The sequence below is a fragment of the Symphalangus syndactylus genome, chromosome 9, assembly GCF_028878055.3.
Source record: "Symphalangus syndactylus isolate Jambi chromosome 9, NHGRI_mSymSyn1-v2.1_pri, whole genome shotgun sequence".
Lineage (NCBI taxonomy): Eukaryota > Metazoa > Chordata > Mammalia > Primates > Hylobatidae > Symphalangus > Symphalangus syndactylus.
In genome coordinates, this window is record NC_072431.2 from 141,322,589 (window position 1) to 141,394,677 (window position 72,089).

Genomic DNA, 72,089 nt, shown 5'->3' on the forward strand with positions numbered 1-72,089 from the left:
AAGAGGCCTACATTGGGAAAAAGAATATCTTCAAATAAAAACTACACAGATGCATTCTGTGAAACTTATTTCTGATCTGTAAATTCAGTTAACAGACATAAAACATATTTTTGATTGAGCAGTTATGAAACACTCTTTTTGTAGAAAATGCAAGTGGAGATTCGGAGCGCTAAGTGGGTAATACTGGAAAAAGGAATGTCTTCAAATATAAACTACACAGAATCATTCGGTGAAACTTCTTTCTGATCTGTGCATTCAGCTAACAAAGTTAAACCATACTTTTGATTGAGCAGATCTGAACACTCTTTCTGTAGAAAATGCAACTGGACATTTGGAGCGCTAAGAGCGTAGTAGTGGAAAAAGGAATATATTCAAATATAAACTACACAGAAGCATTCTGTGAAACTTCTTTCTGATCTGAGCATTCAGCTAACAGAGTTAAACCATACTTTTGGTTGAGCAGTTTTGAAAAACTCTGTCTGTAGAAAATGCAACTGGACATTCGTAGCGCTAAGTGGGTAATAGTGGAAAAAAGAATATGTTCAAATATGAACTACACAGAAGCATTTTATGAAACTTCTTTCTGTTCTGTGCATTCAACTAACAGAGTTGAACCTTACTTTTGATTGAGCCGTTCTGAAACACTCTTTCTGTAGAAACTGCAATTGGACATTCTGAGCGCTAAGAGGCCTATATTGGTAAAAAGAATGTCTACAAATAAAAACTACACAGAAGAATTGTGTGAAACTTCTTTCTGTTCTGTTTGTTCAACTAAAAGAGTTGAACCTTAGTTTTGATTGAGCCGTTCTGAAACACTCTTTCTGTAGAAAATACAAGTGGAGATTCGGAGCGCTAAGAGGGTATTAGTGGAAAAAGGAATGTCTCCAAATATAAACTACACAGAATCATTCTGTGAAACTTCTTTCTGATCTGTGCATTCAGCTAACAGAGTTAAACCATACTTTTGATTGAGCAGATCTGAACACTCTTTCTGTAGAAAATGCAACTGGACATTTGGAGCGCTAAGAGAGTAGTAGTGGAAAAAGGAATATATTCAAATATAAACTACACAGAAGCATTCTGTGAAACTTCTTTCTGATCTGAGCATTCAGCTAACAGAGTTAAACCATACTTTTGATTGAGCAGTTTTGAAACACTCTGTCTGTAGAAAATGCAACTGGACATTCGTAGCGCTAAGTGGGTAATAGTGGAAAAAAGAATATGTTCAAATATAAGCTACACAGAAGCATTGTATGAAACTTCTTTCTGTTCTGTACATTCAACTAACAGAGTTGAACCTTACTTTTAATTGAGCCTTTCTGAAACACTCTTTCTGTAGAAACTGCAATTGGACATTCTGAGCGCTAAGAGCCCTTTATTGGGAAAAATAATATCTTCAAATAAAAACTACACAGAAGCATTGTGTGAAACTTATTTCTGATATGTTCATTAAGCTAACAGAGTTAAACCATACTTTTGATTGCGCAGTTCTGAACACTCTTTCTGTAGAAAATGCAAGTGGACATTCGGAGCGCTAAGAGGGTAATAGTGGAAAAAGGAATATATTCAAATATAAACTACACAGTAGCATTCTGTGAAAATTCTTTCTGTTCTGTGCATTCAACTAACAGAGTTGAACCCTACTTTTGATTCAGCCGTTCTGAAACACTCTTTCTGTAGAAACTGCAATTGGACATGCTAAGCGCTAAGAGGCCTACATTGGGAAAAAGAATATCTTCAAATAAAAACTACACAGATGCATTCTGTGAAACTTATTTCTGATCTGTAAATTCAGTTAACAGAGATAAAACATATTTTTGATTGAGCAGTTATGAAACACTCTTTTTGTAGAAAATGCAAGTGGAGATTCGGAGCGCTAAGAGGGTAATAGTGGAAAAAGGAATGTCTTCAAATATAAACTACACAGAATCATTCGGTGAAACTTCTTTCTGATCTGTGCATTCAGCTAACATAGTTAAACCATAGTTTTGATTGAGCAGATCTGAACACTCTTTCTGTTGAAAATGCAACTGGACATTTGGAGCGCTAAGAGCGTAGTAGTGGAAAAAGGAATATATTCAAATATAAACTACACAGAAGCATTCTGTGAAACTTCTTTCTGATCTGAGCATTCAGCTAACAGAATTAAACCATACTTTTGATTGAGCAGTTTTGAAACACTCTGTCTGTAGAAAATGCAACTGGACATTCGTAGCGCTAAGTGGGTAATAGTGGAAAAAAGAATATGTTCAAATATAAACTACACAGAAGCATTGTATGAAACTTCTTTCTGTTCTGTGCATTCAACTAACAGAGTTGAACCTTACTTTTGATTGAGCCGTTCTGAAACACTCTTTCTGTAGAAACTGCAATTGGACATTCTGAGCGCTAAGAGGCCTATATTGGGAAAAAGAATGTCTACAAATAAAAACTACACAGAAGAATTGTGTGAAACATCTTTCTGTTCTGTTTGTTCAACTAAAAGAGTTGAACCTTAGTTTTGATTGAGCCGTTCTGAAACACTCTTTCTGTAGAAAATGCAAGTGGAGATTCGGAGCGCTAAGAGGGTAATAGTGGAAAAAGGAATGTCTCCAAATATAAACTACACAGAATCATTCTGTGAAACTTCTTTCTGATCTGTGCATTCAGCTAACAGAGTTAAACCATACTTTTGATTCAGCAGATCTGAACTCTCTTTCTGTAGAAAATGCAACTGGACATTTGGAGCGCTAAGAGAGTAATAGTGGAAAAAGGAATATATTCAAATATAAACTACACAGAAGCATTCTGTGAAACTTCTTTCTGATCTGAGCATTCAGCTAACAGAGTTAAACCATACTTTTGATTGAGCAGTTTTGAAACACTCTGTCTGTAGAAAATGCAACTGGACATTCGTAGCGCTAAGTGGGTAATAGTGGAAAAAAGAATATGTTCAAATATAAACTACACAAAAGCATTGTATGAAACTTCTTTCTGTTCTGTACATTCAACTAACAGAGTTGAACCTTACTTTTGATTGAGCCTTTCTGAAACACTCTTTCTGTAGAAACTGCAATTGGACATTCTGAGCGCTAAGAGGCCTATATTGGGAAAAATAATATCTTCAAATAAAAACTACACAGAATCATTGTGTGAAACTTATTTCTGATATGTTCATTAAGCTAACAGAGTTAAACCATACTTTTGATTGCGCAGTTCTGAACACTCTTTCTGTAGAAAATGCAAGTGGACATTCGGAGCGCTAAGAGGGTAATAGTGGAAAAAGGAATATATTCAAATATAAACTACACAGTAGCATTCTGTGAAAATTCTTTCTGTCCTGTGCATTCAACTAACAGAGTTGAACCTTACTTTTGATTGAGCCGTTCTGAAACACTCTTTCTGTAGAAACTGCAATTGGACATGCTAAGCGCTAAGAGGCCTACATTGGGAAAAAGAATATCTTCAAATAAAAACTACACAGATGCATTCTGTGAAACTTATTTCTGATCTGTAAATTCAGTTAACAGAGATAAAACATATTTTTGGTTGAGCAGTTATGAAACACTCTTTTTGTAGAAAATGCAAGTGGAGATTCGGAGCGCTAAGAGGATAATAGTGGAAAAAGGAATGTCTTCAAATATAAACTACACAGAATCATTCGGTGAAACTTCTTTCTGATCTGTGCATTCAGCTAACAGAGTTAAACCATACTTTTGATTGAGCAGATCTGAACACTCTTTCTGTAGAAAATGCAACTGGACATTTGGAGCGCTAAGAGCGTAGTCGTGGAAAAAGGAATATATTCAAATATAAACTACACAGAAGCATTCTGTGAAACTTCTTTCTGATCTGAGCATTCAGCTAACAGAGTTAAACCATACTTTTGATTGAGCAGTTTTGAAACACTCTGTCTGTAGAAAATGCAACTGGACATTCGTAGCACTAAGTGGGTAATAGTGTAAAAAAGAATATGTTCAAATATGAACTACACAGAAGCATTGTATGAAACTTCTTTCTGTTCTGTGCATTCAACTAACAGAGTTGAACCTTACTTTTGATTGAGCCGTTCTGAAACACTCTTTCTGTAGAAACTGCAATTGGACATTCTGAGCGCTAAGAGGCCTATATTGGGAAAAAGAATGTCTACAAATAAAAACTACACAGAAGAATTGTGTGAAACTTCTTTCTGTTCTGTTTGTTCAACTAAAAGAGTTGAACCTTAGTTTTGATTGAGCCGTTCTGAAACACTCTTTCTGTAGAAAATGCAAGTGGAGATTCGGAGCGCTAAGAGGGTAATAGTGGAAAAAGGAATGTCTCCAAATATAAACTACACAGAATCATTCTGTGAAACTTCTTTCTGATCTGTGCATTCAGCTAACAGAGTTAAACCATACTTTTGATTGAGCAGATCTGAACACTCTTTCTGTAGAAAATGCAACTGGACATTTGGAGCGCTAAGAGAGTAGTAGTGGAAAAAGGAATATATTCAAATATAAACTACACAGAAGCATTCTGTGAAACTTCTTTCTGATCTGAGCATTCAGCTAACAGAGTTAAACCATACTTTTGATTGAGCAGTTTTGAAACACTCTGTCTGTAGAAAATGCAACTGGACATTCGTAGCGCTAAGTGGGTAATAGTGGAAAAAAGAATATGTTCAAATATAAGCTACACAGAAGCATTGTATGAAACTTCTTTCTGTTCTGTACATTCAACTAACAGAGTTGAACCTTACTTTTAATTGAGCCTTTCTGAAACACTCTTTCTGTAGAAACTGCAATTGGACATTCTGAGCGCTAAGAGGCCTCTATTGGGAAAAATAATATCTTCAAATAAAAACTACACAGAAGCATTGTGTGAAACTTATTTCTGATATGTTCATTAAGCTAACAGAGTTATACCATACTTTTGATTGCGCAGTTCTGAACACTCTTTCTGTAGAAAAAGCAAGTGGACATTCGGAGCGCTAAGAGGGTAATAGTGGAAAAAGGAATATATTCAAATATAAACTACACAGTAGCATTCTGTGAAAATTCTTTCTGTTCTGTGCATTCAACTAACAGAGTTGAACCCTACTTTTGATTCAGCCGTTCTGAAACACTCTTTCTGTAGAAACTGCAATTGGACATGCTAAGCGCTAAGAGGCCTACATTGGGAAAAAGAATATCTTCAAATAAAAACTACACAGATGCATTCTGTGAAACTTATTTCTGATCTGTAAATTCAGTTAACAGAGATAAAACATATTTTTGATTGAGCAGTTATGAAACACTCTTTTTGTAGAAAATGCAAGTGGAGATTCGGAGCGCTAAGAGGGTAATAGTGGAAAAAGGAATGTCTTCAAATATAAACTACACAGAATCATTCGGTGAAACTCCTTTCTGATCTGTGCATTCAGCTAACATAGTTAAACCATAGTTTTGATTGAGCAGATCTGAACACTCTTTCTGTTGAAAATGCAACTGGACATTTGGAGCGCTAAGAGCGTAGTAGTTGAAAAAGGAATATATTCAAATATAAACTACACAGAAGCATTCTGTGAAACTTCTTTCTGATCTGAGCATTCAGCTAACAGAATTAAACCATACTTTTGATTGAGTAGTTTTGAAACACTCTGTCTGTAGAAAATGCAACTGGACATTCGTAGCGCTAAGTGGGTAATAGTGGAAAAAAGAATATGTTCAAATATAAACTACACAGAAGCATTGTATGAAACTTCTTTCTGTTCTGTGCATTCAAATAACAGAGTTGAACCTTACTTTTGATTGAGCCGTTCTGAAACACTCTTTCTGTAGAAACTGCAATTGGACATTCTGAGCGCTAAGAGGCCTATATTGGGAAAAAGAATGTCTACAAATAAAAACTACACAGAAGAATTTTGTGAAAATTCTTTCTGTTCTGTTTGTTCAATTAAAAGAGTTGAACCTTAATTTTGATTGAGCCGTTCTGAAACACTCTTTCTGTAGAAAATGCAAGTGGAGATTCGGAGCGCTAAGAGGGTAATAGTGGAAAAAGGAATGTCTCCAAATATAAACTACACAGAATCATTCTGTGAAACTTCTTTCTGATCTGTGCATTCAGCTAACAGAGTTAAACCATACTTTTGATTGAGCAGATCTGAACACTCTTTCTGTAGAAAATGCAACTGGACATTTGGAGCGCTAAGAGAGTAGTAGTGGAAAAAGGAATATATTCAAATATAAACTACACAGAAGCATTCTGTGAAACTTCTTTCTGATCTGAGCATTCAGCTAACAGAGTTAAACCATACTTTTGATTGAGCAGTTTTGAAACACTCTGTCTGTAGAAAATGCAACTGGACATTCGTAGCGCTAAGTGGGTAATAGTGTAAAAAAGAATATGTTCAAATATGAACTACACAGAAGCATTGTATGAAACTTCTTTCTGTTCTGTGCATTCAACTAACAGAGTTGAACCTTACTTTTGATTGAGCCGTTCTGAAACACTCTTTCTGTAGAAACTGCAATTGGACATTCTGAGCGCTAAGAGGCCTATATTGGGAAAAAGAATGTCTACAAATAAAAACTACACAGAAGAATTGTGTGAAACTTCTTTCTGTTCTGTTTGTTCAACTAAAAGAGTTGAACCTTAGTTTTGATTGAGCCGTTCTGAAACACTCTTTCTGTAGAAAATGCAAGTGGAGATTCGGAGCGCTAAGAGGGTAATAGTGGAAAAAGGAATGTCTCCAAATATAAACTACACAGAATCATTCTGTGAAACTTCTTTCTGATCTGTGCATTCAGCTAACAGAGTTAAACCATACTTTTGATTGAGCAGATCTGAACACTCTTTCTGTAGAAAATGCAACTGGACATTTGGAGCGCTAAGAGAGTAGTAGTGGAAAAAGGAATATATTCAAATATAAACTACACAGAAGCATTCTGTGAAACTTCTTTCTGATCTGAGCATTCAGCTAACAGAGTTAAACCATACTTTTGATTGAGCAGTTTTGAAACACTCTGTCTGTAGAAAATGCAACTGGACATTCGTAGCGCTAAGTGGGTAATAGTGGAAAAAAGAATATGTTCAAATATAAGCTACACAGAAGCATTGTATGAAACTTCTTTCTGTTCTGTACATTCAACTAACAGAGTTGAACCTTACTTTTAATTGAGCCTTTCTGAAACACTCTTTCTGTAGAAACTGCAATTGGACATTCTGAGCGCTAAGAGGCCTCTATTGGGAAAAATAATATCTTCAAATAAAAACTACACAGAAGCATTGTGTGAAACTTATTTCTGATATGTTCATTAAGCTAACAGAGTTATACCATACTTTTGATTGCGCAGTTCTGAACACTCTTTCTGTAGAAAAAGCAAGTGGACATTCGGAGCGCTAAGAGGGTAATAGTGGAAAAAGGAATATATTCAAATATAAACTACACAGTAGCATTCTGTGAAAATTCTTTCTGTTCTGTGCATTCAACTAACAGAGTTGAACCCTACTTTTGATTCAGCCGTTCTGAAACACTCTTTCTGTAGAAACTGCAATTGGACATGCTAAGCGCTAAGAGGCCTACATTGGGAAAAAGAATATCTTCAAATAAAAACTACACAGATGCATTCTGTGAAACTTATTTCTGATCTGTAAATTCAGTTAACAGAGATAAAACATATTTTTGATTGAGCAGTTATGAAACACTCTTTTTGTAGAAAATGCAAGTGGAGATTCGGAGCGCTAAGAGGGTAATAGTGGAAAAAGGAATGTCTTCAAATATAAACTACACAGAATCATTCGGTGAAACTCCTTTCTGATCTGTGCATTCAGCTAACATAGTTAAACCATAGTTTTGATTGAGCAGATCTGAACACTCTTTCTGTTGAAAATGCAACTGGACATTTGGAGCGCTAAGAGCGTAGTAGTTGAAAAAGGAATATATTCAAATATAAACTACACAGAAGCATTCTGTGAAACTTCTTTCTGATCTGAGCATTCAGCTAACAGAATTAAACCATACTTTTGATTGAGCAGTTTTGAAACACTCTGTCTGTAGAAAATGCAACTGGACATTCGTAGCGCTAAGTGGGTAATAGTGGAAAAAAGAATATGTTCAAATATAAACTACACAGAAGCATTGTATGAAACTTCTTTCTGTTCTGAGCATTCAAATAACAGAGTTGAACCTTACTTTTGATTGAGCCGTTCTGAAACACTCTTTCTGTAGAAACTGCAATTGGACATTCTGAGCGCTAAGAGGCCTATATTGGGAAAAAGAATGTCTACAAATAAAAACTACACAGAAGAATTTTGTGAAAATTCTTTCTGTTCTGTTTGTTCAATTAAAAGAGTTGAACCTTAATTTTGATTGAGCCGTTCTGAAACACTCTTTCTGTAGAAAATGCAAGTGGAGATTCGGAGCGCTAAGAGGGTAATAGTGGAAAAAGGAATGTCTCCAAATATAAACTACACAGAATCATTCTGTGAAACTTCTTTCTGATCTGTGCATTCAGCTAACAGAGTTAAACCATACTTTTGATTGAGCAGATCTGAACACTCTTTCTGTAGAAAATGCAACTGGACATTTGGAGCGCTAAGAGAGTAGTAGTGGAAAAAGGAATATATTCAAATATAAACTACACAGAAGCATTCTGTGAAACTTCTTTCTGATCTGAGCATTCAGCTAACAGAGTTAAACCATAATTTTGATTGAGCAGTTTTGAAACACTCTGTCTGTAGAAAATGCAACTGGACATTCGTAGCGCTAAGTGGGTAATAGTGGAAAAAAGAATATGTTCAAATATAAACTACACAGAAGCATTGTATGAAACTTCTTTCTGTTCTGTGCATTCAACTAACAGAGTTGAACCTTACTTTTGATTGAGCCTTTCTGAAACACTCTTTCTGTAGAATCTGCAATTGGACATTCTGAGCGTTAAGAGGCCTATATTGGGAAAAATAATATCTTCAAATAAAAACTACACAGAAGCATTGTGTGAAACTTATTTCTGATATGTTCATTAAGCTAACAGAGTTAAACCATACTTTTGATTGCGCAGTTCTGAACACTCTTTCTGTAGAAAATGCAAGTGGACATTCGGAGCGCTAAGAGGGTAATAGTGGAAAAAGGAATATATTCAAATATAAACTACACAGTAGCATTCTGTGAAAATTCTTTCTGTTCTGTGCATTCAACTAACACAGTTGAACCTTACTTTTGATTGAGCCGTTCTGAAACACTATTTCTGTAGAAACTGCAATTGGACATGCTAAGCGCTAAGAGGCCTACATTGGGAAAAAGAATATCTTCAAATAAAAACTACACAGATGCATTCTGTGAAACTTATTTCTGATCTGTAAATTCAGTTAACAGAGATAAAACATATTTTTGATTCAGCAGTTATGAAACACTCTTTTTGTAGAAAATGCAAGTGGAGATTCGGAGCGCTAAGAGGATAATAGTGGAAAAAGGAATGTCTTCAAATATAAACTACACAGAATCATTCGGTGAAACTTGTTTCTGATCTGTGCATTCAGCTAACAGAGTTAAACCGTACTTTTGATTGAGCAGATCTGAACACTCTTTCTGTTGAAAATGCAACTGGACATTTGGAGCGCTAAGAGCGTATTAGTTGAAAAAGGAATATATTCAAATATAAACTACACAGAAGCATTCTGTGAAACTTCTTTCTGATCTGAGCATTCAGCTAACAGAGTTAAACCATACTTTTGATTGAGCAGTTTTGAAACACTCTGTCTGTAGAAAATGCAAATGGACATTCGTAGCGCTAAGTGGGTAAGAGTGGAAAAAAGAATATGTTCAAATATAAACTACACAGAAGCATTGTATGAAACTTCTTTCTGTTCTGTGCATTCAACTAACAGAGTTGAACCTTACTTTTGATTGAGCCGTTCTGAAACACTCTTTCTGTAGAAACTGCAATTGGACATTCTGAGCGCTAAGAGGCCTATATTGGGAAAAAGAATGTCTACAAATAAAAACTACACAGAAGAATTGTGTGAAACTTCTTTCTGTTCTGTTTGTTCAACTAAAAGAGTTGAACCTTAGTTTTGATTGAGCCGTTCTGAAACACTCTTTCTGTAGAAAATGCAAGTGGAGATTCGGAGCGCTAAGAGGGTAATAGTGGAAAAAGGAATGTCTCCAAATATAAACTACACAGAATCATTCTGTGAAACTTCTTTCTGATCTGTGCATTCAGCTAACAGAGTTAATCCATACTTTTGATTGAGCAGATCTGAACATTCTTTCTGTAGAAAATGCAACTGGACATTTAGAGCGCTAAGAGAGTAGTAGTGGAAAAAGGAATATATTCAAATATAAACTACACAGAAGCATTCTGTGAAACTTCTTTCTGAACTGAGCATTCAGCTAACAGAGTTAAACCATACTTTTGATTGAGCAGTTTTGAAACACTCTGTCTGTAGAAAATGCAACTGGACATTCGTAGCGCTAAGTGGGTAATAGTGGAAAAAAGAATATGTTCTAATATAAACTACACAGAAGCATTGTATGAAACTTCTTTCTGTTCTGTGCATTCAACTAACAGAGTTGAACCTTACTTTTGATTGAGCCTTTCTGAAACACTCTTTCTGTAGAAACTGCAATTGGACATTCTGAGCGCTAAGAGGCCTCTATTGGGAAAAATAATATCTTCAAATAAAAACTACACAGAAACATTGTGTGAAACTTATTTCTGATATGTTCATTAAGCTAACAGAGTTAAACCATACTTTTGATTGCGCAGTTCTGAACACTCTTTCTGTAGAAAATGCAAGTGGACATTCGGAGCGCTAAGAGGGTAATAGTGGAAAAAGGAATATATTCAAATATAAACTACACAGTAGCATTCTGTGAAAATTCTTTCTGTTCTGTGCATTCAACTAACAGAGTTGAACCTTACTTTTGATTGAGCCGTTCTGAAACACTATTTCTGTAGAAACTGCAATTGGACATGCTAAGCGCTAAGAGGCCTACATTGGGAAAAAGAATATCTTCAAATAAAAACTACACAGATGCATTCTGTGAAACTTATTTCTGATCTGTAAATTCAGTTAACAGGGATAAAACATATTTTTGTTTGAGCAGTTATGAAACACTCTTTTTGTAGAAAATGCAAGTGGAGATTCGGAGCGCTAAGAGGATAATAGTGGAAAAAGGAATGTCTTCAAATATAAACTACACAGAATCATTCGGTGAAACTTGTTTCTGATCTGTGCATTCAGCTAACAGAGTTAAACCGTACTTTTGATTGAGCAGATCTGAACACTCTTTCTGTTGAAAATGCAACTGGACATTTGGAGCGCTAAGAGCGTATTAGTTGAAAAAGGAATATATTCAAATATAAACTACACAGAAGCATTCTGTGAAACTTCTTTCTGATCTGAGCATTCAGCTAACAGAGTTAAACCATACTTTTGATTGAGCAGTTTTGAAACACTCTGTCTGTAGAAAATGCAACTGGACATTCGTAGCGCTAAGTGGGTAAGAGTGGAAAAAAGAATATGTTCAAATATAAACTACACAGAAGCATTGTATGAAACTTCTTTCTGTTCTGTGCATTCAACTAACAGAGTTGAACCTTACTTTTGATTGAGCCGTTCTGAAACACTCTTTCTGTAGAAACTGCAATTGGACATTCTGAGCGCTAAGAGGCCTATATTGGGAAAAAGAATGTCTACAAATAAAAACTACACAGAAGAATTGTGTGAAACTTCTTTCTGTTCTGTTTGTTCAACTAAAAGAGTTGAACCTTAGTTTTGATTGAGCCGTTCTGAAACACTCTTTCTGTAGAAAATGCAAGTGGAGATTCGGAGCGCTAAGAGGGTAATAGTGGAAAAAGGAATGTCTCCAAATATAAACTACACAGAATCATTCTGTGAAACTTCTTTCTGATCTGTGCATTCAGCTAACAGAGTTAATCCATACTTTTGATTGAGCAGATCTGAACATTCTTTCTGTAGAAAATGCAACTGGACATTTAGAGCGCTAAGAGAGTAGTAGTGGAAAAAGGAATATATTCAAATATAAACTACACAGAAGCATTCTGTGAAACTTCTTTCTGAACTGAGCATTCAGCTAACAGAGTTAAACCATACTTTTGATTGAGCAGTTTTGAAACACTCTGTCTGTAGAAAATGCAACTGGACATTCGTAGCGCTAAGTGGGTAATAGTGGAAAAAAGAATATGTTCTAATATAAACTACACAGAAGCATTGTATGAAACTACTTTCTGTTCTGTGCATTCAACTAACAGAGTTGAACCTTACTTTTGATTGAGCCTTTCTGAAACACTCTTTCTGTAGAAACTGCAATTGGACATTCTGAGCGCTAAGAGGCCTCTATTGGGAAAAATAATATCTTCAAATAAAAACTACACAGAAACATTGTGTGAAACTTATTTCTGATATGTTCATTAAGCTAACAGAGTTAAACCATACTTTTGATTGCGCAGTTCTGAACACTCTTTCTGTAGAAAATGCAAGTGGACATTCGGAGCGCTAAGAGGGTAATAGTGGAAAAAGGAATATATTCAAATATAAACTACACAGTAGCATTCTGTGAAAATTTTTTCTGTTCTGTGCATTCAACTAACAGAGTTGAACCTTACTTTTGATTGAGCCGTTCTGAAACACTGTTTCTGTAGAAAATGCAATTGGACATGCTAAGCGCTAAGAGGCCTACATTGGGAAAAAGAATATCTTCAAAGAAAAACTACACAGATGCATTCTGTGAAACTTATTTCTGATCTGTAAATTCAGTTAACAGAGATAAAACATATTTTTGATTGAGCAGTTATGAAACACTCTTTTTGTAGAAAATGCAAGTGGAGATTCGGAGCGCTAAGAGGGTAATAGTGGAAAAAGTAATGTCTCCAAATATAAACTACACAGAATCATTCTGTAAAACTTCTTTCTGATCTGTGCATTCAGCTAACAGAGTTAAACCGTACTTTTGATTGAGCAGATCTGAACACTCTTTCTGTAGAAAATGCAACTGGACATTTGGAGCGCTAAGAGAGTAGTAGTGGAAAAAGGAATATATTCAAATATAAACTACACAGAAGCATTCTGTGAAACTTCTTTCGGATCTGAGCATTCAGCTAACAGAGTTAAACCATAATTTTGATTGAGCAGTTTTGAAACACTCTGTCTGTAGAAAATGCAACTGGACATTCGTAGCGCTAAGTGGGTAATAGTGGAGAAAAGAATATGTTCAAATATAAACTACACAGAAGCATTGTATGAAACTTCTTTCTGTTCTGTGCATTCAACTAACAGAGTTGAACCTTACTTTTGATTGAGCTATTCTGAAACACTCTTTCTGTAGAAACTGCAATTGGACATTCTGAGCGCTAAGAGGCCTATATTGGGAAAAAGAATGTCTACAAATAAAAACTACACAGAAGAATTGTGTGAAACTTCTTTCTGTTCTGTTTGTTCAACTAAAAGAGTTGAACCTTAGTTTTGATTGAGCCGTTCTGAAACACTCTTTCTGTAGAAAATGCAAGTGGAGATTCGGAGCGCTAAGAGGGTAATAGTGGAAAAAGGAATGTCTCCCAATATAAACTACACAGAGTCATTCTGTGAAACTTCTTTCTGATCTGTGCATTCAGCTAACAGAGTTAAACCATACTTTTGATTGAGCAGATCTGAACACTCTTTCTGTAGAAAATGCAACTGGACATTTCGAACGCTAAGAGAGTAGTAGTGGAAAAAGGAATATATTCAAATATAAACTACACAGAAGCATTCTGTGAAACATCTTTCTGATCTGAGCATTCAGCTAACAGAGTTAAACCATACATTTGATTGAGCAGTTTTGAAACACTCTGTCTGTAGTAAATGCAACTGGACATTCATAGCGCTAAGTGGGTAATAGTGGAAAAAAGAATATGTTCAAATATAAACTACACAGAAGCATTGTATGAAACTTCTTTCTGTTCTGTGCATTCAACTAACAGAGTTGAACCTTACTTTTGATTGAGCCTTTCTGAAACACTCTTTCTGTAGAATCTGCAATTGGACATTCTGAGCGCTAAGAGGCCTATATTGGGAAAAATAATATCTTCAAATAAAAACTACACAGAAGCATTGTGTGAAACTTATTTCTGATATGTTCATTAAGCTAACAGAGTTAAACCATACTTTTGATTGCGCAGTTCTGAACACTCTTTCTGTAGAAAATGCAAGTGGACATTCGGAGCGCTAAGAGGGTAATAGTGGAAAAAGGAATATATTCAAATATAAACTACACAGTAGCATTCTGTGGAAACTCTTTCTGTTCTGTGCATTCAACTAACAGAGTTGAACCTTACTTTTGATTGAGCCGTTCTGAAACACTCTTTCTGTAGAAACTGCAATTGGACATTCTGAGCGCTAAGAGGCCTCTATTGGGAAAAATAATATCTTCAAATAAAAACTACACAGAAGCATTGTGTGAAACTTATTTCTGATATGTTCATTAAGCTAACAGAGTTAAACCATACTTTTGATTGCGCAGTTCTGAACACTCTTTCTGTAGAAAATGCAAGTGGACATTCGGAGCGCTAAGAGGGTAATAGTGGAAAAAGGAATATATTCAAATATAAACTACACAGTAGCATTCTGTGAAAACTCTTTCTGTTCTGTGCATTCAGCTAACAGAGTTGAACCTTACTTTGATTGAGCCGTTCTGAAACACTCTTTCTGTAGAAACTGCAATTGGACATGCTAAGCGCTAAGAGGCCTACATTGGGAAAAAGAATATCTTCAAATAAAAACTACACAGATGCATTCTGTGATACTTATTTCTGATCTGTAAATTCAGTTAACAGAGATAAAACATATTTTTGATTGAGCAGTTATGAAACACTCTTTTTGTAGAAAATGCAAGTGGAGATTCGGAGCGCTAAGAGGGTAATAGTGGAAAAAGGAATGTCTTCAAATATAAACTACACAGAATCATTCGGTGAAACTTCTTTCTGATCTGTGCATTCAGCTAACATAGTTAAACCATAGTTTTGATTGAGCAGATCTGAACACTCTTTCTGTTGAAAATGCAACTGGACATTTGGAGCGCTAAGAGCGTAGTAGTGGAAAAAGGAATATATTCAAATATAAACTACACAGAAGCATTCTGTGAAACTTCTTTCTGATCTGAGCATTCAGCTAACAGAATTAAACCATACTTTTGATTGAGCAGTTTTGAAACACTCTGTCTGTAGAAAATGCAACAGGACATTCGTAGCGCTAAGTGGGTAATAGTGGAAAAAAGAATATGTTCAAATATAAACTACACAGAAGCATTGTATGAAACTTCTTTCTGTTCTGTGCATTCAACTAACAGAGTTGAACCTTACTTTTGATTGAGCCGTTCTGAAACACTCTTTCTGTAGAAACTGCAATTGGACATTCTGAGCGCTAAGAGGCCTATATTGGGAAAAAGAATGTCTAAAAATAAAAACTACACAGAAGAATTGTGTGAAACATCTTTCTGTTCTGTTTGTTCAACTAAAAGAGTTGAACCTTAGTTTTGATTGAGCCGTTCTGAAACACTCTTTCTGTAGAAAATGCAAGTGGAGATTCGGAGCGCTAAGAGGGTAATAGTGGAAAAAGGAATGTCTCCAAATATAAACTACACAGAATCATTCTGTGAAACTTCTTTCTGATCTGTGCATTCAGCAAACAGAGTTAAACCATACTTTTGATTCAGCAGATCTGAACACTCTTTCTGTAGAAAATGCAACTGGACATTTGGAGCGCTAAGAGAGTAATAGTGGAAAAAGGAATATATTCAAATATAAACTACACAGAAGCATTCTGTGAAACTTCTTTCTGATCTGAGCATTCAGCTAACAGAGTTAAACCATACTTTTGATTGCGCAGTTCTGAACACTCTTTCTGTAGAAAATGCAAGTGGACATTCGGAGCGCTAAGAGGGTAATAGTGGAAAAAGGAATATATTCAAATATAAACTACACAGTAGCATTCTGTGAAAATTCGTTCTGTTCTGTGCATTCAACTAACAGAGTTGAACCTTACTTTTGATTGAGCCGTTCTGAAACACACTTTCTGTAGAAACTGCAATTGGACATGCTAAGCGCTAGGAGGCCTACATTGGGAAAAAGAATATCTTCAAATAAAAACTACACAGATGCATTCTGTGAAACTTATTTCTGATCTGTAAATTCAGTTAACAGAGATAAAACATATTTTTGATTGAGCAGTTATGAAACACTCTTTTTGTAGAAAATGCAAGTGGAGATTCGGAGCGCTAAGAGGATAATAGTGGAAAAAGGAATGTCTTCAAATATAAACTACACAGAATCATTCGGTGAAACTTCTTTCTGATCTGTGCATTCAGCTAACAGATTTAAACCATACTTTTGATTGAGCAGATCTGAACACTCTTTATGTAGAAAATGCAACTGGACATTTGGAGCGCTAAGAGCGTATTAGTGGAAAAAGGAATATATTCAAATATAAACTACACAGAAGCATTCTGTGAAACTTCTTTCTGATCTGAGCATTCAGCTAACAGAGTTAAACCATACTTTTGATTGAGCAGTTTTGAAACACTCTGTCTGTAGAAAATGCAACTGGACATTCGTAGCGCTAAGTGGGTAATAGTGGAAAAAAGAATATGTTCAAATATAAACTACACAGAAGCATTGTATGAAACTTCTTTCTGTTCTGTGCATTCAACTAACAGAGTTGAACCTTACTTTTGATTGAGCCGTTCTGAAACACTCTTTCTGTAGAAACTGCAATTGGACATTCTGAGCGCTAAGAGGCCTATATTGGGAAAAAGAATGTCTACAAATAAAAACTACACAGAAGAATTGTGTGAAACTTCTTTCTGTTCTGTTTGTTCAACTAAAAGAGTTGAACCTTAGTTTTGATTGAGCCGTTCTGAAACACTCTTTCTGTAGAAAATGCAAGTGGAGATTCGGAGCGCTAAGAGGGTAATAGTGGAAAAAGGAATGTCTCCAAATATAAACTACACAGAATCATTCTGTGAAACTTCTTTCTGATCTGTGCATTCAGCTAACAGAGTTAATCCATACTTTTGATTGAGCAGATCTGAACACTCTTTCTGTAGAAAATGCAACTGGACATTTAGAGCACTAAGAGAGTAGTAGTGGAAAAAGGAATATATTCAAATATAAACTACACAGAAGCATTCTGTGAAACTTCTTTCTGAACTGAGCATTCAGCTAACAGAGTTAAACCATACTTTTGATTGAGCAGTTTTGAAACACTCTGTCTGTAGAAAATGCAACTGGACATTCGTAGCGCTAAGTGGGTAATAGTGGAAAAAAGAATATGTTCAAATATAAACTATACAGAAGCATTGTATGAAACTTCTTTCTGTTCTGTGCATTCAACTAACAGAGTTGAACCTTACTTTTGATTGAGCCTTTCTGAAACACTCTTTCTGTAGAAACTGCAATTGGACATTCTGAGCGCTAAGAGGCCACTATTGGGAAAAATAATATCTTCAAATAAAAACTACACAGAAACATTCTGTGAAACTTATTTCTGATATGTTCATTAAGCTAACAGAGTTAAACCATACTTTTGATTGCGCAGTTCTGAACACTCTTTCTGTAGAAAATGCAAGTGGACATTCGGAGCGCTAAGAGGGTAATAGTGGAAAAAGGAATATATTCAAATATAAACTACACAGTAGCATTCTGTGAAAATTTTTTCTGTTCTGTGCATTCAACTAACAGAGTTGAACCTTACTTTTGATTGAGCCGTGCTGAAACACTGTTTCTGTAGGAAATGCAATTGGACATGCTAAGCGCTAAGAGGCCTACATTGGGAAAAAGAATATCTTCAAATAAAAACTACACAGATGCATTCTGTGAAACTTATTTCTGATCTGTAAATTCAGTTAACAGAGATAAAACATATTTTTGATTGAGCAGTTATGAAACACTCTTTTTGTAGAAAATGCAAGTGGAGATTCGGAGCGCTAAGAGGGTAATAGTGGAAAAAGGAATGTCTCCAAATATAAACTACACAGAATCATTCTGTTAAACTTCTTTCTGATCTGTGCATTCAGCTAACAGAGTTAAATCGTACTTTTGATTGAGCAGATCTGAACACTCTTTCTGTAGAAAATGCAACTGGACATTTGGAGCGCTAAGAGAGTAGTAGTGGAAAAAGGAATATATTCAAATATAAACTACACAGAAGCATTCTGTGAAACTTCTTTCTGATCTGAGCATACAGCTAACAGAGTTAAACCATAGTTTGATTGAGCAGTTTTGAAACACTCTGTCTGTAGAAAATGCAACTGGACATTCGTAGCGCTAAGTGGGTAATAGTGGAAAAGAGAATATGTTCAAATATAAACTACACAGAAGCATTGTATGAAACTTCTTTCTGTTCTGTGCATTCAACTAACAGAGTTGAACCTTACTTTTGATTGAGCTGTTCTGAAACACTCTTTCTGTAGAAACTGCAATTGGACATTCTGAGCGCTAAGAGGCCTATATTGGGAAAAAGAATGTCTACAAATAAAAACTACACAGAAGAATTGTGTGAAACTTCTTTCTGTTCTGTTTGTTCAACTAAAAGAGTTGAACCTTAGTTTTGATTGAGCCGTTCTGAAACACTCTTTATGTAGAAAATGCAAGTGGAGATTCGGAGCGCTAAGAGGGTAATAGTGGAAAAAGGAATGTCTCCCAATATAAACTACACAGAATCATTCTGTGAAACTTCTTTCTGATCTGTGCATTCAGCTAACAGAGTTAAACCATACTTTTGTTGAGCAGATCTGAACACTCTTTCTGTAGAAAATGCAACTGGACATTTCGAACGCTAAGAGAGTAGTAGTGTAAAAAGGAATATATTCAAATATAAACTACACAGAAGCATTCTGTGAAACTTCTTTCTGATCTGAGCATTCAGCTAACAGAGTTAAACCATACTTTTGATTGAGCAGTTTTGAAACACTCTGTCTGTAGAAAATGCAACTGGACATTCATAGCGCTAAGTGGGTAATAGTGGAAAAAAGAATATGTTCAAATATAAACTACACAGAAGCATTGTATGAAACTTCTTTCTGTTCTGTGCATTCAACTAACAGAGTTGAACCTTACTTTTGATTGAGCCTTTCTGAAACACTCTTTCTGTAGAATCTGCAATTGGACATTCTGAGCGCTAAGAGGCCTATATTGGGAAAAATAATATCTTCAAATAAAAACTACACAGAAGCATTGTGTGAAACTTATTTCTGATATATTCATTAAGCTAACAGAGTTAAACCATACTTTTGATTGCGCAGTTCTGAACACTCTTTCTGTAGAAAATGCAAGTGGACATTCGGAGCGCTAAGAGGGTAATAGTGGAAAAAGGAATATATTCAAATATAAACTACACAGTAGCATTCTGTGAAAATTCTTTCTGTTCTGTGCATTCAACTAACAGAGTTGAACCTTACTTTTGATTGAGCCGTTCTGAAACACTCTTTCTGTAGAAACTGCAATTGGACATGCTAAGCGCTAAGAGGCCTACATTGGGAAAAAGAATATCTTCAAATAAAAACTACACAGATGCATTCTGTGAAACTTATTTCTGATCTGTAAATTCAGTTAACAGAGATAAAACATATTTTTGATTGAGCAGTTATGAAACACTCTTTTTGTAGAAAATGCAATTGGAGATTCGGAGCGCTAAGAGGATAATAGTGGAAAAAGGAATGTCTTCAAATATAAACTACACAGAATCATTCGGTGAAACTTCTTTCTGATCTGTGCATTCAGCTAACAGAGTTAAACCATACTTTTGATTGAGCAGATCTGAACACTCTTTCTGTTGAAAATGCAACTGGACATTTGGAGCGCTAAGAGCGTAGTAGTGGAAAAAGGAATATATTCAAATATAAACTACACAGAAGCATTCTGTGAAACTTCTTTCTGATCTGAGCATACAGCTAACAGAGTTAAACCATACTTTTGATTGAGCAGTTTTGAAACACTCTGTCTGTAGAAAATGCAACTGGACATTCGTAGCGCTAAGTGGGTAATAGTGGAAAAAAGAATATGTTCAAATATAAACTACACAGAAGCATTGTATGAAACTTCTTTCTGTTCTGTGCATTCAACTAACAGAGTTGAACCTTACTTTTGATTGAGCCGTTCTGAAACACTCTTTCTGTAGAAACTGCAATTGGACATTCTGAGCGCTAAGAGGCCTATATTGGGAAAAAGAATGTCTACAAATAAAAACTACACAGAAGAATTGTGTGAAACATCTTTCTGTTCTGTTTGTTCAACTAAAAGAGTTGAACCTTAGTTTTGATTGAGCCGTTCTGAAACACTCTTTCTGTAGAAAATGCAAGTGGAGATTCGGAGCGCTAAGAGGGTAATAGTGGAAAAAGGAATGTCTCCAAATATAAACTACACAGAATCATTCTGTGAAACTTCTTTCTGATCTGGGCATTCAGCAAACAGAGTTAAACCATACTTTTGATTCAGCAGATCTGAACACTCTTTCTTTAGAAAATGCAACTGGACATTTGGAGCGCTAAGAGAGTAATAGTGGAAAAAGGAATATATTCAAATATAAACTACACAGAAGCATTCTGTGAAACTTCTTTCTGATCTGAGCATTCAGCTAACAGAGTTAAACCATACTTTTGATTGAGCAGTTTTGAAACACTCTGTCTGTAGAAAATGCAACTGGACATTCGTAGCGCTAAGTGGGTAATAGTGGAAAAAAGAATATGTTCAAATATAAACTACACAAAAGCATTGTATGAAACTTCTTTCTGTTCTGTGCATTCAACTAACAGAGTTGAACCTTACTTTTGATTGAGCCTTTCTGAAACACTCTTTCTGTAGAAACTGCAATTGGACATTCTGAGCGCTAAGAGGCCTATATTGGGAAAAATAATATCTTCAAATAAAAACTACACAGAAGCATTGTGTGAAACTTATTTCTGATATGTTCATTAAGCTAACAGAGTTAAACCATACTTTTGATTGCGCAGTTCTGAACACTCTTTCTGTAGAAAATGCAAGTGGACATTCGGAGCGCTAAGAGGGTAATAGTGGAAAAAGGAATATATTCAAATATAAACTACACAGTAGTTTTCTGTGAAAATTCTTTCTGTTCTGTGCATTCAACTAACAGAGTTGAACCTTACTTTTGATTGAGCTGTTCTGAAACACTCTTTCTGTAGAAACTGCAATTGGACATGCTAAGCGCTAAGAGGCCTACATTGGGAAAAAGAATATCTTCAAATAAAAACTACACAGATGCATTCTGTGAAACTTATTTCTGATCTGTAAATTCAGTTAACAGAGATAAAACATATTTTTGATTGAGCAGTTATGAAACACTCTTTTTGTAGAAAATGCAAGTGGAGTTTCGGAGCGCTAAGAGGATAATAGTGGAAAAAGGAATGTCTTCAAATATAAACTACACAGAATCATTCGGTGAAACTTCTTTCTGATCTGTGCATTCAGCTAACAGAGTTAAACCATACTTTTGATTGAGCAGATCTGAACACTCTTTCTGTAGAAAATGCAACTGGACATTTGGAGCGCTAAGAGCGTATTAGTGGAAAAAGGAATATATTCAAATATAAACTACAGAGAAGCATTCTGTGAAACTTCTTTCTGATCTGAGCATTCAGCTAACAGAGTTAAACCATACTTTTGATTGAGCAGTTTTGAAACACTCTGTCTGTAGAAAATGCAACTGGACATTCGTAGCGCTAAGTGGGTAATAGTGGAAAAAAGAATATGTTCAAATATAAACTACACAGAAGCATTGTATGAAACTTCTTTCTGTTCTGTGCATTCAACTAACAGAGTTGAACCTTACTTTTGATTGAGCCGTTCTTAAACACTCTTTCTGTAGAAACTGCAATTGGACATTCTGAGCGCTAAGAGGCCTATATTGGGAAAAAGAATGTCTATAAATAAAAACTACACAGAAGAATTTTGTGAAACTTCTTTCTGTTCTGTTTGTTCAATTAAAAGAGTTGAACCTTAGTTTTGATTGAGCCGTTCTGAAACACTCTTTCTGTAGAAAATGCAAGTGGAGATTCGGAGCGCTAAGAGGGTAATAGTGGAAAAAGGAATGTCTCCAAATATAAACTACACAGAATCATTCTGTGAAACTTCTTTCTGATCTGTGCATTCAGCTAACAGAGTTAAACCATACTTTTGATTGAGCAGATCTGAACACTCTTTCTGTAGAAAATGCAACTGGACCTTTGGAGCGCAAAGAGAGTAGTAGTGGAAAAAGTAATATATTCAAATATAAACTACACAGAAGCATTCTGTGAAACTTCTTTCTGATCTGAGCATTCAGCTAACAGAGTTAAACCATACTTTTGATTGAGCAGTTTTGAAACACTCTGTCTGTAGAAAATGCAACTGGACATTCGTAGCGCTAAGTGGGTAATAGTGGAAAAAAGAATATGTTCAAATATAAACTACACAGAAGCATTGTATGAAACTTCTTTCTGTTCTGTGCATTCAACTAACAGAGTTGAAACTTACTTTTGATTGAGCCTTTCTGAAACACTCTATCTGTAGAATCTGCAATTGGACATTCTGTGCGTTAAGAGGCCTATATTGGGAAAAATAATATCTTCAAATAAAAACTACACAGAAGCATTGTGTGAAACTTATTTCTGATATGTTCATTAAGCTAACAGAGTTAAACCATACTTTTGATTGCGCAGTTCTGAACACTCTTTCTGTAGAAAATGCAAGTGGACATTCGGAGCGCTAAGAGGGTAATAGTGGAAAAAGTAATATATTCAAATATAAACTACACAGTAGCATTCTGTGAAAATTCTTTCTGTTCTGTGCATTCAACTAACAGAGTTGAACCTTACTTTTGATTGAGCCGTTCTGAAACACTCTTTCTGTAGAAACGGCAATTGGACATGCTAAGCGCTAAGAGGCCTACATTTTGAGAAAGAATATCTTCAAATAAAAACTACACAGATGCACTCTGTGAAACTTATTTCTGATCTGTAAATTCAGTTAACAGAGATAAAACGCATTTTTGATTGAGCAGTTATGAAACACTCTTTTTGTAGAAAATGCAAGTGGAGATTCGGAGCGCTAAGAGGATAATAGTGGAAAAAGGAATGTCTTCAAATATAAACTACACAGAATCATTCGGTGAAACTTCTTTTTGATCTGTGCATTCAGCTAACAGAGTTAAACCATACTTTTGATTGAGCAGATCTGAACACTCTTTCTGTTGAAAATGCAACTGGACATTTGGAGCGCTAAGAGCGTAGTAGTGGAAAAAGGAATATATTCAAATATAAACTACACAGAAGCATTCTGTGAAACTTCTTTCTGATCTGAGCATACAGCTAACAGAGTTAAACCATACTTTTGATTGAGCAGTTTTGAAACACTCTGTCTGTAGAAAATGCAACTGGACATTCGTAGCGCTAAGTGCGTAATAGGGGAAAAGAGAATATGTTCAAATATAAACTACACAGAAGCATTGTATGAAACTTCTTTCTGTTCTGTGCATTCAACTAACAGAGTTGAACCTTACTTTTGATTGAGCCGTTCTGAAACACTCTTTCTGTAGAAACTGCAATTGGACATTCTGAGCGCTAAGAGGCCTATATTGGGAAAAAGAATGTCTACAAATAAAAACTACACAGAAGAATTGTGTGAAACTTCTTTCTGTTCTGTTTGTTCAACTAAAAGAGTTGAACCTTAGTTTTGATTGAGCCGTTCTGAAACACTCTTTCTGTAGAAAATGCAAGTGGAGATTCGGAGCGCTAAGAGGGTAATAGTGGAAAAAGGAATGTCTCCAAATATAAACTACACAGAATCATTCTGTGAAACTTCTTTCTGATCTGTGCATTCAGCTAACAGAGTTAAACCATACTTTTGATTGAGCAGATCTGAACACTCTTTCTGTAGAAAATGCAACTGGACATTTGGAGCGCTAAGAGAGTAGTAGTGGAAAAAGGAATATATTCAAATATAAACTACACAGAAGCATTCTGTGAAACTTCTTTCTGAACTGAGCATTCAGCTAACAGAGTTAAACCATACTTTTGATTGAGCAGTTTTGAAACACTCTGTCTGTAGAAAATGCAACTGGACATTCGTAGCGCTAAGTGGGTAATAGTGGAAAAAAGAATATGTTCAAATATAAACTACACAGAAGCATTGTATGAAACTTCTTTCTGTTCTGTGCATTCAACTAACAGAGTTGAACCTTACTTTTGATTGAGCCTTTCTGAAACACTCTTTCTGTAGAAACTGCAATTGGACATTCTGAGCGCTAAGAGGCCTCTATTGGGAAAAATTATATCTTCAATTAAAAACTACACAGAAGCATTGTGTGAAACTTATTTCTGATATGTTCATTAAGCTAACAGAGTTAAACCATACTTTTGATTGCGCAGTTCTGAACACTCTTTCTGTAGAAAATGCAAGTGGACATTCGGAGCGCTAAGAGGGTAATAGTGGAAAAAGGAATATATTCAAATATAAACAACACAGTAGCATTCTGTGAAAAATCTTTCTGTTCTGTGCATTCAACTAACAGAGTTGAACCTTACTTTTGATTGAGCCGTTCTGAAACACTGTTTCTGTAGAAACTGCAATTGGACATGCTAAGCGCTAAGAGGCCTACATTGGGAAAAAGAATATCTTCAAATAAAAACTACACAGATGCATTCTGTGAAACTTATTTCTGATCTGTAAATTCAGTTAACAGAGATAAAACATATTTTTGATTGAGCAGTTATGAAACACTCTTTTTGTAGAAAATGCAAGTGGAGATTCGGAGCGCTAAGAGGGTAATAGTGGAAAAAGGAATGTCTTCAAATATAAACTACACAGAATCATTCGGTGAAACTTCTTTCTGATCTGTGCATTCAGCTAACAGAGTTAAACCATACTTTTGATTGAGCAGATCTGAACACTCTTTCTGTTGAAAATGCAACTGGACATTTGGAGCGCTAAGATCGTAGTAGTGGAAAAAGGAATATATTCAAATATAAACTACACAGAAGCATTCTGTGAAACTTCTTTCTGATCTGAGCATACAGCTAACAGAGTTAAACCATACTTTTGATTGAGCAGTTTTGAAACACTCTGTCTGTAGAAAATGCAACTGGACATTCGTAGCGCTAAGTGGGTAATAGGGGAAAAGAGAATATGTTCAAATATAAACTACACAGAAGCATTGTATGAAACTTCTTTCTGTTCTGTGCATTCAACTAACAGAGTTGAACCTTACTTTTGATTGAGCCGTTCTGAAACACTCTTTCTGTAGAAACTGCAATTGGACATTCTGAGCGCTAAGAGGCCTATATTGGGAAAAAGAATGTCTACAAATAAAAACTACACAGAAGAATTGTGTGAAACTTGTTTCTGTTCTGTTTGTTCAACTAAAAGAGTTGAACCTTAGTTTTGATTGAGCCGTTCTGAAACACTCTTTCTGTAGAAAATGCAAGTGGAGATTCGGAGCGCTAAGAGGGTAATAGTGGAAAAAGGAATGTCTCCAAATATAAACTACACAGAATCATTCTGTGAAACTTCTTTCTGATCTGTGCATTCAGCTAACAGAGTTAAACCATACTTTTGATTGAGCAGATCTGAACACTCTTTCTGTAGAAAATGCAACTGGACCTTTGGAGCGCTAAGAGAGTAGTAGTGGAAAAAGGAATATATTCAAATATAAACTACACAGAAGCATTCTGTGAAACTTCTTTCTGATCTGAGCATTCAGCTAACAGAGTTAAACCATACTTTTGATTGAGCAGTTTTGAAACACTCTGTCTGTAGAAAATGCAACTGGACATTCGTAGCGCTAAGTGGGTAATAGTGGAAAAAAGAATATGTTCAAATATAAACTACACAGAAGCATTGTATGAAACATCTTTCTGTTCTGTGCATTCAACTAACAGAGTTGAACCTTACTTTTGATTGAGCCTTTCTGAAACACTCTTTCTGTAGAAACTGCAATTGGACCTTCTGAGCGCTAAGAGGCCTATATTGGGAAAAATAACATATTCAAATAAAAACTACACAGAAGCATTGTGTGAATCTTATTTCTGATATTTTCATTAAGCTAACAGAGTTAAACCATACTTTTGATTGCGCAGTTCTGAACACTCTTTCTGTAGAAAATGCAAGTGGACATTCGGAGCGCTAAGAGGGTAATAGTGGAAAAAGGAATATATTCAAATATAAACTACACAGTAGCATTCTGTGAAAACTCTTTCTGTTCTGTGCATTCAACTAACAGAGTTGAACCTTACTTTTGATTGAGCCGTTCTGAAACACTCTTTCTGTAGAAACTGCAATTGGACATTCTGAGCGCTAAGAGGCCTCTATTGGGAAAAATAATATCTTCAAATAAAAACTACACAGAAGCATTGTGTGAAACTTATTTCTGATATGTTCATTAAGCTAACAGAGTTAAACCATACTTTTGATTGCGCAGGTCTGAACACTCTTTCTGTAGAAAATGCAAGTGGACACTCGGAGCGCTAAGAGGGTAATATTGGAAAAAGGAATATATTCAAATATAAACTACACAGTAGCATTCTGTGAAAATTCTTTCTGTTCTGTGCATTCAACTAACAGAGTTGAACCTTACTTTTGATTGAGCCGTTCTGAAACACTCTTTCTGTAGAAACTGCAATTGGACATGCTAAGCGCTAAGAGGCCTACATTGGGAAAAAGAATATCTTCAAATAAAAACTACACAGATGCATTCTGTGAAACTTATTATTGATCTGTAAATTCAGTCAACAGAGATAAAACATATTTTTGATTGAGCAGTTATGAAACACTCTTTTTGTAGAAAATGCAAGTGGAGATTCGGAGCGCTAAGAGGGTAATAGTGGAAAAAGGAATGTCTTCAAATATAAACTACACAGAATCATTCGGTGAAACTACTTTCTGATCTGAGCATTCAGCTAACAGAGTTAAACCATACTTTTGATTGAGCAGTTTTGAAACACTCTGTCTGTAGAAAATGCAACTGGACATTCGTAGCGCTAAGTGGGTAATAGTGGAAAAAAGAATATGTTCAAATATAAACTACACAGAAGCATTGTATGAAACTTCTTTCTGTTCTGTGCATTCAACTAACAGAGTTGAACCTTACTTTTGATTGAGCCTTTCTGAAACACTCTTTCTGTAGAAACTGCAATTGGACATTCTGAGCGCTAAGAGGCCTCTATTGGGAAAAATAATATCTTCAAATAAAAACTACACAGAAGCATTGTGTGAAACTTATTTCTGATATGTTCATTAAGCTAACAGAGTTAAACCATACTTTTGATTGCGCAGTTCTGAACACTCTTTCTGTAGAAAATGCAAGTGGACATTCGGAGCGCTAAGAGGGTAATAGTGGAGAAGGGAATATATTCAAATATAAACTACACAGTAGAATTCTGTGAAAATACTTTCTGTTCGGTGCATTCAACTAGCAGAGTTGAACCTTACTTTTGATTGAGCCGTTCTGAAACACTCTTTCTGTAGAAACTGCAATTTTACATGCTAAGCGCTAAGAGGCCTACATTGGGAAAAAGAATATCTTCAAATAAAAACTACACAGATGCATTCTGTGAAACTTATTTCTGATCTGTAAATTCAGTTAACAGAGATAAAACATATTTTTTTTTGAGCAGTTATGAAACACTCTTTTTGTAGAAAATGCAAGTGGAGTTTCGGAGCGCTAAGAGGGTAATAGTGGAAAAAGGAATGTCTTCAAATATAAACTACACAGAATCATTCGGTGAAACTTCTTTCTGATCTGTGCATTCAGCTAACAGAGTTAAACCATACTTTTGATTGAGCAGATCTGAACACTCTTTCTGTAGAAAATGCAACTGGACATTTGGAGCGCTAAGAGCGTAGTAGTGGAAAAAGGAATATATTCAAATATAAACTACACAGAAGCATTCTGTGAAACTTCTTTCTGATCTGAGCATTCAGCTAACAGAGTTAAACCATACTTTTGATTGAGCAGTTTTGAAACACTCTGTCTGTAGAAAATGCAACTGGACATTCGTAGCGCTAAGTGGGTAATAGTGGAAAAAAGAATATGTTCAAATATAAACTACACAGAAGCATTGTATGAAACTTCTTTCTGTTCTGTGCATTCAACTAACTGAGTTGAACCTTACTTTTGATTGAGCCGTTCTGAAACACTCTTTCTGTAGAAACTGCAAGTGGACATTCTGAGCGCTAAGAGGCCTATATTGGGAAAAAGAATGTCTACAAATAAAAACTACACAGAAGAATTGTGTGAAACTTCTTTCTGTTCTGTTTGTTCAACTAAAAGCGTTGAACCTTAGTTTTGATTGAGCCGTTCTGAAACACTCTTTCTGTAGAAAATGCAAGTGGAGATTCGGAGCGCTAAGAGGGTAATAGTGGAAAAAGGAATGTCTCCAAATATAAACTACACAGAATAATTCTGTGAAACTTCTTTCTGATCTGTGCATTCAGCTAATAGAGTTAAACCATACTTTTGATTGAGCAGATCTGAACACTCTTTCTGTAGAAAATGCAACTGGACATTTGGAGCGCTAAGAGATTAGTAGTGGAAAAAGGAATATATTCAAATATAAACTACACAGAAGCATTCTGTGAAACTTCTTTCCGATCTGAGCATTCAGCTAACAGAGTTAAACCATACTTTTAATTGAGCAGTTTTGAAACACTCTGTCTGTAGAAAATGCAACAGGACATTCGTAGCGCCAAGTTGGAAATAGTGGAAAAAAGAATATGTTCAAATATAAACTACACAGAAGCATTGTATGAAACTTCTTTCTGTTCTGTGCATTCAACTAACAGAGTGGAACCTTACTTTTGATTGAGCCTTTCTGAAACACTCTTTCTGTAGAAACTGCAATTGGACATTCTGAGCGCTAAGAGGCCTCTATTGGGAAAAATAATATCTTCAAATAAAAACTACACAGAAGCATTGTGTGAAACTTATTTCTGATATGTTCATTAAGCTAACAGAGTTAAACCATACTTTTGATTGCGCAGTTCTGAACACTATTTCTGTAGAAAATGCAAGTGGACATTCGGAGTGCTAAGAGGGTAATAGTGGAAAAAGGAATATATTCAAATATAAACTACACAGTAGCATTCTGTGAAAATACTTTCTGTTCTGTGCATTCAACTAACAGTGTTGAACCTTACTTTTGATTGAGCCGTTCTGAAACACACTTTCTGTAGGAACTGCAATTGGACATGCTAAGCGCTAAGAGGCCTACATTGGGAAAAAGAATATCTTCAAATAAAAACTACACAGATGCATTCTGTGAACTTATTTCTGATCTGTAAATTCAGTTAACAGAGATAAAACATATTTTTGATTGAGCAGTTATGAAACACTCTTTTTGTAGAAAATGCAAGTGGAGATTCGGAGCGCTAAGAGGGTAATAGTGGAAAAAGGAATGTCTTCAAATATAAACTACACAGAATCATTCGGTGAAACTTCTTTCTGATCTGTGCATTCAGCTAACAGAGTTAAACCATACTTTTGATTGAGCAGATCTGAACATTCTTTCTGTAGAAAATGCAACTGGACATTTGGAGCGCTAAGAGCGTAGTAGTGGAAAAAGGAATATATTCAAATATAAACTACACAGAAGCATTCTGTGAAACTTCTTTCTGATCTGAGCATTCAGCTAACAGAGTTAAACCATACTTTTGATTGAGCAGTTTTGAAACACTCTGTCTGTAGAAAATGCAACTGGACATTCGTAGCGCTAAGTGGGTAATAGTGGAAAAAAGAATATGTTCAAATATAAACTACACAGAAGCATTGTATGAAACTTCTTTCTGTTCTGTGCATTCAACTAACAGAGTTGAACCTTACTTTTGATTGAGCCGTTCTGAAACACTCTTTCTGTAGAAACTGCAATTGGACATTCTGAGCGCTAAGAGGCCTATATTGGGAAAAAGAATGTCTACAAATAAAAACTACACAGAAGAATTGTGCGAAACTTCTTTCTGTTCTGTTTGTTCAACTAAAAGCGTTGAACCTTAATTTTGATTGAGCCGTTCTGCAACACTCTTTCTGTAGAAAATGCAAGTGGAGATTCGGAGCGCTAAGAGGGTAATAGTGGAAAAAGGAATGTCTCCAAATATAAACTACACAGAACAATTCTGTGAAACTTCTTTCTGATCTGTGCATTCAGCTAATAGAGTTAAACCATACTTTTGATTGAGCAGATCTGAACACTCTTTCTGTAGAAAATGCAACTGGACATTTGGAGCGCTAAGAGAGTAGTAGTGGAAAAAGGAATATATTCAAATATAAACTACACAGAAGCATTCTGTGAAACTTCTTTCTGATCTGAGCGTTCAGCTAACAGAGTTAAACCATACTTTTGATTGAGCAGTTTTGAAACACTCTGTCTGTAGAAAATGCAACTGGACATTCGTAGCGCCAAGTGGGTAATAGTGGAAAAAAGAATATGTTCAAATATAAACTACACAGAAGCATTGTATGAAACTTCTTTCTGTTCTGTGCATTCAACTAACAGAGTTGAACCTTACTTTTGATTGAGCCTTTCTGAAACACTCTTTCTGTAGAAACTGCAATTGGACATTCTGAGCGCTAAGAGGCCTCTATTGGGAAAAATAATATCTTCAAATAAAACTACACAGAAGCATTGTGTGAAACTTATTTCTGATATGTTCATTAAGCTAACAGAGTTAAACCATACTTTTGATTGCGCAGTTCTGAACACTCTTTCTGTAGAAAATGCAAGTGGACATTCGGAGCGCTAAGAGGGTAATAGTGGAAAAAGGAATATATTCAAATATAAACTACACAGTAGCATTCTGTGTAAATCCTTTCTGTTCTGTGCATTCAACTAACAGAGTTGAACCTTACTTTTGATTCAGCCGTTCTGAAACACTCTTTCTGTAGAAACTGCAATTGGACATGCTAAGCGCTAAGAGGCCTACATTGGGAAAAAGAATATCTTCAAATAAAAACTACACAGATGCATTCTGTGAAACTTATTTCTGATCTGTAAATTCAGTTAACAGAGATAAAACATATTTTTTTTTGAGCAGTTATGAAACACTCTTTTTGTAGAAAATGCAAGTGGAGATTCGGAGCGCTAAGAGGGTAATAGTGGAAAAAGGAATGTCTTCAAATATAAACTACACAGAATCATTCGGTGAAACTTCTTTCTGATCTGTGCATTCAGCTAACAGAATTAAACCATACTTTTGATTGAGCAGATCTGAACACTCTTTCTGTAGAAAATGCAACTGGACATTTGGAGCGCTAAGAGCGTAGTAGTGGAAAAAGGAATATATTCAAATATAAACTACACAGAAGCATTCTGTGAAACTTCTTTCTGATCTGAGCATTCAGCTAACAGAGTTAAACCATACTTTTGATTGAGCAGTTTTGAAACACTCTGTCTGTAGAAAATGCAACTGGACATTCGTAGCGCTAAGTGGGTAATGGTGGAAAAAAGAATATGTTCAAATATAAACTACACAGAAGCATTGTATGAAACTTCTTTCTGTTCTGTGCATTCAACTAACAGAGTTGAACCTTACTTTTGATTGAGCCGTTCTGAAACACTCTTTCTGTAGAAACTGCAATTGGACATTCTGAGCGCTAAGAGGCCTATATTGGGAAAAAGAATGTCTACAAATAAAAACTACACAGAAGAATTGTGTGAAACTTCTTTCTGTTCTGTTTGTTCAACTAAAAGCGTTGAACCTTAGTTTTGATTGAGCCGTTCTGAAACACTCTTTCTGTAGAAAATGCAAGTGGAGATTCGGAGCGCTAAGAGGGTAATAGTGGAAAAAGGAATGTCTCCAAATATAAACTACACAGAATAATTCTGTGAAACTTCTTTCTGATCTGTGCATTCAGCTAATAGAGTTAAACCATACTTTTGATTGAGCAGATCTGAACACTCTTTCTGTAGAAAATGCAACTGGACATTTGGAGCGCTAAGAGAGTAGTAGTGGAAAAAGGAATATATTCAAATATAAACTACACAGAAGCATTCTGTGAAACTTCTTTCTGATCTGAGCATTCAGCTAACAGAGTTAAACCATACTTTTGATTGAGCAGTTTTGAAACACTCTGTCTGTAGAAAATGCAACTGGACATTCGTAGCGCCAAGTGGGTAATAGTGGAAAAAAGAATATGTTCAAATATAAACTACACAGAAGCATTGTATGAAACTTCTTTCTGTTCTGTGCATTCAACTAACAGAGTTGAACCTTACTTTTGATTGAGCCTTTCTGAAACACTGTTTCTGTAGAAACTGCAATTGGACATTCTGAGCGCTAAGAGGCTTCTATTGGGAAAAATAATATCTTCAAATAAAAACTACACAGAAGCATTGTGTGAAACTTATTTCTGATATGTTCATTAAGCTAACAGAGTTAAACCATACTTTTGATTGCGCAGTTCTGAACACTCTTTCTGTAGAAAATGCAAGTGGACATTCGGAGCGCTAAGAGGGTAATAGTGGAAAAAGGAATATATTCAAATATAAACTACACAGTAGCTTTCTGTGAAAATTCTTTTTGCTCTGTGCATTCAACTAACAGAGTTGAACCTTACTTTTGATTGAGCCGTTCTGAAACACTCTTTCTGTAGAAACTGCAATTGGACATGCTAAGCGCTAAGAGGCCTACATTGGGAAAAAGAATATCTTCAAATAAAAACTACACAGATGCATTCTGTGAAACTTATTTCTGATCTGTAAATTCAGTTAACAGAGATAAAACATATTTTTGATTGAGCAGTTATGAAACACTCTTTTTGTAGAAAATGCAAGTGGAGATTCGGAGCGCTAAGAGGGTAATAGTGGAAAAAGGAATGTCTTCAAATATAAACTACACGGAATCATTCGGTGAAACTTCTTTCTGATCTGTGCATTCAGCTAACAGAGTTAAACCATACTTTTGATTGAGCAGATCTGAACACTCTTTCTGTAGAAAATGCAACTGGACATTTGGAGCGCTAAGAGCGTAGTAGTGGAAAAAGGAATATATTCAAATATAAACTACACAGAAGCATTCTGTGAAACTTCTTTCTGATCTGAGCATTCAGCTAACAGAGTTAAACCATACTTTTGATTGAGCAGTTTTGAAACACTCTGTCTGTAGAAAATGCAACTGGACATTCGTAGCGCTAAGTGGGTAATAGTGGAAAAAAGAATATGTTCAAATATAAACTACACAGAAGCCTTGTATGAAACTTCTTTCTGTTCTGTGCATTCAACTAACAGAGTTGAACCTTACTTTTGATTGAGCCGTTCTGAAACACTCTTTCTGTAGAAACTGCAATTGGACGTTCTGAGCGCTAAGAGGCCTATATTGGGAAAAAGAATGTCTACAAATAAAAACTACACAGAAGGATTGTGTGAAACTTCTTTCTGTTCTGTTTGTTCAACTAAAACAGTTGAACCTTAGTTTTGATTGAGCCGTTCTGAAACACTCTTTCTGTAGAAAATGCAAGTGGAGATTCGGAGCGCTAAGAGGGTAATAGTGGAAAAAGGAATGTCTCCAAATATAAACTACACAGAATCATTCTGTGAAACTTCTTTCTGATCTGTGCATTCAGCTAACAGAGTTAAACCATACTTTTGATTGAGCAGATCTGAACACTCTTTCTGTAGAAAATGCAACTGGACAATTGGAGTGCTAAGAGCGTAGTAGTGGAAAAACAATATATTCAAATATAAACTACACAGAAGCATTCTGTGAAACTATTTTCTGATCTGAGCATTCAGCTAACAGAGTTAAACCATACTTTTGTTTGAGCAGTTTTGAAACACTCTGTCTGTAGAAAATGCAACTGGACATTCGTAGCGCTAAGTGGGTAATAGTGGAAAAAAGAATATGTTCAAATATAAACTACACAGAAGCATTGTATGAAACTCCTTTCTGTTCTGTGCATTCAACTAACAGAGTTGAACCTTACTTTTGATTGAGCCTTTCTGAAACACTCTTTCTGTAGAAACTGCAATTGGACATTCTGAGCGCTAAGAGGCCTATATTGGGAAAAATAATATCTTCAAATAAAAACTACACAGAAGCATTGTGTGAAACTTATTTCTGATATGTTCATTAAGCTAACAGAGTTAAACCATACTTTTGATTGCGCAGTTCTGAACACTCTTCCTGTAGAAAATGCAAGTGGACATTCGGAGCGCTAAGAGGGTAATAGTGGAAAATGGAATATATTCAAATATAAACTAAACAGTAGCATTCTGTGAAAATTCTTTCTGTTCGGTGCATTCAACTAACAGAGTTGAACCTTACTTTTGATTGAACCGTTCTGAAACACTCTTTCTGTAGAAACTGCAATTGGACATGCTAAACGCTAGGAGGCCTACATTGGGAAAAAGAATATCTTCAAATAAAAACTACACAGATGCATTCTGTGAAACTTATTTCTGATCTGTAAATTCAGTTAACAGAGATAAAACATATTTTTGATTGAGCAGTTATGAAACACTCTTTTTGTAGAAAATGCAAGTGGAGATTCGGAGCGCTAAGAGGGTAATAGTGGAAAAAGGAATGTCTTCAAATATAAACTACACAGAATCATTCGGTGAAACTTCTTTCTGATCTGTGCATTCTGCTAACAGAGTTAAACCATACTTTTGATTGAGCAGATCTGAACACTCTTTCTGTAGAAAATGCAACTGGACATTTGGAGCGCTAAGAGCGTAGTAGTGGAAAAAGGAATATATTCAAATATAAACTACACAGAAGCATTCTGTGAAACTTCTTTCTGATCTGAGCATTCAGCTAACAGAGTTAAACCATACTTTTGATTGAGCAGTTTTGAAACACTCTGTCTGTAGAAAATGCAACTGGACATTCTTAGCGCTAAGTGGGTAATAGTGGAAAAAAGAATATGTTCAAATATAAACTACACAGAAGCATTGTATGAAACTTCTTTCTGTTCTGTGCATTCAACTAACAGAGTTGAACCTTACTTTTGATTGAGCCGTTCTGAAACACTCTTTCTGTAGAAACTGCAATTGGACATTCTGAGCGCTAAGAGGCCTATATTGGGAAAAAGAATGTCTACAAATAAAAACTACACAGAAGAATTGTGTGAAACTTCTTTCTGTTCAGTTCGTTCAACTAAAAGAGTTGAACCTTAGTTTTGATTGAGCCGTTCTGAAACACTCTTTCTGTAGAAAATGCAAGTGGAGATTCGGAGCGCTAAGAGGGTAATAGTGGAAAAAGGAATGTCTCCAAATATAAACTACACAGAATCATTCTGTGAAACTTCTTTCTGATCTGTGCATTCAGCTAACAGAGTTAAACCATACTTTTGATTGAGCAGATCTGCACACTCTTTCTGTAGAAAATGCAACTGGACATTTGGAGCGCTAAGAGAATAGTAGTGGATAAAGGAATATATTCAAATATAAACTACACAGAAGCATTCTGTGAAACTTCTTTCTGATCTGAGCATTCAGCTAACAGAGTTAAACCATACTTTTGATTGAGCAGTTTTGAAACACTCTGTCTGTAGAAAATGCAACTGGACATTCGTAGCGCTAAGTGGGTAATAGTGGAAAAAAGAATATGTTCAAATATAAACTACACAGAAGCATTGTATGAAACTTCTTTCTGTTCTGTGCATTTAACTAACAGAGTTGAACCTTAATTTTGATTGAGCCGTTCTGAAACACTCTTTCTGTAGAAACTGCAGTTGGACATTCAGAGCGCTAAGAGGCCTATATTGGGAAAAAGAATGTCTACAAATAAAAACTACACAGAAGAATTGTGTGAAACTTCTTTCTGTTCTGTTCGTTCAACTAAAAGAGTTGAACCTTAGTTTTGATTGAGCCGTTCTGAAACACTCTTTCTGTAGAAAATGCAAGTAGAGATTCGGAGCGCTAAGAGGGTATTAGTGGAAAAAGGAATGTCTCCAAATATAAACTACACAGAATCATTCTGTGAAACTTCTTTCTGATCTGTGCATTCAGCTAACAGAGTTAAACCATACTTTTGATTGAGCAGATCTGAACACTCTTTCTGTAGAAAATGCAACTGGACATTTGGAGCGCTAAGAGAGTAGTAGTGGAAAAAGGAATATATTCAAATATAAACTACACAGAAGCATTCTGTGAAACTTCTTTCTGATCTGAGCATTCAGCTAACAGAGTTAAACCATACTTTTGATTGAGAAGTTTTGAAACACTCTGTCCGTAGAAAATGCAACTGGACATTCGTAGCGCTAAGTGGGTAATAGTGGAAAAAAGAATATGTTCAAATATAAACTACACAGAAGCCTTGTATGAAACTCCTTTCTGTTCTGTGCATTCAACTAACAGAGTTGAACCTTACTTTTGATTGATCCGTTCTGAAACACTCCTTCTGTAGAAACTGCAATTGGACATTCTGAGCGCTAAGAGGCCTATATTGGGAAAAAGAATGTCTACAAATAAAAACTACACAGAAGAATTGTGTGAAACTTCTTTCTGTTCTGTTTGTTCAACTAAAAGAGTTGAACTTTAGTTTTGATTGAGCAGTTCTGAAACACTCTTTCTGTAGAAAATGCAAGTGGAGTTTCGGAGCGCTAAGAGGGTAATAGTGGAAAAAGGAATATCTCCAAATATAAACTACACAGAATCATTCTGTGAAACTTCTTTCTGATCTGTGCATTCAGCTAACAGAGTTAAACCATACTTTTGATTGAGCAGATCTGAACTCTCTTTCTGTAGAAAATGCAACTGGCAATTGGAGCGCTAAGAGCATAGTAGTGGAAAAAGGAATATATTCAAATATAGACTACACAGAAGCATTCTGTGAAACTTCTTTCTGATCTGAGCATTCAGCTAACAGAGTTAAACCATACTTTTGATTGAGCAGTTTTGAAACACTCTGTCTGTAGAAAATGCAACTGGACATTCGTAGCGCTAAGTGGGTAATAGTGGAAAAAAGAATATGTTCAAATATAAACTACACAGAAGCATTGTATGAAACTTCTTTCTGTTCTGTGCATTCAACTAACAGAGTTGAACCTTACTTTTGATTGAGCCTTTCTGAAACACTCTTTCTGTAGAAACTGCAATTGGACATTCTGAGCGCTAAGAGGCCTATATTGGGAAAAATAATATCTTCAAATAAAAACTACACAGAAGCATTGTGTGAAACTTATTTCTGATATGTTCATTAAGCTAACAGAGTTAAACCATACTTTTGATTGCGCAGTTCTGAACACTCTTTCTGTAGAAAATGCAAGTGGACATTCGGAGCGCTAAGAGGGTAATAGTGGAAAATGGAATATATTCAAATATAAACTAAACAGTAGCATTCTGTGAAAATTCTTTCTGTTCGGTGCATTCAACTAACAGAGTTGAACCTTACTTTTGATTGAACCGTTCTGAAACACTCTTTCTGTAGAAACTGCAATTGGACATGCTAAGCGCTAGGAGGCCTACATTGGGAAAAAGAATATCTTCAAATAAAAACTACACAGATGCATTCTGTGAAACTTATTTCTGATCTGTAAATTCAGTTAACAGAGATAAAACATATTTTTGATTGAGCAGTTATGAAACATTCTTTTTGTAGAAAATGCAAGTGGAGATTCGGAGCGCTAAGAGGGTAATAGTGGAAAAAGGAATGTCTTCAAATATAAACTACACAGAATCATTCGGTGAAACTTCTTTCTGATCTGTGCATTCTGCTAACAGAGTTAAACCATACTTTTGATTGAGCAGATCTGAACACTCTTTCTGTAGAAAATGCAACTGGACATTTGGAGCGCTAAGAGCGTAGTAGTGGAAAAAGGAATATATTCAAATATAAACTACACAGAAGCATTCTGTGAAACTTCTTTCTGATCTGAGCATTCAGCTAACAGAGTTAAACCATACTTTTGATTGAGCAGTTTTGAAACACTCTGTCTGTAGAAAATGCAACTGGACATTCTTAGCGCTAAGTGGGTAATAGTGGAAAAAAGAATATGTTCAAATATAAACTACACAGAAGCATTGTATGAAACTTCTTTCTGTTCTGTGCATTCAACTAACAGAGTTGAACCTTACTTTTGATTGAGCCGTTCTGAAACACTCTTTCTGTAGAAACTGCAATTGGACATTCTGAGCGCTAAGAGGCCTATATTGGGAAAAAGAATGTCTACAAATAAAAACTACACAGAAGAATTGTGTGAAACTTCTTTCTGTTCAGTTCGTTCAACTAAAAGAGTTGAACCTTAGTTTTGATTGAGCCGTTCTGAAACACTCTTTCTGTAGAAAATGCAAGTGGAGATTCGGAGCGCTAAGAGGGTAATAGTGGAAAAAGGAATGTCTCCAAATATAAACTACACAGAATCATTCTGTGAAACTTCTTTCTGATCTGTGCATTCAGCTAACAGAGTTAAACCATACTTTTGATTGAGCAGATCTGCACACTCTTTCTGTAGAAAATGCAACTGGACATTTGGAGCGCTAAGAGAATAGTAGTGGATAAAGGAATATATTCAAATATAAACTACACAGAAGCATTCTGTGAAACTTCTTTCTGATCTGAGCATTCAGCTAACAGAGTTAAACCATACTTTTGATTGAGCAGTTTTGAAACACTCTGTCTGTAGAAAATGCAACTGGACATTCGTAGCGCTAAGTGGGTAATAGTGGAAAAAAGAATATGTTCAAATATAAACTACACAGAAGCATTGTATGAAACTTCTTTCTGTTCTGTGCATTTAACTAACAGAGTTGAACCTTAATTTTGATTGAGCCGTTCTGAAACACTCTTTCTGTAGAAACTGCAGTTGGACATTCAGAGCGCTAAGAGGCCTATATTGGGAAAAAGAATGTCTACAAATAAAAACTACACAGAAGAATTGTGTGAAACTTCTTTCTGTTCTGTTCGTTCAACTAAAAGAGTTGAACCTTAGTTTTGATTGAGCCGTTCTGAAACACTCTTTCTGTAGAAAATGCAAGTGGAGATTCGGAGCGCTAAGAGGGTATTAGTGGAAAAAGGAATGTCTCCAAATATAAACTACACAGAATCATTCTGTGAAACTTCTTTCTGATCTGTGCATTCAGCTAACAGAGTTAAACCATACTTTTGATTGAGCAGATCTGAACACTCTTTCTGTAGAAAATGCAACTGGACATTTGGAGCGCTAAGAGAGTAGTAGTGGAAAAAGGAATATATTCAAATATAAACTACACAGAAGCATTCTGTGAAACTTCTTTCTGATCTGAGCATTCAGCTAACAGAGTTAAACCATACTTTTGATTGAGAAGTTTTGAAACACTCTGTCCGTAGAAAATGCAACTGGACATTCGTAGCGCTAAGTGGGTAATAGTGGAAAAAAGAATATGTTCAAATATAAACTACACAGAAGCATTGTATGAAACTCCTTTCTGTTCTGTGCATTCAACTAACAGAGTTGAACCTTACTTTTGATTGAGCCTTTCTGAAACACTCTTTCTGTAGAAACTGCAATTGGACATTCTGAGCGCTAAGAGGCCTATATTGGGAAAAATAATATCTTCAAATAAAAACTACACAGAAGCATTGTGTGAAACATATTTCTGATATGTTCATTAAGCTAACAGAGTTAAACCATACTTTTGATTGCGCAGTTCTGAACACTCTTTCTGTAGAAAATGCAAGTGGACATTCGGAGCGCTAAGAGGGTAATAGTGGAAAATGGAATATATTCAAATATAAACTAAACAGTAGCATTCTGTGAAAATTCTTTCTGTTCGGTGCATTCAACTAACAGAGTTGAACCTTACTTTTGATTGAACCGTTCTGAAACACTCTTTCTGTAGAAACTGCAATTGGACATGCTAAGCGCTAGGAGGCCTACATTGGGAAAAAGAATATCTTCAAATAAAAACTACACAGATGCATTCTGTGAAACTTATTTCTGATCTGTAAATTCAGTTAACAGAGACAAAACATATTTTTGATTGAGCAGTTATGAAACACTCTTTTTGTAGAAAATGCAAGTGGAGATTCGGAGCGCTAAGAGGGTAATAGTGGAAAAAGGAATGTCTTCAAATATAAACTACACAGAATCATTCGGTGAAACTTCTTTCTGATCTGTGCATTCTGCTAACAGAGTTAAACCATACTTTTGATTGAGCAGATCTGAACACTCTTTCTGTAGAAAATGCAACTGGACATTTGGAGCGCTAAGAGCGTAGTAGTGGAAAAAGGAATATATTCAAATATAAACTACACAGAAGCATTCTGTGAAACTTCTTTCTGATCTGAGCATTCAGCTAACAGAGTTAAACCATACTTTTGATTGAGCAGTTTTGAAACACTCTGTCTGTAGAAAATGCAACTGGACATTCTTAGCGCTAAGTGGGTAATAGTGGAAAAAAGAATATGTTCAAATATAAACTACACAGAAGCATTGTATGAAACTTCTTTCTGTTCTGTGCATTCAACTAACAGAGTTGAACCTTACTTTTGATTGAGCCGTTCTGAAACACTCTTTCTGTAGAAACTGCAATTGGACATTCTGAGCGCTAAGAGGCCTATATTGGGAAAAAGAATGTCTACAAATAAAAACTACACAGAAGAATTGTGTGAAACTTCTTTCTGTTCAGTTCGTTCAACTAAAAGAGTTGAACCTTAGTTTTGATTGAGCCGTTCTGAAACACTCTTTCTGTAGAAAATGCAAGTGGAGATTCGGAGCGCTAAGAGGGTAATAGTGGAAAAAGGAATGTCTCCAAATATAAACTACACAGAATCATTCTGTGAAACTTCTTTCTGATCTGTGCATTCAGCTAACAGAGTTAAACCATACTTTTGATTGAGCAGATCTGCACACTCTTTCTGTAGAAAATGCAACTGGACATTTGGAGCGCTAAGAGAATAGTAGTGGATAAAGGAATATATTCAAATATAAACTACACAGAAGCATTCTGTGAAACTTCTTTCTGATCTGAGCATTCAGCTAACAGAGTTAAACCATACTTTTGATTGAGCAGTTTTGAAACACTCTGTCTGTAGAAAATGCAACTGGACATTCTTAGCGCTAAGTGGGTAATAGTGGAAAAAAGAATATGTTCAAATATAAACTACACAGAAGCATTGTATGAAACTTCTTTCTGTTCTGTGCATTTAACTAACAGAGTTGAACCTTAATTTTGATTGAGCCGTTCTGAAACACTCTTTCTGTAGAAACTGCAGTTGGACATTCAGAGCGCTAAGAGGCCTATATTGGGAAAAAGAATGTCTACAAATAAAAACTACACAGAAGAATTGTGTGAAACTTCTTTCTGTTCTGTTCGTTCAACTAAAAGAGTTGAACCTTAGTTTTGATTGAGCCGTTCTGAAACACTCTTTCTGTAGAAAATGCAAGTGGAGATTCGGAGCGCTAAGAGGGTATTAGTGGAAAAAGGAATGTCTCCAAATATAAACTACACAGAATCATTCTGTGAAACTTCTTTCTGATCTGTGCATTCAGCTAACAGAGTTAAACCATACTTTTGATTGAGCAGATCTGAACACTCTTTCTGTAGAAAATGCAACTGGACATTTGGAGCGCTAAGAGAGTAGTAGTGGAAAAAGGAATATATTCAAATATAAACTACACAGAAGCATTCTGTGAAACTTCTTTCTGATCTGAGCATTCAGCTAACAGAGTTAAACCATACTTTTGATTGAGAAGTTTTGAAACACTCTGTCCGTAGAAAATGCAACTGGACATTCGTAGCGCTAAGTGGGTAATAGTGGAAAAAAGAATATGTTCAAATATAAACTACACAGAAGCATTGTATGAAACTCCTTTCTGTTCTGTGCATTCAACTAACAGAGTTGAACCTTACTTTTGATTGAGCCTTTCTGAAACACTCTTTCTGTAGAAACTGCAATTGGACATTCTGAGCGCTAAGAGGCCTATATTGGGAAAAATAATATCTTCAAATAAAAACTACACAGAAGCATTGTGTGAAACTTATTTCTGATATGTTCATTAAGCTAACAGAGTTAAACCATACTTTTGATTGCGCAGTTCTGAACACTCTTTCTGTAGAAAATGCAAGTGGACATTCGGAGCGCTAAGAGGGTAATAGTGGAAAATGGAATATATTCAAATATAAACTAAACAGTAGCATTCTGTGAAAATTCTTTCTGTTCGGTGCATTCAACTAACAGAGTTGAACCTTAATTTTGATTGAACCGTTCTGAAACACTCTTTCTGTAGAAACTGCAATTGGACATGCTAAGCGCTAGGAGGCATACATTGGGAAAAAGAATATCTTCAAATAAAAACTACACAGATGCATTCTGTGAAACTTATTTCTGATCTGTAAATTCAGTTAACAGAGACAAAACATATTTTTGATTGAGCAGTTATGAAACACTCTTTTTGTAGAAAATGCAAGTGGAGATTCGGAGCGCTAAGAGGGTAATAGTGGAAAAAGGAATGTCTTCAAATATAAACTACACAGAATCATTCGGTGAAACTTCTTTCTGATCTGTGCATTCTGCTAACAGAGTTAAACCATACTTTTGATTGAGCAGATCTGAACACTCTTTCTGTAGAAAATGCAACTGGACATTTGGAGCGCTAAGAGCGTAGTAGTGGAAAAAGGAATATATTCAAATATAAACTACACAGAAGCATTCTGTGAAACTTCTTTCTGATCTGAGCATTCAGCTAACAGAGTTAAACCATACTTTTGATTGAGCAGTTTTGAAACACTCTGTCTGTAGAAAATGCAACTGGACATTCGTAGCGCTAAGTGGGTAATAGTGGAAAAAAGAATATGTTCAAATATAAACTACACAGAAGCATTGTATGAAACTTCTTTCTGTTCTGTGCATTTAACTAACAGAGTTGAACCTTAATTTTGATTGAGCCGTTCTGAAACACTCTTTCTGTAGAAACTGCAGTTGGACATTCAGAGCGCTAAGAGGCCTATATTGGGAAAAAGAATGTCTACAAATAAAAACTACACAGAAGAATTGTGTGAAACTTCTTTCTGTTCTGTTCGTTCAACTAAAAGAGTTGAACCTTAGTTTTGATTGAGCCGTTCTGAAACACTCTTTCTGTAGAAAATGCAAGTGGAGATTCGGAGCGCTAAGAGGGTATTAGTGGAAAAAGGAATGTCTCCAAATATAAACTACACAGAATCATTCTGTGAAACTTCTTTCTGATCTGTGCATTCAGCTAACAGAGTTAAACCATACTTTTGATTGAGCAGATCTGAACACTCTTTCTGTAGAAAATGCAACTGGACATTTGGAGCGCTAAGAGAGTAGTAGTGGAAAAAGGAATATATTCAAATATAAACTACACAGAAGCATTCTGTGAAACTTCTTTCTGATCTGAGCATTCAGCTAACAGAGTTAAACCATACTTTTGATTGAGAAGTTTTGAAACACTCTGTCCGTAGAAAATGCAACTGGACATTCGTAGCGCTAAGTGGGTAATAGTGGAAAAAAGAATATGTTCAAATATAAACTACACAGAAGCCTTGTATGAAACTCCTTTCTGTTCTGTGCATTCAACTAACAGAGTTGAACCTTACTTTTGATTGATCCGTTCTGAAACACTCCTTCTGTAGAAACTGCAATTGGACATTCTGAGCGCTAAGAGGCCTATATTGGGAAAAAGAATGTCTACAAATAAAAACTACACAGAAGAATTGTGTGAAACTTCTTTCTGTTCTGTTTGTTCAACTAAAAGAGTTGAACCTTAGTTTTGATTGAGCCGTTCTGAAACACTCTTTCTGTAGAAAATGCAAGTGGAGTTTCGGAGCGCTAAGAGGGTAATAGTGGAAAAAGGAATATCTCCAAATATAAACTACACAGAATCATTCTGTGAAACTTCTTTCTGATCTGTGCATTCAGCTAATAGAGTTAAACCATACTTTTGATTGAGCAGATCTGAACACTCTTTCTGTAGAAAATGCAACTGGACATTTGGAGCGCTAAGAGAGTAGTAGTGGAAAAAGGAATATATTCAAATATAAACTACACAGAAGCATTCTGTGAAACTTCTTTCTGATCTGAGCATTCAGCTAACAGAATTAAACCATACTTTTGATTGAGCAGTTTTGAAACACTCTGTCTGTAGAAAATGCAACTGGACATTCGTAGCGCCAAGTGGGTAATAGTGGAAAAAAGAATATGTTCAAATATAAACTACACAGAAGCATTGTATGAAACTTCTTTCTGTTCTGTGCATTCAACTAACAGAGTTGAACCTTACTTTTGATTGAGCCTTTCTGAAACACTCTTTCTGTAGAAACTGCAATTGGACATTCTGAGCGCTAAGAGGCCTCTATTGGGAAAAATAATATCTTCAAATAAAAACTACACAGAAGCATTGTGTGAAACTTATTTCTGATATGTTCATTAAGCCAACAGAGTTAAACCATACTTTTGATTGCGCAGTTCTGAACACTCTTTCTGTAGAAAATGCAAGTGGACATTCGGAGCGCTAAGAGGGTAATAGTGGAGAAAGGAATATATTCAAATATAAACTACACAGTAGAATTCTGTGAAAATACTTTCTGTTCGGTGCATTCAACTAACAGAGTTGAACCTTACTTTTGATTGAGCCGTTCTGAAACACTCTTTCTGTAGAAACTGCAATTTTACATGCTAAGCGCTAAGAGGCCTACATTGGGAAAAAGAATATCTTCAAATAAAAACTACACAGATGCATTCTGTGAAACTTATTTCTGATCTGTAAATTCAGTTAACAGAGATAAAACATATTTTTTTTTGAGCAGTTATGAAACACTCTTTTTGTAGAAAATGCAAGTGGAGTTTCGGAGTGCTAAGAGGGTAATAGTGGAAAAAGGAATGTCTTCAAATATAAACTACACAGAATCATTCGGTGAAACTTCTTTCTGATCTGTGCATTCAGCTAACAGAGTTAAACCATACTTTTGATTGAGCAGATCTGAACACTCTTTCTGTAGAAAATGCAACTGGACATTTGGAGCGCTAAGAGCGTAGTAGTGGAAAAAGGAATATATTCAAATATAAACTACACAGAAGCATTCTGTGAAACTTCTTTCTGATCTGAGCATTCAGCTAACAGAGTTAAACCATACTTTTGATTGAGCAGTTTTGAAACACTCTGTCTGTAGAAAATGCAACTGGACATTCGTAGCGCTAAGTGGGTAATAGTGGAAAAAAGAATATGTTCAAATATAAACTACACAGAAGCATTGTATGAAACTTCTTTCTGTTCTGTGCATTCAACTAACTGAGTTGAACCTTACTTTTGATTGAGCCGTTCTGAAACACTCTTTCTGTAGAAACTGCAAGTGGACATTCTGAGCGCTAAGAGGCCTATATTGGGAAAAAGAATGTCTACAAATAAAATCTACACAGAAGAATTGTGTGAAACTTCTTTCTGTTCTGTTTGTTCAACTAAAAGCGTTGAACCTTAGTTTTGATTGAGCCGTTCTGAAACACTCTTTCTGTAGAAAATGCAAGTGGAGATTCGGAGCGCTAAGAGGGTAATAGTGGAAAAAGGAATGTCTCCAAATATAAACTACACAGAATCATTCTGTGAAACTTCTTTCTGATCTGTGCATTCAGCTAATAGAGTTAAACCATACTTTTGATTGAGCAGATCTGAACACTCTTTCTGTAGAAAATGCAACTGGACATTTGGAGTGCTAAGAGATTAGTAGTGGAAAAAGGAATATATTCAAATATAAACTACACAGAAGCATTCTGTGAAACTTCTTTCTGATCTGAGCATTCAGCTAACAGAATTAAACCATACTTTATTTGAGCAGTTTTGAAACACTCTGTCTGTAGAAAATGCAACAGGACATTCGTAGCGCCAAGTTGGAAATAGTGGAAAAAAGAATATGTTCAAATATAAACTACACAGAAGCATTGTATGAAACTTCTTTCTGTTCTGTGCATTCAACTAACAGAGTGGAACCTTACTTTTGATTGAGCCTTTCTGAAACACTCTTTCTGTAGAAACTGCAATTGGACATTCTGAGCGCTAAGAGGCCTCTATTGGGAAAAATAATATCTTCAAATAAAAACTACACAGAAGCATTGTGTGAAACTTATTTCTGATATGTTCATTAAGCTAACAGAGTTAAACCATACTTTTGATTGCGCAGTTCTGAACACTATTTCTGTAGAAAATGCAAGTGGACATTCGGAGTGCTAAGAGGGTAATAGTGGAAAAAGGAATATATTCAAATATAAACTACACAGTAGCATTCTGTGAAAATTCTTTCTGTTCTGTGCATTCAACTAACAGTGTTGAACCTTACTTTTGATTGAGCCGTTCTGAAACACACTTTCTGTAGGAACTGCAATTGGACATGCTAAGCGCTAAGAGGCCTACATTGGGAAAAAGAATATCTTCAAATAAAAACTACACAGATGCATTCTGTGAACTTATTTCTGATCTGTAAATTCAGTTAACAGAGATAAAACATATTTTTGATTGAGCAGTTATGAAACACTCTTTTTGTAGAAAATGCAAGTGGAGATTCGGAGCGCTAAGAGGGTAATAGTGGAAAAAGGAATGTCTTCAAATATAAACTACACAGAATCATTCGGTGAAACTTCTTTCTGATCTGTGCATTCAGCTAACAGAGTTAAACCATACTTTTGATTGAGCAGATCTGAACATTCTTTCTGTAGAAAATGCAACTGGACATTTGGAGCGCTAAGAGCGTAGTAGTGGAAAAAGGAATATATTCAAATATAAACTACACAGAAGCATTCTGTGAAACTTCTTTCTGATCTGAGCATTCAGCTAACAGAGTTAAACCATACTTTTGATTGAGCAGTTTTGAAACACTCTGTCTGTAGAAAATGCAACTGGACATTCGTAGCGCTAAGTGGGTAATAGTGGAAAAAAGAATATGTTCAAATATAAACTACACAGAAGCATTGTATGAAACTTCTTTCTGTTCTGTGCATTCAACTAACAGAGTTGAACCTTACTTTTGATTGAGCCGTTCTGAAACACTCTTTCTGTAGAAACTGCAATTGGACATTCTGAGCGCTAAGAGGCCTATATTGGGAAAAATAATGTCTACAAATAAAAACTACACAGAAGAATTGTGTGAAACTTCTTTCTGTTCTGTTTGTTCAACTAAAAGCGTTGAACCTTAGTTTTGATTGAGCCGTTCTGTAACACTCTTTCTGTAGAAAATGCAAGTGGAGATTCGGAGCGCTAAGAGGGTAATAGTGGAAAAAGGAATGTCTCCAAATATAAACTACACAGAATAATTCTGTGAAACTTCTTTCTGATCTGTGCATTCAGCTAATAGAGTTAAACCATACTTTTGATTGAGCAGATCTGAACACTCTTTCTGTAGAAAATGCAACTGGACATTTGGAGCGCTAAGAGAGTAGTAGTGGAAAAAGGAATATATTCAAATATAAACTACACAGAAGCATTCTGTGAAACTTCTTTCTGATCTGAGCGTTCAGCTAACAGAGTTAAACCATACTTTTGATTGAGCAGTTTTGAAACACTCTGTCTGTAGAAAATGCAACTGGACATTCGTAGCGCCAAGTGGGTAATAGTGGAAAAAAGAATATGTTCAAATATAAACTACACAGAAGCATTGTATGAAACTTCTTTCTGTTCTGTGCATTCAACTAACAGAGTTGAACCTTATTTTGATTGAGCCTTTCTGAAACACTCTTTCTGTAGAAACTGCAATTGGCCATTCTGAGCGCTAAGAGGCCTCTATTGGGAAAAATAATATCTTCAAATAAAACTACACAGAAGCATTGTGTGAAACTTATTTCTGATATGTTCATTAAGCTAACAGAGTTAAACCATACTTTTGATTGCGCAGTTCTGAACACTCTTTCTGTAGAAAATGCAAGTGGACATTCGGAGCGCTAAGAGGGTAATAGTGGAAAAAGGAATATATTCAAATATAAACTACACAGTAGCATTCTGTGTAAATCCTTTCTGTTCTGTGCATTCAACTAACAGAGTTGAACCTTACTTTTGATTCAGCCGTTCTGAAACACTCTTTCTGTAGAAACTGCAATTGGACATGCTAAGCGCTAAGAGGCCTACATTGGGAAAAAGAATATCTTCAAATAAAAACTACACAGATGAATTCTGTGAAACTTATTTCTGATCTGTAAATTCAGTTAACAGAGATAAAACATATTTTTTTTTGAGCAGTTATGAAACACTCTTTTTGTAGAAAATGCAAGTGGAGATTCGGAGCGCTAAGAGGGTAATAGTGGAAAAAGGAATGTCTTCAAATATAAACTACACAGAATCATTCGGTGAAACTTCTTTCTGATCTGTGCATTCAGCTAACAGAGTTAAACCATACTTTTGATTGAGCAGATCTGAACACTCTTTCTGTAGAAAATGCAACTGGACATTTGGAGTGCTAAGAGCGTAGTAGTGGAAAAAGGAATATATTCAAATATAAACTACACAGAAGCATTCTGTGAAACTTCTTTCTGATCTGAGCATTCAGCTAACAGAGTTAAACCATACTTTTGATTGAGCAGTTTTGAAACACTCTGTCTGTAGAAAATGCAACTGGACATTCGTAGCGCTAAGTGGGTAATGGTGGAAAAAAGAATATGTTCAAATATAAACTACACAGAAGCATTGTATGAAACTTCTTTCTGTTCTGTGCATTCAACTAACAGAGTTGAACCTTACTTTTGATTGAGCCGTTCTGAAACACTCTTTCTGTAGAAACTGCAATTGGACATTCTGAGCGCTAAGAGGCCTATATTGGGAAAAAGAATGTCTACAAATAAAAACTACACAGAAGAATTGTGTGAAACTTCTTTCTGTTCTGTTTGTTCAACTAAAAGCGTTGAACCTTAGTTTTGATTGAACAGTTCTGAAACACTCTTTCTGTAGAAAATGCAAGTGGAGATTCGGAGCGCTAAGAGGGTAATAGTGGAAAAAGGAATGTCTCCAAATATAAACTACACAGAATAATTCTGTGAAACTTCTTTCTGATCTGTGCATTCAGCTAATAGAGTTAAACCATACTTTTGATTGAGCAGATCTGAACACTCTTTCTGTAGAAAATGCAACTGGACATTTGGAGCGCTAAGAGAGTAGTAGTGGAAAAAGGAATATATTCAAATATAAACTACACAGAAGCATTCTGTGAAACTTCTTTCTGATCTGAGCATTCAGCTAACAGAGTTAAACCATACTTTTGATTGAGCAGTTTTGAAACACTCTGTCTGTAGAAAATGCAACTGGACATTCGTAGCGCCAAGTGGGTAATAGTGGAAAAAAGAATATGTTCAAATATAAACTACACAGAAGCATTGTATGAAACTTCTTTCTGTTCTGTGCATTCAACTAACAGAGTTGAACCTTACTTTTGATTGAGCCTTTCTGAAACACTCTTTCTGTAGAAACTGCAATTGGACATTCTGAGCGCTAAGAGGCTTCTATTGGGAAAAATAATATCTTCAAATAAAAACTACACAGAAGCATTGTGTGAAACTTATTTCTGATATGTTCATTAAGCTAACAGAGTTAAACCATACTTTTGATTGCGCAGTTCTGAACACTCTTTCTGTAGAAAATGCAAGTGGACATTCGGAGCGCTAAGAGGGTAATAGTGGAAAAAGGAATATATTCAAATATAAACTACACAGTAGCTTTCTGTGAAAATTCTTTTTGCTCTGTGCATTCAACAAACAGAGTTGAACCTTACTTTTGATTGAGCCGTTCTGAAACACTCTTTCTGTAGAAACTGCAATTGGACATGCTAAGCGCTAAGAGGCCTACATTGGGAAAAAGAATATCTTCAAATAAAAACTACACAGATGCATTCTGTGAAACTTATTTCTGATCTGTAAATTCAGTTAACAGAGATAAAACATATTTTTGATTGAGCAGTTATGAAACACTCTTTTTGTAGAAAATGCAAGTGGAGATTCGGAGCGCTAAGAGGGTAATAGTGGAAAAAGGAATGTCTTCAAATATAAACTACACGGAATCATTCGGTGAAACTTCTTTCTGATCTGTGCATTCAGCTAACAGAGTTAAACCATACTTTTGATTGAGCAGATCTGAACACTCTTTCTGTAGAAAATGCAACTGGACATTTGGAGCGCTAAGAGCGTAGTAGTGGAAAAAGGAATATATTCAAATATAAACTACACAGAAGCATTCTGTGAAACTTCTTTCTGATCTGAGCATTCAGCTAACAGAGTTAAACCATACTTTTGATTGAGCAGTTTTGAAACACTCTGTCTGTAGAAAATGCAACTGGACATTCGTAGCGCTAAGTGGGTAATAGTGGAAAAAAGAATATGTTCAAATATAAACTACACAGAAGCCTTGTATGAAACTTCTTTCTGTTCTGTGCATTCAACTAACAGAGTTGAACCTTACTTTTGATTGAGCCGTTCTGAAACACTCTTTCTGTAGAAACTGCAATTGGACGTTCTGAGCGCTAAGAGGCCTATATTGGGAAAAAGAATGTCTACAAATAAAAACTACACAGAAGGATTGTGTGAAACTTCTTTCTGTTCTGTTTGTTCAACTAAAACAGTTGAACCTTAGTTTTGATTGCGCCGTTCTGAAACACTCTTTCTGTAGAAAATGCAAGTGGAGATTCGGAGCGCTAAGAGGGTAATAGTGGAAAAAGGAATGTCTCCAAATATAAACTACACAGAATCATTCTGTGAAACTTCTTTCTGATCTGTGCATTCAGCTAACAGAGTTAAACCATACTTTTGATTTAGCAGATCTGAACACTCTTTCTGTAGAAAATGCAACTGGACAATTGGAGTGCTAAGAGCGTAGTAGTGGAAAAACAATATATTCAAATATAAACTACACAGAAGCATTCTGTGAAACTAATTTCTGATCTGAGCATTCAACTAACAGAGTTAAACCATACTTTTGTTTGAGCAGTTTTGAAACACTCTGTCTGTAGAAAATGCAACTGGACATTCGTAGCGCTAAGTGGGTAATAGTGGAAAAAAGAATATGTTCAAATATAAACTACACAGAAGCATTGTATGAAACTCCTTTCTGTTCTGTGCATTCAACTAACAGAGTTGAACCTTACTTTTGATTGAGCCTTTCTGAAACACTCTTTCTGTAGAAACTGCAATTGGACATTCTGAGCGCTAAGAGGCCTATATTGGGAAAAATAATATCTTCAAATAAAAACTACACAGAAGCATTGTGTGAAACTTATTTCTGATATGTTCATTAAGCTAACAGAGTTAAACCATAATTTTGATTGCGCAGTTCTGAACACTCTTTCTGTAGAAAATGCAAGTGGACATTCGGAGCGCTAAGAGGGTAATAGTGGAAAATGGAATATATTCAAATATAAACTAAACAGTAGCATTCTGTGAAAATTCTTTCTGTTCGGTGCATTCAACTAACAGAGTTGAACCTTACTTTTGATTGAACCGTTCTGAAACACTCTTTCTGTAGAAACTGCAATTGGACATGCTAAGCGCTAGGAGGCCTACATTGGGAAAAAGAATATCTTCAAATAAAAACTACACAGATGCATTCTGTGAAACTTATTTCTGATCTGTAAATTCAGTTAACAGAGATAAAACATATTTTTGATTGAGCAGTTATGAAACACTCTTTTTGTAGAAAATGCAAGTGGAGATTCGGAGCGCTAAGAGGGTAATAGTGGAAAAAGGAATGTCTTCAAATATAAACTACACAGAATCATTCGGTGAAACTTCTTTCTGATCTGTGCATTCTGCTAACAGAGTTAAAGCATACTTTTGATTGAGCAGATCTGAACACTCTTTCTGTAGAAAATGCAACTGGACATTTGGAGCGCTAAGAGCGTAGTAGTGGAAAAAGGAATATATTCAAATATAAACTACACAGAAGCATTCTGTGAAACTTCTTTCTGATCTGAGCATTCAGCTAACAGAGTTAAACCATACTTTTGATTGAGCAGTTTTGAAACACTCTGTCTGTAGAAAATGCAACTGGACATTCTTAGCGCTAAGTGGGTAATAGTGGAAAAAAGAATATGTTCAAATATAAACTACACAGAAGCATTGTATGAAACTTCTTTCTGTTCTGTGCATTCAACTAACAGAGTTGAACCTTACTTTTGATTGAGCCGTTCTGAAACACTCTTTCTGTAGAAACTGCAATTGGACATTCTGAGCGCTAAGAGGCCTATATTGGGAAAAAGAATGTCTACAAATAAAAACTACACAGAAGAATTGTGTGAAACTTCTTTCTGTTCAGTTCGTTCAACTAAATGAGTTGAACCTTAGTTTTGATTGAGCCGTTCTGAAACACTCTTTCTGTAGAAAATGCAAGTGGAGATTCGGAGCGCTAAGAGGGTAATAGTGGAAAAAGGAATGTCTCCAAATATAAACTACACAGAATCATTCTGTGAAACTTCTTTCTGATCTGTGCATTCAGCTAACAGAGTTAAACCATACTTTTGATTGAGCAGATCTGCACACTCTTTCTGTAGAAAATGCAACTGGACATTTGGAGCGCTAAGAGAATAGTAGTGGATAAAGGAATATATTCAAATATAAACTACACAGAAGCATTCTGTGAAACTTCTTTCTGATCTGAGCATTCAGCTAACAGAGTTAAACCATACTTTTGATTGAGCAGTTTTGAAACACTCTGTCTGTAGAAAATGCAACTGGACATTCGTAGCGCTAAGTGGGTAATAGTGGAAAAAAGAATATGTTCAAATATAAACTACACAGAAGCATTGTATGAAACTTCTTTCTGTTCTGTGCATTTAACTAACAGAGTTGAACCTTAATTTTGATTGAGCCGTTCTGAAACACTCTTTCTGTAGAAACTGCAGTTGGACATTCAGAGCGCTAAGAGGCCTATATTGGGAAAAAGAATGTCTACAAATAAAAACTACACAGAAGAATTGTGTGAAACTTCTTTCTGTTCTGTTCGTTCAACTAAAAGAGTTGAACCATAGTTTTGATTGAGCCGTTCTGAAACACTCTTTCTGTAGAAAATGCAAGTGGAGATTCGGAGCGCTAAGAGGGTATTAGTGGAAAAAGGAATGTCTCCAAATATAAACTACACAGAATCATTCTGTGAAACTTCTTTCTGATCTGTGCATTCAGCTAACAGAGTTAAACCATACTTTTGATTGAGCAGATCTGAACACTCTTTCTGTAGAAAATGCAACTGGACATTTGGAGCGCTAAGAGAGTAGTAGTGGAAAAAGGAATATATTCAAATATAAACTACACAGAAGCATTCTGTGAAACTTCTTTCTGATCTGAGCATTCAGCTAACAGAGTTAAACCATACTTTTGATTGAGAAGTTTTGAAACACTCTGTCCGTAGAAAATGCAACTGGACATTCGTAGCGCTAAGTGGGTAATAGTGGAAAAAAGAATATGTTCAAATATAAACTACACAGAAGCCTTGTATGAAACTCCTTTCTGTTCTGTGCATTCAACTAACAGAGTTGAACCTTACTTTTGATTGATGCGTTCTGAAACACTCCTTCTGTAGAAACTGCAATTGGACATTCTGAGCGCTAAGAGGCCTATATTGGGAAAAAGAATGTCTACAAATAAAAACTACACAGAAGAATTGTGTGAAACTGCTTTCTGTTCTGTTTGTTCAACTAAAAGAGTTGAACCTTAGTTTTGATTGAGCCGTTCTGAAACACTCTTTCTGTAGAAAATGCAAGTGGAGTTTCGGAGCGCTAAGAGGGTAATAGTGGAAAAAGGAATATCTCCAAATATAAACTACACAGAATCATTCTGTGAAACTTCTTTCTGATCTGTGCATTCAGCTAACAGAGTTAAACCATACTTTTGATTGAGCAGATCTGAACTCTCTTTCTGTAGAAAATGCAACTGAACAATTGGAGCGCTAAGAGCATAGTAGTGGAAAAAGGAATATATTCAAATATAAACTACACAGAAGCATTCTGTGAAACTTCTTTCTGATCTGAGCATTCAGCTAACAGAGTTAAACCATACTTTTGATTGAGCAGTTTTGAAACACTCTGTCTGTAGAAAATGCAACTGGACATTCGTAGCGCTAAGTGGGTAATAGTGGAAAAAAAATATGTTCAAATATAAACTACACAGAAGCATTGTATGAAACTTCTTTCTGTTCTGTGCATTCAACTAACAGAGTTGAACCTTACTTTTGATTGAGCCTTTCTGAAACACTCTTTCTGTAGAAACTGCAATTGGACATTCTGAGCGCTAAGAGGCCTATATTGGGAAAAATAATATCTTCAAATAAAAAGTACACAGAAGCATTGTTTGAAACTTATTTCTGATATGTTCATTAAGCTAACAGAGTTAAACCATACTTTTGATTGCGCAGTTCTGAACACTCTTTCTGTAGAAAATGCAAGTGGACATTCGGAGCGCTAAGAGGGTAATAGTGGAAAAAGGAATATATTCAAATATAAACTACACAGTAGCATTCTGTGAAAATTCTTTCTGTTCTGTGCATTCAACTAACAGAGTTGAACCTTACTTTTGATTGAGCCGTTCTGAAACACTCTTTCTGTAGAAACTGCAATTGGCCATGCTAAGCGCTAAGAGGCCTACATTGGGAAAAAGAATATCTTCAAATAAAAACTACACAGATGCATTCTGTGAAACTTATTTCTGATCTGTAAATTCAGTTAACAGAGATAAAACATATTTTTGATTGAGCAGTTATGAAACACTCCTTTGTAGAAAATGCAAGTGGAGATTCGGAGCGCTAAGAGGGTAATAGTGGAAAAAGGAATGTCTTCAAATATAAACTACACAGAATCATTCGGTGAAACTTCTTTCTGATCTGTGCATTCAGCTAACAGAGTTAAACCATACTTTTGATTGAGCAGATCTGAACACTATTTCTGTAGAAAATGCAACTGGACATTTGGAGCGCTAAGAGCGTAGTAGTGGAAAAAGGTATATATTCAAATATAAACTACACAGAAGCATTCTGTGAAACTTCTTTCTGATCTGAGCATTCAGCTAAAAGAGTTAAACCATACTTTTGATTGAGCAGTTTTGAAACCCTCTGTCTGTAGAAAATGCAACTGGACATTCGTAGCGCTAAGTGGGTAATAGTGGGAAAAAGAATATGTTCAAATATAAACTACACAGAAGCATTGTATGAAACTTCTTTCTGTTCTGTGCATTCAACTAACAGAGTTGAACCTTACTTTTGATTGAGCCGCTCTGAAACACTCTTTCTGTAGAAACTGCAATTGGACATTCTGAGCGCTAAGAGGCCTATATTGGGAAAAAGAATGTCTACAAATAAAAACTACACAGAAGAATTGTGTCGAACTTCTTTCTGTTCTGTTCGTTCAACTGAAATAGTTGAACCTTAGTTTTGATTGAGCCGTTCTGAAACACTCTTTCTGTAGAAAATGCAAGTGGAGATTCGGAGCGCTAAGAGGGTAATAGTGGAAAAAGGAATGTCTCCAAATATAAACTACACAGAATCATTCTGTGAAACTTCTTTCTGATCTGCGCATTCAGCTAACAGAGTTAAACCATACTTTTGATTGAGCAGATCTGAACACTCTTTCTGTAGAAAATGCAACTGGACATTTGGAGCGCTAAGAGCGTAGTAGTGGAAAAACAATATGTTCAAATATAAACTACACAGAAGCATTCTGTGAAACTTCTTCTGATCTGAGCATTCAGCTAACAGAGTTAAACCATACTTTTGATTGAGCAGTTTTGAAACACTCTGTCTGTAGAAAATGCAACTGGACATTCGTAGCGCTAAGTGGGTAATAGTGGAAAAAAAGAATATGTTCAAATATAAACTACACAGAAGCATTGTATGAAACTTCTTTCTGTTCTGTGCATTCAACTAACAGAGTTGAACCTTACTTTTGATTGAGCCTTTCTGAAACACTCTTTCTGTAGAAACTGCAATTGGACATTCTGAGCGCTAAGAGGCCTATATTGGGAAAAATAATATCTTCAAATAAAAACTACACAGAAGCATTGTGTGAAACTTATTTCTGATATGTTCATTAAGCTAACAGAGTTAAACCATACTTTTGATTGCGCAGTTCTGAACACTCTTTCTGTAGAAAATGCAAGTGGACATTCGGAGCGTTAAGAGGGTAATAGTGGAAAAAGGAATATATTCAAATATAAACTGCACAGTAGCATTCTGTGAAAATTCTTTCTGTTCTGTGCATTCAACTAACAGAGTGGAACCTTACTTTTGATTGAGCCGTTCTGAAACACTCTTTCTATAGAAACTGCAATTGGACATGCTAAGCGCTAGGAGGCCTACATTGGGAAAAAGAATATCTTCCAATAAAAACTACACAGATGCATTCTGTGAAACTTATTTCTGATCTGTAAATTCAGTTAACAGAGATAAAACATATTTTTGATTGAGCAGTTATGAAACACTCTTTTTGTAGAAAATGCAAGTGGAGATTCGGAGCGCTAAGAGGGTAATAGTGGAAAAAGGAATGTCTTCAAATATAAACTACACAGAATCATTCGGTGAAACTTCTTTCTGATCTGTGCATTCAGCTAAGAGAGTTAAACCATACTTTTGATTGAGCAGATCTGAACACTCTTTCTGTAGAAAATGCAACTGGACATTTGCAGCGCTAAGAGCGTAGTAGTGGAAAAAGGAATATATTCAAATATAAACTACACAGAAGCATTCTGTGAATCTTCTTTCTGATCTGAGCATTCAGATAACAGAGTTAAACCATACTTTTGATTGAGCAGTTTTGAAACACTCTGTCTGTAGAAAATGCAACTGGACATTCGTAGCGCTAAGTGGGTAATAGTGGAAAAAAGTATATGTTCAAATATAAACTACACAGAAGCCCTGTATGAAACTTCTTTCTGTTCTGTGCATTCAACTAACAGAGTTGAACCTTACTTTTGATTGAGCCGTTCTGAAACACTCTTTCTGTAGAAACTGCAATTGGACATTCTGAGCGCTAAGAGGCCTATATTGGGAAAAAGAATGTCTACAAATAAAAACTACACAGAAGAATTGTGTGAAACTTCTTTCTGTTCTGTTCGTTCAACTAAAAGATTTGAACCTTAGTTTTGATTGAGCCGTTCTGAAACACTCTTTCTGTAGAAAATGCAAGTGGAGATTCGGAGCGCTAAGAGGGTAATAGTGGAAAAAGGAATGTCTCCAAATATAAACTACACAGAATCATTCTGTGAAACTTCTTTCTGATCTGTGCATTCAGCTAACAGAGTTAAACCATACTTTTGATTGAGCAGATCTGAACACTCTTTCTGTAGAAAATGCAACTGTACAATTGGAGCGCTAAGAGCGTAGTAGTGGAAAAAGGAATATATTCAAATATAAACTACACAGAAGCATTCTGTGAAACTTCTTTCTGATCTGAGCATTCAGCTAACAGAGTTAAACCATACTTTTGATTGAGCAGTTTTGAAACACTCTGTCTGTAGAAAATGCAACTGGACATTCGTAGCGCTAAGTGGGTAATAGTGGAAAAAAGAATATGTTCTAATATAAACTACACAGAAGCATTGTATGAAACTTCTTTCTGTTCTGTGCATTCAACTAACAGAGTTGAACCTTACTTTTGATTGAGCCTTTCTGAAACACTCTTTCTGTAGAAACTGCAATTGGACATTCTGAGCGCTAAGAGGCCTATATTGGGAAAAATAATATCTTCTAAAAAAAAAGTACACAGAAGCATTTTGTGAAACTTATTTCTGATATGTTCATTAAGCTAACAGAGTTAAACCATACTTTTGATTGCGCAGTTCTGAACACTCTTTCTGTAGAAAATGCAAGTGCACATTCGGAGCGCTAATAGGGTAATAGTGGAAAAAGGAATATATTCAAATATAAACTACACAGTAGCATTCTGTGAAAATTCTTTCTGTTCTGTGCATTCAACTAACAGAGTTGAACCTTACTTTTGATTGAGCCGTTCTGAAACACTCTTTCTGTAGAAACTCCCATTGGACATGCTAAGCGCTAAGAGGCCTACATTGGGAAAAAGAATATCTTCTAATAAAAACTACACAGATGCATTCTGTGAAATTTATTTCTGATCTGTAAATTCAGTTAACAGAGATAAAACATATTTTTGATTGAGCAGTTATGAAACACTCTTTTTGTAGAAAATGCAAGTGGAGATTCGGAGCGCTAAGAGGGTAATAGTGGAAAAAGGAATGTCTTCAAATATAAACTACACGGAATCATTCGGTGAAACATCTTTCTGATCTGTGCATTCAGCTAACAGAGTTAAACCATACTTTTGATTGAGCAGATCTGAACACTCTTTCTGTAGAAAATGCAACTGGACATTTGGAGCGCTAAGAGCGTAGTAGTGGAAAAAGGAATATATTCAAATATAAACTACACAGAAGCATTCTGTGAAACTTCTTTCTGATCTGAGCATTCAGCTAACAGAGTTAAACCATACTTTTGATTGAGCAGTTTTGAAACACTCTGTCTGTAGAAAATGCAACTGGACATTCGTAGCGCTAAGTGGGTAATAGTGGGAAAAAGAATATGTTCAAATATAAACTACACAGAAGCATTGTATGAAACTTCTTTCTGTTCTGTGCATTCAACTAACAGAGTTGAACCTTACTTTTGATTGAGCCGCTCTGAAACACTCTTTCTGTAGAAACTGCAATTGGACATTCTGAGCGCTAAGAGGCCTATATTGGGAAAAAGAATGTCTACAAATAAAAACTACACAGAAGAATTGTGTGGAACTTCTTTCTGTTCTGTTCGTTCAACTGAAAGAGTTGAACCTTAGTTTTGATTGAGCCGTTCTGAAACACTCTTTCTGTAGAAAATGCAAGTGGAGATTCGGAGCGCTAAGAGGGTAATAGTGGAAAAAGGAATGTCTCCAAATATAAACTACACAGAATCATTCTGTGAAACTTCTTTCTGATCTGCGCATTCAGCTAACAGAGTTAAACCATACTTTTGATTGAGCAGATCTGAACACTCTTTCTGTAGAATATGCAACTGGACATTTGGAGCGCTAAGAGCGTAGTAGTGGAAAAACAATATGTTCAAATATAAACTACACAGAAGCATTCTGTGAAACTTCTTCTGATCTGAGCATTCAGCTAACAGAGTTAAACCATACTTTTGATTGAGCAGTTTTGAAACACTCTGTCTGTAGAAAATGCAACTGGACATTCGTAGCGCTAAGTGGGTAATAGTGGAAAAAAAGAATATGTTCAAATATAAACTACACAGAAGCATTGTATGAAACTTCTTTCTGTTCTGTGCATTCAACTAACAGAGTTGAACCTTACCTTTGATTGAGCCTTTCTGAAACACTCTTTCTGTAGAAACTGCAATTGGACATTCTGAGCGCTAAGAGGCCTATATTGGGAAAAATAATATCTTCAAATAAAAACTACACAGAAGCATTGTGTGAAACTTATTTCTGATATGTTCATTAAGCTAACAGAGTTAAACCATACTTTTGATTGCGCAGTTCTGAACACTCTTTCTGTAGAAAATGCAAGTGGACATTCGGAGCGTTAAGAGGGTAATAGTGGAAAAAGGAATATATTCAAATATAAACTGCACAGTAGCATTCTGTGAAAATTCTTTCTGTTCTGTGCATTCAACTAACAGAGTGGAACCTTACTTTTGATTGAGCCGTTCTGAAACACTCTTTCTATAGAAACTGCAATTGGACATGCTAAGCGCTAGGAGGCCTACATTGGGAAAAAGAATATCTTCAAATAAAAACTACACAGATGCATTCTGTGAAACTTATTTCTGATCTGTAAATTCAGTTAACAGAGATAAAACATATTTTTGATTGAGCAGTTATGAAACACTCTTTTTGTAGAAAATGCAAGTGGAGATTCGGAGCGCTAAGAGGGTAATAGCGGAAAAAGGAATGTCTTCAAATATAAACTACACAGAATCATTCGGTGAAACTTCTTTCTGATCTGTGCATTCAGCTAAGAGAGTTAAACCATACTTTTGATTGAGCAGATCTGAACACTCTTTCTGTAGAAAATGCAACTGGACATTTGCAGCGCTAAGAGCGTAGTAGTGGAAAAAGGAATATATTCAAATATAAACTACACAGAAGCATTCTGTGAATCTTCTTTCTGATCTGAGCATTCAGATAACAGAGTTAAACCATACTTTTGATTGAGCAGTTTTGAAACACTCTGTCTGTAGAAAATGCAACTGGACATTCGTAGCGCTAAGTGGGTAATAGTGGAAAAAAGTATATGTTCAAATATAAACTACACAGAAGCCCTGTATGAAACTTCTTTCTGTTCTGTGCATTCAACTAACAGAGTTGAACCTTACTTTTGATTGAGCCGTTCTGAAACACTCTTTCTGTAGAAACTGCAATTGGACATTCTGAGCGCTAAGAGGCCTATATTGGGAAAAAGAATGTCTACAAATAAAAACTACACAGAAGAATTGTGTGAAACTTCTTTCTGTTCTGTTCGTTCAACTAAAAGAGTTGAACCTTAGTTTTGATTGAGCCGTTCTGAAACACTCTTTCTGTAGAAAATGCAAGTGGAGATTCGGAGCGCTAACAGGGTAATAGTGGAAAAAGGAATGTCTCCAAATATAAACTACACAGAATCATTCTGTGAAACTTCTTTCTGATCTGTGCATTCAGCTAACAGAGTTAAACCATACTTTTGATTGAGCAGATCTGAACACTCTTTCTGTAGAAAATGCAACTGGACAATTGGAGCGCTAAGAGCGTAGTAGTGGAAAAAGGAATATATTCAAATATAAACTACACAGAAGCATTCTGTGAAACTTCTTTCTGATCTGAGCATTCAGCTAACAGAGTTAAACCATACTTTTGATTGAGCAGTTTTGAAACACTCTGTCTGTAGAAAATGCAACTGGACATTCGTAGCGCTAAGTGGGTAATAGTGGAAAAAAGAATATGTTCAAATATAAACTACACAGAAGCATTGTATGAAACTTCTTTCTGTTCTGTGCATTCAACTAACAGAGTTGAACCTTACTTTTGATTGAGCCTTTCTGAAACACTCTTTCTGTAGAAACTGCAATTAGACATTCTGAGCGCTAAGAGGCCTATATTGGGAAAAATAATATCTTCTAAAAAAAAAGTACACAGAAGCATTTTGTGAAACTTATTTCTGATATGTTCATTAAGCTAACAGAGTTAAACCATACTTTTGATTGCGCAGTTCTGAACACTCTTTCTGTAGAAAATGCAAGTGGACATTCGGAGCGCTAATAGGGTAATAGTGGAAAAAGGAATATATTCAAATATAAACTACACAGTAGCATTCTGTGAAAATTCTTTCTGTTCTGTGCATTCAACTAACAGAGTTGAACCTTACTTTTGATTGAGCCGTTCTGAAACACTCTTTCTGTAGAAACTCCCATTGGACATGCTAAGCGCTAAGAAGCCTACATTGGGAAAAAGAATATCTTCAAATAAAAACTACACAGATGCATTCTGTGAAATTTATTTCTGATCTGTAAATTCAGTTAACAGAGATAAAACATATTTTTGATTGAGCAGTTATGAAACACTCTTTTTGTAGAAAATGCAAGTGGAGATTCGGAGCGCTAAGAGGGTAATAGTGGAAAAAGGAATGTCTTCAAATATAAACTACACGGAATCATTCGGTGAAACATCTTTCTGATCTGTGCATTCAGCTAACAGAGTTAAACCATACTTTTGATTGAGCAGATCTGAACACTCTTTCTGTAGAAAATGCAACTGGACATTTGGAGCGCTAAGAGCGTAGTAGTGGAAAAAGGAATATATTCAAATATAAACTACACAGAAGCATTCTGTGAAACTTCTTTCTGATCTGAGCATTCAGCTAACAGAGTTAAACCATACTTTTGATTGAGCAGTTTTGAAACACTCTGTCTGTAGAAAATGCAACTGGACATTCGTAGCGCTAAGTGGGTAATAGTGGGAAAAAGAATATGTTCAAATATAAACTACACAGAAGCATTGTATGAAACTTCTTTCTGTTCTGTGCATTCAACTAACAGAGTTGAACCTTACTTTTGATTGAGCCTTTCTGAAACACTCTTTCTGTAGAAACTGCAATTGGACATTCTGAGCGCTAAGAGGCCTATATTGGGAAAAAGAATGTCTACAAATAAAAACTACACAGAAGAATTGTGTGGAACTTCTTTCTGTTCTGTTCGTTCAACTGAAAGAGTTGAACCTTAGTTTTGATTGAGCCATTCTGAAACACTCTTTCTGTAGAAAATGCAAGTGGAGATTCGGAGCGCTAAGAGGGTAATAGTGGAAAAAGGAATGTCTCCAAATATAAACTACACAGAATCATTCTGTGAAACTTCTTTCTGATCTGCGCATTCAGCTAACAGAGTTAAACCATACTTTTGATTGAGCAGATCTGAACACTCTTTCTGTAGAAAATGCAACTGGACATTTGGAGCGCTAAGAGCGTAGTAGTGGAAAAACAATATATTCAAATATAAACTACACAGAAGCATTCTGTGAAACTTCTTCTGATCTGAGCATTCAGCTAACAGAGTTAAACAATACTTTTGATTGAGCAGTTTTGAAACACTCTGTCTGTAGAAAATGCAACTGGACATTCGTAGCGCTAAGTGGGTAATAGTGGAAAAAAGAATATGTTCAAATATAAAATACACAGAAGCATTGTATGAAACTTCTTTCTGTTCTGTGCATTCAACTAACAGAGTTGAACCTTACTTTTGATTGAGCCTTTCTGAAACACTCTTTCTGTAAAAACTGCAATTGGACATTCTGAGCGCTAAGAGGCCTATATTGGGAAAAATAATATCTTCAAATAAAAACTACACAGAAGCATTGTGTGAAACTTATTTCTGATATGTTCATTAAGCTAACAGAGTTAAACCATCCTTTTGATTGCGCAGTTCTGAACACTCTTTCTGTAGAAAATGCAAGTGGACATTCGGAGCGTTAAGAGGGTAATAGTGGAAAAAGAATATATTCAAATATAAACTGCACAGTAGCATTCTGTGAAAATTATTTCTGTTCTGTGCATTCAACAAACAGAGTGGAACCTTACTTTGATTGAGCCGTTCTGAAACACTCTTTCTATAGAAACTGCAATTGGACATGCTAAGCGCTAGGAGGCCTACATTGGGAAAAGGATATCTTCAAATAAAAACTACACAGATGCATTCTGTGAAACTTATTTCTGATCTGTAAATTCAGTTAACAGAGATAAAACATATTTTTGATTGAGCAGTTATGAAACACTCTTTTTGTAGAAAATGCAAGTGGAGATTCGGAGCGCTAAGAGGGTAATAGTGGAAAAAGGAATGTTTTCAAATATAAACTACACAGAATCATTCGGTGAAACTTCTTTCTGATCTGTGCATTCAGCTAAGAGAGTTAAACCATACTTTTGATTGAGCAGATCTGAACACTCTTTCTGTAGAAAATGCAACTGGACATTTGGAGCGCTAAGAGCGTAGTAGTGGAAAAAGGAATATATTCAAATATAAACTACACAGAAGCATTCTGTGAATCTTCTTTCTGATCTGAGCATTCAGATAACAGAGTTAAACCATACTTTTGATTGAGCAGTTTTGAAACACTCTGTCTGTAGAAAATGCAACTGGACATTCGTAGCGCTAAGTGGGTAATAGTGGAAAAAAGTATATGTTCAAATATAAACTACACAGAAGCCCTGTATGAAACTTCTTTCTGTTCTGTGCATTCAACTAACAGAGTTGAACCTTACTTTTGATTGAGCCGTTCTGAAACACTCTTTCTGTAGAAACTGCAATTGGACATTCTGAGCGCTAAGAGGCCTATATTGGGAAAAAGAATGTCTACAAATAAAAACTACACAGAAGAATTGTGTGAAACTTCTTTCTGTTCTGTTCGTTCAACTAAAAGAGTTGAACCTTAGTTTTGATTGAGCCGTTCTGAAACACTCTTTCTGTAGAAAATGCAAGTGGAGATTCGGAGCGCTAAGAGGGTAACAGTGGAAAAAGGAATGTCTCCAAATATAAACTACACAGAATCATTCTGTGAAACTTCTTTCTGATCTGTGCATTCAGCTAACAGAGTTAAACCATACTTTTGATTGAGCAGATCTGAACACTCTTTCTGTAGAAAATGCAACTGGACAATTGGAGCTCTAAGAGCGTAGTAGTGGAAAAAGGAATATATTCAAATATAAACTACACAGAAGCATTCTGTGAAACTTCTTTCTGATCTGAGCATTCAGCTAACAGAGTTAAACCATACTTTTGATTGAGCAGTTTTGAAACACTCTGTCTGTAGAAAATGAAACTGGACATTCGTAGCGCTAAGTGGGTAATAGTGGAAAAAAAATATGTTCAAATATAAACTACACAGAAGCATTGTATGAAACTTCTTTCTGTTCTGTGCATTCAACTAACAGAGTTGAACCTTACATTTGATTGAGCCTTTCTGAAACACTCTTTCTGTAGAAACTGCAATTGGACATTCTGAGCGCTAAGAGGCCTATATTGGGAAAAATAATATCTTCAAAAAAAAAGTACACAGAAGCATTTTGTGAAACTTATTTCTGATATGTTCATTAAGCTAACAGAGTTAAACCATACTGTTGATTGCGCAGTTGTGAACACTCTTTCTGTAGAAAATGCAAGTGGACATTCGGAGCGCTAAGAGGGTAATTGTGGAAAAAGGAATATATTCAAATATAAACTACACAGTAGCATTCTGTGAAAATTCTTTCTGTTCTGTGCATTCAACTAACAGAGTTGAATCTTACTTTTGATTGAGCCGTTCTGAAACACTCTTTCTGTAGAAACTGCAATTGGACATGCTAAGCGCTAAGAGGCCTACATTGGGAAAAAGAATATCTTCAAATAAAAACTACACAGATGCATTCTGTGAAACTTATTTCTGATCTGTAAATTCAGTTAACAGAGATAAAACATATTTTTGATTGAGCAGTTATGAAACACTCTTTTTGTAGAAAATGCAAGTGGAGATTCGGAGCGCTAATAGGGTAATAGTGGAAAAAGGAATGTCTTCAAATATAAACTACACGGAATCATTCGCTGAAACTTCTTTCTGTTCTGTGCATTCAGCTAAAAGAGTTAAACCATACTTTTGATTGAGCAGATCTGAACACTCTTTCTGTAGAAAATGCAACTGGACATTTGGAGCGCTAAGAGCGTAGTAGTGGAAAAAGGAATATATTCAAATATAAACTACACAGAAGCATTCTGTGAAACTTCTTTCTGATCTGAGCATTCAGCTAACAGAATTAAACCATACTTTGATTGAGCAGTTTTGAAACACTCTGTCTGTAGAAAATGCAACTGGACATTCGTAGCGCTAAGTGGGTAATAGTGGAAAAAAGAATATGTTCAAATATAAACTACACAGAAGCATTGTATGAAACTTCTTTCTGTTCTGTGCATTCAACTAACAGAGTTGAACCTTACTTTTGATTGAGCCGCTCTGAAACACTCTTTCTGTAGAAACTGCAATTGGACATTCTGAGCGCTAAGAGGCCTATATTGGGAAAAAGAATGTCTACAAATAAAAACTACACAGAAGAATTGTGTGAAACTTCTTTCTGTTCTGTTTGTTCAACTAAAAGAGTTGAACCTGAGTTTTGATTGAGCCGTTCTGAAACACTCTTTCTGTAGAAAATGCAAGTGGAGATTCGGAGCGCTAAGAGGGTAATAGTGGAAAAAGGAATGTCTCCAAATATAAACTACACAGAATCATTCTGTGAAACTTCTTTCTGATCTGAGCATTCAGCTAACAGAGTTAAACCATACTTTTGATTGAGCAGTTTTGAAACACTCTGTCTGTAGAAAATGAAACTGGACATTCGTAGCGCTAAGTGGGTAATAGTGGAAAAAAAATATGTTCAAATATAAACTACACAGAAGCATTGTATGAAACTTCTTTCTGTTCTGTGCATTCAACTAACAGAGTTGAACCTTACATTTGATTGAGCCTTTCTGAAACACTCTTTCTGTAGAAACTGCAATTGGACATTCTGAGCGCTAAGAGGCCTATATTGGGAAAAATAATATCTTCAAAAAAAAAGTACACAGAAGCATTTTGTGAAACTTATTTCTGATATGTTCATTAAGCTAACAGAGTTAAACCATACTGTTGATTGCGCAGTTGTGAACACTCTTTCTGTAGAAAATGCAAGTGGACATTCGGAGCGCTAAGAGGGTAATTGTGGAAAAAGGAATATATTCAAATATAAACTACACAGTAGCATTCTGTGAAAATTCTTTCTGTTCTGTGCATTCAACTAACAGAGTTGAATCTTACTTTTGATTGAGCCGTTCTGAAACACTCTTTCTGTAGAAACTGCAATTGGACATGCTAAGCGCTAAGAGGCCTACATTGGGAAAAAGAATATCTTCAAATAAAAACTACACAGATGCATTCTGTGAAACTTATTTCTGATCTGTAAATTCAGTTAACAGAGATAAAACATATTTTTGATTGAGCAGTTATGAAACACTCTTTTTGTAGAAAATGCAAGTGGAGATTCGGAGCGCTAATAGGGTAATAGTGGAAAAAGGAATGTCTTCAAATATAAACTACACGGAATCATTCGCTGAAACTTCTTTCTGTTCTGTGCATTCAGCTAAAAGAGTTAAACCATACTTTTGATTGAGCAGATCTGAACACTCTTTCTGTAGAAAATGCAACTGGACATTTGGAGCGCTAAGAGCGTAGTAGTGGAAAAAGGAATATATTCAAATATAAACTACACAGAAGCATTCTGTGAAACTTCTTTCTGATCTGAGCATTCAGCTAACAGAATTAAACCATACTTTGATTGAGCAGTTTTGAAACACTCTGTCTGTAGAAAATGCAACTGGACATTCGTAGCGCTAAGTGGGTAATAGTGGAAAAAAGAATATGTTCAAATATAAACTACACAGAAGCATTGTATGAAACTTCTTTCTGTTCTGTGCATTCAACTAACAGAGTTGAACCTTACTTTTGATTGAGCCGCTCTGAAACACTCTTTCTGTAGAAACTGCAATTGGACATTCTGAGCGCTAAGAGGCCTATATTGGGAAAAAGAATGTCTACAAATAAAAACTACACAGAAGAATTGTGTGAAACTTCTTTCTGTTCTGTTTGTTCAACTAAAAGAGTTGAACCTTAGTTTTGATTGAGCCGTTCTGAAACACTCTTTCTGTAGAAAATGCAAGTGGAGATTCGGAGCGCTAAGAGGGTAATAGTGGAAAAAGGAATGTCTCCAAATATAAACTACACAGAATCATTCTGTGAAACTTCTTTCTGATCTGTGCATTCAGCTAACAGAGTTAAACCATACTTTTGATTGAGCAGATCTGAACATTCTTTCTGTAGAAAATGCAACTGGACATTTGGAGCGCTAAGAGAGTAGTAGTGGAAAATGGAATATATTCAAATATAAACTACACAGAAGCATTCTGTGAAACTTCTTTCTGATCTGAGCATTCAGCTAACAGAGTTAAACCATACTTTTAATTGAGCAGTTTTGAAACACTCTGTCTGTAGAAAATGCAACTGGACATTCGTAGCGCTAAGTGGGTAATAGTGGAAAAAAGAATATGTTCAAATATAAACTACACAGAAGCATTGTATGAAACTTCTTTCTGTTCTGTGCATTCAACTAACAGAGTTGAACCTTACTTTTGATTGAGCCTTTCTGAAACACTCTTTCTGTAGAAACTGCAATTGGACATTCTGAGCGCTAAGAGGCCTCTATTGGGAAAAATAATATCTTCAAATAAAAACTACACAGAAGCATTGTGTGAAACTTATTTCTGATATGTTCATTAAGCTAACCGAGTTAAACCATACTTTTGATTGCGCAGTTCTGAACACTCTTTCTGTAGAAAATGCAAGTGGACATTCGGAGCGCTAAGAGGGTAATTGTGGAAAAAGGAATATATTCAAATATAAACTACACAGTAGCATTCTGTGAAAATTCTTTCTGTTCTGTGCATTCAACTAACAGAGTTGAACCTTACTTTTGATTGAGCCGTTCTGAAACACTCTTTCTGTAGAAACTGCAATTGGACATGCTAAGCGCTAAGAGGCCTACATTGGGAAAAAGAATATCTTCAAATAAAAACTACACAGATGCATTCTGTGAAACTTATTTCTGATCTGTAAATTCAGTTAACAGAGATAAAACATATTTGTGATTGAGCAGTTATGAAACACTCTTATTGTAGAAAATGCAAGTGGAGATTTGGAGCGCTAAGAGGGTAATAGTGGAAAAAGGAATGTCTTCAAATATAAACTACACGGAATCATTCGGTGAAACTTCTTTCTGATCTGTGCATTCAGCTAACAGAGTTAAACCATACTTTTGATTGAGCAGATCTGAACATTCTTTCTGTAGAAAATGCAACTGGACATTTGGAGCGCTAAGAGCGTAGTAGTGGAAAAAGGAATATATTCAAATATAAACTACACAGAAGCATTCTGTGAAACTTCTTTCTGATCTGAGCATTCAGCTAACAGAGTTAAACCATACTTTTGATTGAGCAGTTTTGAAACACTCTGTCTGTAGAAAATGCAACTGGACATTCGTAGCGCTAAGTGGGTAATAGTGGAAAAAAGTATATGTTCAAATATAAACTACACAGAAGCCCTGTATGAAACTTCTTTCTGTTCTGTGCATTCAACTAACAGAGTTGAACCTTACTTTTGATTGAGCCGTTCTGAAACACTCTTTCTGTAGAAACTGCAATTGGACATTCTGAGCGCTAAGAGGCCTATATTGGGAAAAAGAATGTCTACAAATAAAAACTACACAGAAGAATTGTGTGAAACTTCTTTCTGTTCTGTTCGTTCAACTAAAAGAGTTGAACCTTAGTTTTGATTGAGCCGTTCTGAAACACTCTTTCTGTAGAAAATGCAAGTGGAGATTCGGAGCGCTAAGAGGGTAACAGTGGAAAAAGGAATGTCTCCAAATATAAACTACACAGAATCATTCTGTGAAACTTCTTTCTGATCTGTGCATTCAGCTAACAGAGTTAAACCATACTTTTGATTGAGCAGATCTGAACACTCTTTCTGTAGAAAATGCAACTGGACAATTGGAGCTCTAAGAGCGTAGTAGTGGAAAAAGGAATATATTCAAATATAAACTACACAGAAGCATTCTGTGAAACTTCTTTCTGATCTGAGCATTCAGCTAACAGAGTTAAACCATACTTTTGATTGAGCAGTTTTGAAACACTCTGTCTGTAGAAAATGAAACTGGACATTCGTAGCGCTAAGTGGGTAATAGTGGAAAAAAAATATGTTCAAATATAAACTACACAGAAGCATTGTATGAAACTTCTTTCTGTTCTGTGCATTCAACTAACAGAGTTGAACCTTACATTTGATTGAGCCTTTCTGAAACACTCTTTCTGTAGAAACTGCAATTGGACATTCTGAGCGCTAAGAGGCCTATATTGGGAAAAATAATATCTTCAAAAAAAAAGTACACAGAAGCATTTTGTGAAACTTATTTCTGATATGTTCATTAAGCTAACAGAGTTAAACCATACTGTTGATTGCGCAGTTGTGAACACTCTTTCTGTAGAAAATGCAAGTGGACATTCGGAGCGCTAAGAGGGTAATTGTGGAAAAAGGAATATATTCAAATATAAACTACACAGTAGCATTCTGTGAAAATTCTTTCTGTTCTGTGCATTCAACTAACAGAGTTGAATCTTACTTTTGATTGAGCCGTTCTGAAACACTCTTTCTGTAGAAACTGCAATTGGACATGCTAAGCGCTAAGAGGCCTACATTGGGAAAAAGAATATCTTCAAATAAAAACTACACAGATGCATTCTGTGAAACTTATTTCTGATCTGTAAATTCAGTTAACAGAGATAAAACATATTTTTGATTGAGCAGTTATGAAACACTCTTTTTGTAGAAAATGCAAGTGGAGATTCGGAGCGCTAATAGGGTAATAGTGGAAAAAGGAATGTCTTCAAATATAAACTACACGGAATCATTCGCTGAAACTTCTTTCTGTTCTGTGCATTCAGCTAAAAGAGTTAAACCATACTTTTGATTGAGCAGATCTGAACACTCTTTCTGTAGAAAATGCAACTGGACATTTGGAGCGCTAAGAGCGTAGTAGTGGAAAAAGGAATATATTCAAATATAAACTACACAGAAGCATTCTGTGAAACTTCTTTCTGATCTGAGCATTCAGCTAACAGAATTAAACCATACTTTGATTGAGCAGTTTTGAAACACTCTGTCTGTAGAAAATGCAACTGGACATTCGTAGCGCTAAGTGGGTAATAGTGGAAAAAAGAATATGTTCAAATATAAACTACACAGAAGCATTGTATGAAACTTCTTTCTGTTCTGTGCATTCAACTAACAGAGTTGAACCTTACTTTTGATTGAGCCGCTCTGAAACACTCTTTCTGTAGAAACTGCAATTGGACATTCTGAGCGCTAAGAGGCCTATATTGGGAAAAAGAATGTCTACAAATAAAAACTACACAGAAGAATTGTGTGAAACTTCTTTCTGTTCTGTTTGTTCAACTAAAAGAGTTGAACCTGAGTTTTGATTGAGCCGTTCTGAAACACTCTTTCTGTAGAAAATGCAAGTGGAGATTCGGAGCGCTAAGAGGGTAATAGTGGAAAAAGGAATGTCTCCAAATATAAACTACACAGAATCATTCTGTGAAACTTCTTTCTGATCTGAGCATTCAGCTAACAGAGTTAAACCATACTTTTGATTGAGCAGTTTTGAAACACTCTGTCTGTAGAAAATGAAACTGGACATTCGTAGCGCTAAGTGGGTAATAGTGGAAAAAAAATATGTTCAAATATAAACTACACAGAAGCATTGTATGAAACTTCTTTCTGTTCTGTGCATTCAACTAACAGAGTTGAACCTTACATTTGATTGAGCCTTTCTGAAACACTCTTTCTGTAGAAACTGCAATTGGACATTCTGAGCGCTAAGAGGCCTATATTGGGAAAAATAATATCTTCAAAAAAAAAGTACACAGAAGCATTTTGTGAAACTTATTTCTGATATGTTCATTAAGCTAACAGAGTTAAACCATACTGTTGATTGCGCAGTTGTGAACACTCTTTCTGTAGAAAATGCAAGTGGACATTCGGAGCGCTAAGAGGGTAATTGTGGAAAAAGGAATATATTCAAATATAAACTACACAGTAGCATTCTGTGAAAATTCTTTCTGTTCTGTGCATTCAACTAACAGAGTTGAATCTTACTTTTGATTGAGCCGTTCTGAAACACTCTTTCTGTAGAAACTGCAATTGGACATGCTAAGCGCTAAGAGGCCTACATTGGGAAAAAGAATATCTTCAAATAAAAACTACACAGATGCATTCTGTGAAACTTATTTCTGATCTGTAAATTCAGTTAACAGAGATAAAACATATTTTTGATTGAGCAGTTATGAAACACTCTTTTTGTAGAAAATGCAAGTGGAGATTCGGAGCGCTAATAGGGTAATAGTGGAAAAAGGAATGTCTTCAAATATAAACTACACGGAATCATTCGCTGAAACTTCTTTCTGTTCTGTGCATTCAGCTAAAAGAGTTAAACCATACTTTTGATTGAGCAGATCTGAACACTCTGTAGAAAATGCAACTGGACATTTGGAGCGCTAAGAGCGTAGTAGTGGAAAAAGGAATATATTCAAATATAAACTACACAGAAGCATTCTGTGAAACTTCTTTCTGATCTGAGCATTCAGCTAACAGAATTAAACCATACTTTGATTGAGCAGTTTTGAAACACTCTGTCTGTAGAAAATGCAACTGGACATTCGTAGCGCTAAGTGGGTAATAGTGGAAAAAAGAATATGTTCAAATATAAACTACACAGAAGCATTGTATGAAACTTCTTTCTGTTCTGTGCATTCAACTAACAGAGTTGAACCTTACTTTTGATTGAGCCGCTCTGAAACACTCTTTCTGTAGAAACTGCAATTGGACATTCTGAGCGCTAAGAGGCCTATATTGGGAAAAAGAATGTCTACAAATAAAAACTACACAGAAGAATTGTGTGAAACTTCTTTCTGTTCTGTTTGTTCAACTAAAAGAGTTGAACCTTAGTTTTGATTGAGCCGTTCTGAAACACTCTTTCTGTAGAAAATGCAAGTGGAGATTCGGAGCGCTAAGAGGGTAATAGTGGAAAAAGGAATGTCTCCAAATATAAACTACACAGAATCATTCTGTGAAACTTCTTTCTGATCTGTGC